Below are 72,089 nucleotides of genomic sequence, written 5' to 3'. Positions count from 1 at the left end.
TTCTTCTTTTATTTTTGTAGAATGCCCAATTTGTATAGGTACTTTCATATTTGTTGCCATTATGTAGAAGGACACACTTTAAACTTCGTTTGGAACTGTCGATAAAAAGACGCCAGTGATCTGGTGTATACTCCGATACACCCATTTTTTCTAAGAGTCCTTTAATATTGTTACAAAAACCATATCATCTTCATGAAAAAAAAGCCAAAAAATCTCTTTCTCTATTACTTCTTCTTCTTCTTTAAGTTCCATCTTCTATCGAAGGTTGGAAATCATCATGGCTATGCGGGCTCTGTTGACTGCCGCTCTAAAACGTTCTACAGTACTGCAATTCTCTATTGCGGTAGTATTTAATTTTGGTGTCTTTGTGAAGAAGATATTTTTCCTTTAGTTTGGAGGCAAACAACTCGGAAGAATCCTTTAGAAGGTTCAAATCTCTAATAAGATCAGTTAGCTTTTCCTGAGTAAAGCGCTCCGGACGTGTTGAATCCCCTTTAAAATCACTGTTGTCTTCCTCAAATCTATTAGTCTATAGTTCGTCAGATAACGTTTCGACATTGTCCTCTGGTAACGTAGGGAGACTGCTAAATATTGAAATGAGTATCTGTTCAAGCTGGTGTAAAATTGGTCTTATTGCTGAATCCAGGATAGGATATGTCCACGTATGTCGATTGTTACGATTAATGCCTATTATATTTACAAGACAGAAATAGCAATCATCAAAATAATTTTTTGGTTCCCTCCATACCAATGGAACAACTAAGTTCCTGTAGCTGGCTGTATACTATGTATCACAAAAGATTTATTTAAAAATCCTTTATAAAAGGTATATAATTAAAACAACAAATCTGGCTATATCACAAAACGTTTTCGGAATCCATATTCCATCATCAGTGTGTCTAGGTGTACATGATTTGAGCCACTAAATATTTGGGTAAAAACCCGTTAAGTGTTATTAATTTTGTGAAAACGTTTTGTGATATAGCCAGATTGGGTGTTTAAATTATATCCCTTTTATAAAGGATTTTTAAATAAATTTTTTAAATTTTGTAAAGTTTAATGGAAATGTAAAGTTTTAAAAGTGACACACTGTATTTAATTAACAATTAAATTAAAAATCCGAAAATTAATAAAAACGTAGGGTAAATAATTACATCAAATTTTCCAATTTCAATAATGCACCCAATAAGGTTATTTTTATTCTTTGTCATTATCCAAACCAGACGTTAGAAAACACTGATCTATTACTATGACTTCATTAGTTCCTGACAATAATAAAAAGTGGCGCAACCAGCAATAAAATAGTATCGTCTTAAATATGTACAAATAAATAATATTTTGATTTATTTAAAAATAATAAATACGAAAAAAAAATGCTAAAAACCAGACTTCGTATGATGGATCTCCAGCGTAGGTAGAAGGCCATGGACAAGAAGAAGTGGCTATAAAAGTACTGAACATCTATGGAGTTAGTATCAGTTCATATTTAACTAATTACAGTGATTCTATAAAAATGTTCAAGGTAAGCGATTTTTCCGAATTAAAGACGTTATGTAAAAATAATTGATTGTTTTGGGTTCTCAATTTTATTTTTTAATGAGTAAATATGGTAATGGGTAATTTTTGGCAAATAACCTAGTATTTTATTAATTTGACAATAATAAAAGCAAAAAAAAATAATAGTTTGCGTACACAAATTGTTTTTTTTTGCGTAGATTTTGATTTTTATAGTATTTGTTTTAGATTCTTCTTTAATTTTTTGTTTATCTTACTTATATTCTCTTTATTTATTTTTATTATCTCTTGACTTACATGTTTATTTCCCTATATTTAGTTTTTCCATGCGTTTATTTATGGGAGCATCGTAAAGACAATCTAATATTTTTCTGAATATATGCATATGCCCACAGTACGGTAAACATATCCCAGCCAGCTTGCTCTTCACTCCAGTAATTTCTGGACTTCTTAACTTGGTTGGTTATACACTTCGATATCTTCTTTTTCTTCTTTTATGTAGACATGTGTGTCTATTTTTCAATGTGCCTCCAGTAAGTTGTCATTCCATCGTTTTTGTGGTCTTCCTGCTGATCGTCTTCCTATTGGGGAACTGTCTCTTGCTGTCTTTACTACTCTATTTTAAGTCGGCTTATATGATCATTCTTCTACTGTCTATCATTCCATTCTATTCTTCTATTTCTTACCCAGATCTTGATGTTTTCTGCCTTGCATCTACGTCGTATATCTGTACTTCTAGCTCTGTCCCGTAGTGTCTTGCCATCAATCTTTCAGGGTTTTCATCTCTGCTGTTTCTAACATTCTTTTTGTACTCTCTGTGTCAAGTCGTGTTTCTGCCGCGTCTGTCATTATTGGTTTGATTACTGTTTTGTAAATTCTGCCTTTCATTTCTTTTCCGATATTTTTATTTCTCCATATTCTTTCATTCAGGCAGCATGAGCCTCTATTTGCTCTATTCACTTGATCTTCCACTTTAGTCTCTTTTTTCTCTCTAAACCATGGTATTTTCGTTTTTGATATGTTAGTATTCGCTACTTTCCTATCTCCAAGTGATGCTGTTGCTGCGGTAATTATGTTATTTTTAAGTTTTTCCCAGCTTTCCTCGATGTTATCGTTTTCTAACATTTCATTCCCAGTGATCTTTTCCGATTTTCTTATCCTGTATAAGTATTCCGTGGATTCCGTATTTAGTCCTTCGGGTTTGATTTTTGTTTGTGTTGGTGCCGCTCTCTTGAGTGTGAAGTATTTCCGGATGATTCTTATTTTACATAATACTAGTTGAGACATCCTACGTCGATTATTTTGGATGGATGTATATCTCTGTGTACTCTCAGAGTAAATACAACTGGCAACCAATTTGGCCTGAAGATCAATAGAAAGAAAACTAAATTTATGGTGATCAGTAAAAAGAACATTCAACATATCGACCTGAATATTGAAGCCGAATGTATTGAAAGAGTACACCGATTTAAATATCTGGTATATACACTAAATGATAAGTGGGATCCAAATGTAGAGATTAAGATCCTAATTGAAATAGCAAGATCCAAATTCATCAAAATGAGAAAGCTCTTAAGCAACCGCCACCTAAGCGTTAACCTCCGATGGCGCGCCACGAAATGCTACGTACTCTCTATCCTATTTTACGGAGTTAAAGGGTGGACGTTAACAGCAGCAACTATAAAGAAGTTAGCGGCTCTAGAAATGTGGCTGTATCGACGCATACTGAGAATACCTTGGACAGACAGAATGACCAACACAGAGGTATTAAGACGAATGGGTAAAATACCTGGGCCATGTGTTCCGTAATGATAAGTACAGTCTGCTACAGCTTATCGTGGAAGGCAAGATTGAAGGTAGAAGAGGTTTGGGCAAAAAGAAGAAATCCTGGCTGAGAAATTTGAGAGACTGGTTTCAAATACCAGAAGCTGCGAACATAATACATGCGACACAAAACAGAGAAACCTATCGTTTGATGGTCGCCAACCTTCGGTAGAAAACGGCACATAAAGAAGTATATCTCTGTTATATAACATAATCTATTATAGATCTTTGTCCACTGGTGTTATTGAATGTATATTTGTATTGGTCTTTGTGATCAAAAAATGTGTTGTTTATTCTAAGTTCGTTATTCGTGCAGAAGTTTCGTTATTACAGCAAACTGCATGTATCATCATAATCAATGGTTCGACAAACCTTTTTGAGTTTTGACCTGTTCCAGAATTCTTCTCCATTCATATCTATTTCGTGCTTTTTTTCTACCATTTTTTATTTTTATGATTCTTATATCATTTCTATTTGTTTAGTGTATCTAAGCTTCGGTCTTCTTCTGGTTTTTTGTTCCTATTGACATTTGTTTGCTTATTTTGTTTCGTATTTGCCTTCTTTAATTCTTCCATATGTCCCATCTCACGCAGCCGTCCTATTTGAATGAATGTTACGATATCCGGATCCTGGTATATTTTGTATAGGTCAAAGTTGTATCTTCTTCGCCAATATATATATATATATATATATATATATATATATATATATATATATATATATATATATATATAAATATAAATATATATATATATATATATATATATATATATATATATGTATATATATATACATACTATACCATATATACATAGATAGATACCATGTATGTACTAACTGTAAAGGTGTCTATATTGAGCAAACCAGTAGATTGTTTCAATCCAGAATTCGTTTTCGCTCATTTGCGCTTCCAAAACATGAGAATGAGAAAAAGCATAAATTTGATTTCAGACACTAACGCAATCAATGACAAAAAAAATACAAAGAATCTAAATAAAATATATTTAAATCTGATTTAAATAATAATAAATATAACACCATAAAAAAACTCCTAAAGTTGTAATATATCTTCACTTTACCTTTTTCGAAAACACCAACGATCAATTTTTACTCTCTGCCCATTCATTAATGTTTCGTTTTACGTTTTGGTAAGTTTTTATATATTTTAGAATAACTTTTTGTTCTCAATCTTGTACATTTTAGAATCTTGACAAAGACAAGGGTTACCTGTCGAAACGTTATTTTCAATGGCACAATAAAATCTAGTTCTAAATTTATTATTACTTATTAGATCAGTTTGGACATGAGGATCTATTTTAAGGCTTTAATAGCTCTTTTTTATATATCTCTGCACCTTTCTCTCCCTTGTTTATAACGGTCACCAATAGGTACTCACAATTACTTTCTCAAATTTATATCTTAACCGTCTATATTCCTTTATATTGTGGTTATTTCTCCTGTCTTCTATAAAATAAAGAGTCCAAATTTTTTTGCTGCCTCTTCTAGGTCCTTAAACATATTTTCTAGTTTTTTTGATCTTGTGGTAAACGTTATGTCGTCTATAAAGCCTGTAAGTATCTTAATCAATAATTTCAAACTGGTGTCAAACAACGTAACAGTTCGATAGTTAGATGGGTCATTTTTGGCCCTTTTTTGTATATAGGTATCGTTATACTTCATTTCCATTCCTTTGGTATGCATTTTATTTCAAGGATCTTTTCGAATTGATTTGTAATCGTATCCGAAACCCTTTATACTTTTTTAAAATTTCACACGGATGAGTTTTCCAACTCCTGAGCTTGCATATTCTCCTCTTTCTTTCCCGCTGTATACCAATATGTAATTTGGATATTTTACAGTTCCCTTATCTTTTTTTCTTTTCCCTGAAATTTCTCATATATCGATTTTGTAGGTGTTCATTGCGTATGTATCTATGATTTGATATTATAAGATGCTATCCTTAATATATATCCTATCTCGCGCCGTTTTCGTTGTCAGTTGGTTCTGTCTTGTTTCCTAAGCTTGCTGGCCGGTTCTTTGAGCACTTATTATTTTTTAAGATAGCTAGGTTACTGTTTCCTTTTGTATATTACCCCTTTCGTCATATACTTATTCGAAGTGTTTTCAGGGCTGTATACAAGTTTTCCATATATATGGGCAAACATTACGGTAAATTCCCCAAAACAAAAATTTAAATAAATAAAATGGATTTAGGAACTGATTTAACACTATACTGTTTAATTAAAAGGTCTTACCAAATACGCAGAATATAGTAGATTGCAGCCTTTTGTTTAAAACAATAAATTTATAACTGTGAAATATAAATCACTAAACACTTATTTTGTAAATGTTATACATAGATTATTAAAATTTTAGCGTTTTTCATTTGTTTTAGAATCTTTTCTTTTTGTGTATTATCCTGGCTATCGCCAGCGCAGCTCCAGCTGAACAGGCAGATCATGCGGCTGATTTAGAACCAGCTGCATCTGCGCATTATGGTTATGGAGGATATGGTGGAGGATATGGTGATTTCGGAGGATACGGTGGTTATGGAGGATATGGCGGTTACGGCGGATATGGAGGTTATGGCGGATACGGAGGTTACGGAGGATACGGTGGATGGGGACACCACCACCACTACCACCATGGATAAATAAAGACAATAAGATCTTCTTAATCATTGTGATGTTCTTTACCTGTAAATAATAGAATAAATTTAACAAATAAAACATAAAACATTTATTCTAGAGTATTTATTAACTTCACAAGGGTAAATGATTTCATCGTTACTAGAAATTTAATTTTTGAAGATGTATTGTAAATCTAATACAAATTTTTTTAAGACTCGATTTGGAGACTTTACATGTTTGAATCTCTTCAAGCTTTAAATTTACACTAAACCGATTCACCGATTTACTTGAAATTTGGTGAGCTGATGGAAAAGTGCTCAAGTAACAAAAGTTATTTAACGCCGATTACTGCTTACCCCCAGTGGTGGTTTGCTTAAAATAATTACGGGAACTGATAAAGGATTAAATTCTTAGCCACTTTTGTTTTATACAGTTTTTTTTTAGAAAGTCAATATTATTTGAGCTATTTACCATTGAAAACAGCAAATTTTCATTAAATAAGTCACGATTTTTAACGGTTTTTAATGAATAACTAAAAAAGTATGCCTTTGATTGAAAAAGTATGAAAAACAAAGATGCAGCATATAAATAATTAATGAGTTCATTTCTTACAAGATCCACTAGATACAATACAAAGTGAGATATTGTCGATGAAAGGAGACATTTTTTTTGTAAAAATAAAACAATGAAAACTGTTTTCAACACTTCCACAAAAAAGTTATTTTAAATTATTATTAATACAGCTGCTGCTGTTTAGACAGAGTGCCTCTCTCAAGTGATCTATTTTTGGTATGTGTTTACACTTTATATTTTTTAACTAAATAGGTTGAGGAGAGGAGAACTGTTTGTCTCAAGTTGGTCATTCAGAATTATGTCTGCATTTTGTAACTTGGTAATTTCCTAATCTTGGATGTGAAGAATTTGAAATTCGTCATTAAAAGAATGATTATGGTCTAGAATGTGAAGTGCTTATGTAGAATCTGTGTTTTATTATTATTGAAAGCCCTTTTATGTCCTGCCATATGTTTGTTAAAAGTTCTACCAGTTAGACCGATGTAAGTTTTTGGATAGTCGCCACAATTAAGCTTGTATACACCACTGTGTAAGTGCTTTTCTTTTGGCTTTTGTTGTTTTAAATATATATGCTTAAGTTGTTGTTTGTTCTAAAATGCGGTGTTATTCCTTTCTTTTTTATGTGTTTGGCTATTGTTGCTGCTATCTTGCCTGCTCTTAAAAAACACAAATGATGTATCCTCCATATGTTACGGACTTACTAATACTGGTATTTTCCTTTTAACAACTTCCTCTTTTAATATGGGTAACCAGATCCTACTACATTCTGCCAAGGAATTGGCAATACAATTGGTCTCATTTAGCATAATTAGAGCCGCTTCTTTGATTTTTCTCTTTTTACCATCCGTTTCTTTTAGGACTATATTTGAATCATTCCATTGAACCCTATGTTCATTATCCCATGCGTGTTTCCATATTTGCGATCTATCAAATTCTCTATTTTTAATATAAGATTGATGTTCACCTATTCTAACATTTAATGGCCTTGATGTTTCACCTAGGGTAAGTCCGGGAGAGATGGCTCACATTTTTTTGACTGTCTGTATCTTAGCACAAAAAACTCTACGCTCTAAAATATTTATATATTTATATTAAAATACCATTAGAAGAAAGTGTACAGAGTTGGTTAAGCCAATAACTTACATACAAAAACAGTAAACATCAAAATACAAAAAATTGTAATAGGCCAACTCACCCGATGTGTCAGGGTGAAATGACTAGGACACTAAAGGTGGTATGGGTCGATCATAAACTTTATTTGGCACGTTTTTTTGCCAATACTTTTCCACATATATCACATAAATTAACATATTTTGAGCAATTTTCATGAAACCAAAAATTGCAATGCACGCATTGTACCCAGTCTTCTTGTTTCGATGTGGTTGTCAGTCACAATTTGTTTCATCTTGTAGATCATCATTAGAGTCTTTAGTCATTTCCATATGATCGTCAGAGTCTTCGGAAGAAGATGACTCACAAAACATCTTCTTTTGGTTCTTGAGTTTCTTGACTTTTTTTTTCCAGAGGCCCTTTATTCTTTTTAGCATCCTTTTCTTTCTTTTTAACATCTAAATCTTTGCGTATCGCCAAATTCACTGGGCTAGTAAGTACTGCAGCCAGTTGTCTACCGCGTTTCCTTACTTGTGAAATACCTGATGTAGAAGGTACTGGAAAGATATTATTTAAAATTTTACCGGGAGTGATTTTTCTTTACAGGTCGGCTTATTACCAGGTATAGATGGTAGTTCCAATGGTGAAATGTAAGATGGTGACGTGTGAGACGGCGTCGAACTGCTTGTAGATGGTAGGTTTAGACTTTAGAGATCATCTATTTCAGTAATTTGTGTTGTTGAACTCTCAAGAAAGGCGTACTCTGGAATTGCATTCCGGTCGACTGGATATGGCATTTTGTGCTGAGGCAGCTTTTGTCCAAGCCTCATTTAATAATTTACCGAACTGCAAGCGATTAATTTTCTTTGTAGGATTCATTTTAACAAATGAATTGCAAGCATTCTAATAATGTGACTTCAACTACTTAAAAAATGAACGATCTAATGGTTGAAAAAACTGTGTAGTGTGGCTCGGTAAACACAGTAGAATGATCTCATTTTCGTCTGCATACTTCAACATTTGGACCGAGTTGCAATGACATGCATGACCATCCAAAACCAGTAGGACTTTTCCTGGGGGCTTTCTAGGAATAAAGTGATGTGTAAACCAATCAATAAATATATATGTGTTTATATAAGCGGACTTTTCATTTATGTAAACCTTTGATCCTGGGGGCATGCCATCTTCGAATTCTTGCTTTATATTTTTGCGTTTGAATATGCAGGTCGGGGGAAGGAAGTTACCCTCAGCATTACAACAGGTGATATATGTAATTGTTTCCCTCTTCTCCGAAGAAGTTACTGATGCTACATTTTTAGATCCCTTTTGGGCTACAACAAATGCAGGTTTATTATTCAGTTGGAGTCCTGTTTCGTCCATGTTAAATAAACTCCCGGGCTTCTCCATCAACTCATTTTCTAGAATAACTTGCTCTAACAGATCAAAGTAATCGCTTACATCTATTTTGTTCATGCCTAGACTTCTTGCTAAGGATACGCCTTCCGATTTTCTTATACTCAAGTCAGGGTTTCTTCTTAAGAATGATTGTAATCAGTCAAAACCTACAAGTTTTTTTTCCTTGTTGAAAGTAGTTTTAATATGTAATTCTTCAGCTAATCTGCATGCCTTTTTTCTAACTCCAGCTCTTGTAGGTGCAAAACCAGCTTTCTGCAACTTTAGGATATGTTTCTTTATTTTATTTTCATTTTCTTCGCCGAGAACACTACTTGTTCCTAATGCATTTTTTTTAAATTGTTACTTTTCATTCTTCTTCTTAATGTAGGTGCTGGCACTTCAAAATTCCTGGCGGTAGCACTAACCCCCATTTGTCCACTTATTACGGCATGTATGGCTCATTCGGGTTGATTTTCAGTCCATAAACCAAGTTGGCAATTTCCTTTTCTTATACTTCGTTGGCATGGCTGAAAATAAATTTATCTATTAAAAATATTCTTATATAAGTAACTAAAGAGCTAGGCCATATCTCCCTAATATTTGAGAGCCAACTAACCCGAATTGTCAGGGTGAGATGGCCTACTTAATTTCCGTGTGTTGGTAACGTTTGAAAGGACTGGCAACTATGCTTACATAACCTCAACGATACAAAGAACATGCCATCAAAACGTGACTTCGATAAAATACAGACAAAAATAAGTGCACAATAGTTTTGACGATTACCGAAAAAAGGGTTAAGAAGATGTAAATAAGAATTTCTAAATATCTTACCTTTCAACCTTGGGAAAAACACGGAAACGACATTGCAAACAGCTTGATAAATTACTTGGCAAGGGAATCTAAAATTGCATTCCACATGTCGTTCATCATGGTCAAAATTAGTATAAGCGGCTGTCGCTGCCCAGTATAAAAACAAAAATCTAATACCGTCATTATGTTTTATTACAGAAACTGAATTCACTACGAATTTTGATCATGATGAACGGCATGTGGAATGCAATTTTAGATTCCCTTGCCGAGTAATTTATCAAGTTGTTTGCTTTGCAAGTTTTAGAAAGCACAGTGGTAAAAATTTAAATTCAGTTTCGCCAGGTAGAAATCGTTTGATTTCTCTTTTGAAATGTGTTTAATTTATTATTGTTTGTATTTTGAGAACGATTTACGAAGTGGAAAATGAAACGTCAATAAACTTACTTTAACCTTTAATTTTGGCTCATTCCCATTAAAATAGTAATTACTGTAAAATGCCACAATAAAATAGCTTCAGAATAATGTTAATATTATTTTTTTACGATATTTGATAAATGATGAATACTGATGACTAGACTTCGGCAAATATGCAAATAAAAATGTAGAAAATATGCGCATAAATATGCACGTGTTTACCCGAAAATATGCAAATATTTTACAAAATATGCATACAAATATATAAAAAAATCGTAAAATAGTAACAATTTTATTAAAAAAAAAAGTGTACATAACTAAATATTTCCTACTATTCATTAAGATTTACATTTATTTTAAGTAACTACATCATTTTTAAGTATGAATAAACTTATTTAGAATTATGGTAACAATAAATGACCAAGTGGTGTTCAAAAATTTCTAACAAAAACTTGTGGCTTCTGTCTGAGTACATATATTTATATATGGAAAAACTTCGTTCAACATCAACTGATGTAACGGGAGCATTTTTCAAACTAACCAAAACATTTGGTTCTAAATTAATTGTTTCCGAAATATTTCCAGCTAGAACACTGACTACTTCAGAAAGAATATGGTAACCTTTATTTTTTTCCATAGTAGCTTCAAATTTTTTTAAAATATCTTTTCCAATATTACCTCTAACGTTCCGACAACATGACGCAAATTCTTTTATTAATGCTGTACTTTCGAACAATGACAGTTTTGGTGATTCTAACTGAGTAATTGTTTTTTGTACAAAACTAAAATTTGATTTTATAAATGAAAGTTCTTGTTGAAGCAAGTTACTCTGAAAAGTTTGTTTAGAATCCAAAAGAGATTGGGAACTTTCATCTGTTAACGTATCAATTATGTTCTTTACTTTAACAAAATGATCTGCATAAAAATTAGCTGCTTCTAACCATGTTCCCCATCGCGTTAAAATAGGTTGTGGTGGAAGAGGAATGTTAGGTAGCATTTCTTTATAAAGTTGAATTCTTATAGGAGATTTAAGAAATACTTTTTTGACACTGGATATCATGGTATTTACAAGAGGAAACTTTTTTCGTATTTCCTCTGCAACTCTGTTTAATCCATGCGCTACACAAGTAACATGTATTAAATCTGGGAAAAATATTTTTAAATTTTGTCCTGCTTTCACCATATAAGGAGCAGCATCCGATAAAATAAGCAGGAATTTATTAGAAGGAATAGTTGTCGGAAGAAAAAAAGTTTCTAATGTTTCTTGTATAAAACGCAAAATTGTTAAAGCATTTGTTTTTTCAAGTTGCTGGCATGAAATAAGATGAGATTTTGGTAAGGTATCTTCTTTAAGAACACCAATCAATAAATGAGCAATATACTTTCCTGAGGAATCAGTGGTTTCGTCTACAGATATGTAAAAATAATTATCTGCAATTTCTTCCTTAATAATAATTAACACCGACGAGTATAGCCCGTTCACATTATTTCTTCTTAGAGACCGATCACTTGGAACATTAAGTTTGCAATATTTTTTTAGAACGAACTAAAATTTACATTTGCTAATTTTGAAAGCGGTATGTTTGCAGACACTAATGCGCGACACAAGTCTTCATTAAAAGTTTCTTGCTCATCTAATTTTTTTGAAGTAGATTGGAAACATTTAGCCATTGAAGTTTGATGTTTTCCTCCTATTTTTCCTTTTTTTTGCAATGTGTGAAGCAGTTCTCACATGTTGGTCTATCTGAAATTTCTTCTCACATGCTATCTATACATAAAAATAAAAACCTTTATTTTAACCCAACCTTTAAAATATAAAAATATACAAGGTGTTTTTGGTTAATCAAATAACTGGTTTGGAAAAAAAACACTCGCTAAGTGTTTTAAATGCAGTATTAATCCACAAATTAGTTTTTGTTACTAACCATTAGTACATCATATAACTTATTTTAAAATTCAACAAAAGTTTTTTTTTTGTAAATTCAATTACAATAAAAATAATTGTGTTTTAGAATAGCTGACTTCATAAAAAAAAGTAAAGGTGAAAAATTTTTCTAAATACACACCATTGTATTGTACCATGGACAATTTTTTCTCACTAAAGGAAGCTATTTTTCATTTAAAAACAACCTACGAGTACTAAATTTCAAGTAAATACGTTTATTGGTTTTAAAGTTATTGTTGTTAATAACTAAAAGAATTAAATTTTTTTTTTAATTTTAACACCCTGTATCTCGAAAAGTAAATAAGTTTGACCCCTCATTAACTATATCGTTTTGTTCAATTTTTCGAGAAGTATCTACAGTCAAACGTTGTAAGTGTCATTTGGAAACACCCTGTATGTATGAAATATTAGATATTTAATAGAAAATATTAGATACTTACAATTTTGCCACAGACTGAACAGTAGATTTTTCGCATATCCATAGACAGCTCTTTATAAGGTTTAATCCAAGTTGAAGCACTGGTTGTTTTAGGCATTATAAAATCACAATCTTCCTTTTTGTTACGCACAACGAGTGTTTACGCTTTGAATATCAAAACAAAAATGATTTACAAATCTGAGCATCAAATTAGAAATGTTTAGGTACCTAATTCAATAAACTGGGAGATTTTGGAAAATCCCTAAATTAGGAACAAAACTATTAGCCGTTTACCTGCTGTTAAGATACAATAAATTGTAGATCGATTTGGGGATTAGATCATAAAATGCAAATGAGCGAACCCTTAGCGATTATCCAATATCTGAATGCCTCAGTGACCGAGACTTTCTAAGAATGTTGAGGGCTACTTAAATTGATCTTCTTTGAAATTGTAAATGTTTTGTACCTGTAGAGATTACGTACTTAGATCATTTCTTGATTAAAATGACTACAAAATTTTATACAAGAATTGAAATAAATTGATATGTTTAAAAATTTTCAAATACAGTATAAAAATCTGAACTTTTATGCACTTTATGCAAACTTTTATACAAATATGCCAAAATATGAAATATTTGCATAAAATATGCACAATATGCAAAATATGCAATATGCATATTTGCCGAAGTCTACTGATGACATTTTAGATAACTACTTAGTGATCAATAACAATATTACAAAAAAAATGTCGAGAAATATATTTTCTAATCTAATAAAGCACCCAAACATCGAAACATCCATCCAAAAAACTTCTTTTTATTTCCTTCCTCATTATACAAACCAGACGCTACAAAAAACTGATCTATTACTATGACCTCATTAGTTCCTAACAATAAGCGGCGCAATCGGCAATAAAAAACGATATCATCTCGACTTGTTTACAAATAAATATTCATATTATTATGAATTTTAAAATGATCAATACGCAAAAAATACTAAAAACCACATTTCGTGCGTCGGATCCCCATCGTAGAAGGCCATGTACAAGAAGTGGCTATAAAAGTACTGAACCTCCAGGGAACCAGTATCAGTTCAAATTCAAGAAATTAAAGTGATTTTATAACAATGTTCACGGTAAGAGATTTTTCCGAATTTAAGATATTTTTTAAAAATAATTGGTTGTTTTGGATTCTCTATATCATTTAATTTTTACTTTTAATGACCAAATAAAAACTGTTGGCAACTATCGTATTATTTTAATTATTTGACTACAATAAAAGCATGAGCAAATCTAGGATAATTGAACTTTTTTGTGTGGTTTTTATCTTTTTATTTCAATTATAAAGCGTTGAAAAGTAAAAGAAAAAGAGAAGCTTTTTGTTATAATAGTTTTTTCGTTTTATCATTTATTACTTTTATTAATGTCCTCTTCTTTATTAATGCTCCTATTAATGTTACTTATATATAAATTTTAGTTTTTGCTAAACACACAAATTTCAGATATCCTTTTACCGGCCTCAACCATTTTTTTTTTCGTGGGCGTCCTATTTTTCTTTTTGTACCAGACTCAATGTTTATTAATTTTTTGAGAATACTTCCTTCTTCCAATCTAATTATTATTTAAATGGGAATAAGCCACAATTAAAGGTTAAAATACGTTTATTGACGTTTCAATTTCCACTTCGGAAATCGTTCTCAAAATACAAACATTAGTAAATTAAACAAATTTTGTTTTTTGTTACTTAGTGAAAAATTCTTCTAATAATTTAATTTTATCTGACTCATCTATATTGACAATTCAGACATACCTTATACATTTTAAAGTAGACGACTTTAAAATGATATTGCCAATATTGTTGAGTTGCGTTCCTGGGACGACTTTACTTATAAGATAGTTCATTCGATTACATGAAATCAACTTTAACTTAAGAATATCCGTCAGAAAAGATCATAACATGTAATTCGTCTTTAAAAAGACAAATACATGCCATGATGACAGTAAAATTCTTCTGTTAAAATAAATTAAATTATTAGAAGAATTTTTCACTAAGTAACAAAAAACAAAATTTGTTTAATTTACTAATGTTTGTATTTTGAGAACGATTTCCGAAGTGGAAATTGAAACGTCAATAAACGTATTTTAACCTTTAATTGTGGCTTATTCCCATTTAAATAATAATTAATTTAAAATGCCACAAGAAAATAGCTTCAGAACAATATTCTTCCAATCTAGCTTTGAGACCGAGTTATTATCTTCTTTTAAGTGTCTTTCAGTTGAATATCTTTATTCAGGTTTCGCTTGTGTATATATATTGGTATTTTTGTAGTGGTAAAAATCTTATAAAGGTTTTAATAGGTATATGAGGAATAGGTAATGACAAATCCTTGAAAATGTTCAGCTGATTTTGCTTTCTTTTTTTAAATAATCATAAAAAGTGAAAAAAATCATTTTTGGACTATAAAACGTTTTTTGTAAATATTAAAGAAAAATAGTTCAAATAAAAGTTGTAGATCTTAAAAAGTTCTTTAAATTGCGAATTTCTAAATTAAAATACATAAACAATTGGCCGAGATAATTGAAAAAGCCCTTATTTTTTCAGTAATTTATAAATGTTAATAACTTTGTTAATGAGATATTGAAGAGTGCTAAATCGCAACTAGATGGACTAAATACTTTGTTACTCAATTTGTTTATCCCGGAAAACAGTTATTTAAACAACTGTACTTGCTCAAACAGTGACTCTATAGGTATTTAGCAGATCGCAATCGATTCTTTGAGGCTTCAAGTTCAGGATACATTGAAAAATTAACATTTTATGAAAATTGTTATTAAAAAAAATGTTTAAAAACATAAGTTATTACATAAATTTTAAATATATAAACATTTTTATTTTTTGTATCACGCGCTTGTATGTAGACTCATTGAAAATATGGTGAAAAAACACAATCTTAAAAAAAGAAACTTCTATGGCTAACTTGAATCAAGATAGCATTTTTTTATTAAAATTATATTTCCATTGTTTAATAACATTAAGAGCTGAAATTTAAACAGATTATAAGTGAAGATTTAGATTTTATGATCCAAATTATAGAAGGAGTAAAAACTTATAATCCGTTTTAGAATGCAGCTTGAAGCGCGCTGGAAATTTTGCACTTTTTAGAAATTTTTGAAACTTCTATGGCACGCAGAACATTCATTTTTGTACAACTGGGGTAGCTCGGGAAAATAATAGGAACAGGTCTACTTTCACCATCCGGAAAAATAAATGAATAAATTTTTCCCATAAAAATGTTACTAAATTTTACTATTGTTTCATTGAAATATTTATATTTTAATAATTAATGAATGTTATTTATATTAATATATAATATTAATTATAAACTAATACTCCAAATGTGTAACGACTATTTTTTAAAAAGTTTTTATACTCTCTAAATAATTGGTTGTAAAATAAATTTTTAAACGTATTTTTTTGTATTTTAGAAGAAAAATTAATAATTATTATTATATGTTTGTATAAATAATACACATTAATCAATAAAATTTCACTATTTCTTACGAAATAATAGTAAAATTAACTTTTTTTAGAAAAATTTAGCTAATTAATTTTACCAGGATTTTCCTATTGTTCTGGGAGGTCAAAATTTTACGAGCTACCGTAATTAAAAAAAAATCAAGCATCTGCGAGCGCTTGACATAAAAAATATCAAAGTTATTATAAATGTTTATAAGCTAAAACGCCAGGTCTTTTTTCAAACGGTTTGTTTAATAACAATTTTGATAAAATGTTGAAATTTTTTTAATATATTTTAAAATTGAAGCCTCAACGAATCGATTACGATCTAGAATGTATGCTAGCATCGTTCATGGATTGTATGAAGACCCACATTTCAACAGTATGAAACACTTTGTGAAAATCAATGAAAACCAAGTGGTGGGGAACATTGTATTCGGTGGTTTTGTTTAATAATCCTTTTATAGTTTGTAGTTGTAGTTTTATAGTATATGCGTTGAATTTATTAGTTAATCTACCTATTCATTAATATATTATTTGTACTCCATGTACTTTTAAGAATATTTTTGTCTAAAGAACGTGATCGTGAATTTAAAATTTTCTCTTTAGAACACGTTCTTTAGACAAAGACGTTATAATGTAAAAACTTTATCGATAGCGTATCTATTGATAAACTCAAATTGATGGAACGTCGACTTCGACAACAACGAAAAACTAAAAGAGAGATAGAATTAGCCAAAAAAAAAATGGATGAGAGAAAGATTCGAGGACATTGAGGATGTAATATCTAGGCACGACTTTTTTAATGTGCACAAAAAAGTAAAAGAAATACGAAATATATTTAAAAAATGAATTCCCTCTGTATTAGTTGACAATAACAACAAAATTATTGTAAATGGGAACGAAATAAGAAGAGAATGTCAACTGTATATATTAAAGTTGTTTGAAGATGACACAAATAATTTTACCGAAATAGCTGAAGATAATAGATGAAGATAACATAAAAATACTGGTAAAACTTTTTAATGCAATATATAATACTAGATTGATTCCCACAGACTGGCTCAAGTCCATCTTTGTTACAATACCCAAAAAACACAATTCTAGAAAATGCTCAGAATGTCGATTAATTAGCCTAATGAGCCACACTCATAAGATTTTCCTTAGAATACTCCACAACAGAATTAGACTTAAATGCGAAGAAGATCTCGAAGATACCCAATTTGGTTTTATAAATGCTGTGGGAACTAGGGAGGCACTTTTTGCATTAAATATCCTATTACAAAAATGTCGTGATCAAAGACTTCGAAAAGACATTCGATAAAGTACAGTGTGTAAAATTAATGCAGATGCTAAAAAATATAGGAATAGATGACAAAGATATTCTTGTCATTAAGAATATGTACTGAAATCAAACTGCTATCGTAAAAATTAGAGACAATTACACCGACGAAATCTTCAAACAACGAGGAGTCAGACAAGGTTTTATTTTGTCCGTAACATTGTTCAATGTTTACTCGGACCAGCTAGTGGCGAAGAAGAGTAAGGAATAGCGACTCCTGAAACGGGAAAAGCTGAGGAATGAGAACAAGAAAAATTACTAAATATTGTCCACTAGAGTGTTCAACATGTTTTTTATTTGATTAGAAAAACAAAAGATTTTTTGAATATTACTCTTTTAAGTGAATAAATAATAATAATGAAATGGAATACGAATAACTTAAACATGCGTTGACCAATACAATAGTGAATCATTTTTACATGACAGTGTCCAAATGAAATTGAGGTTTTCAAAATTATATATTTTCTGCTTTTTTCTCGAGTGTTGAGTTTCAGTTTACAAAATGTCTTATTTAAATATCATCAGTGTTGTTAAAATTGTTTGTTTAGCCAATGAAAGGTATATACAAAAATATTCATATCTCACCTATTTAAAAATATTCATCTTTACTCAATTTTACAAACATGTACAAATTGTATAAATATCTTGGATCGGTTCTTTAGTCTGTCTATATATTTTCTTCTGCTTTAGGTATCGTTTCCGTACTCAGACGTTGGCCATCATCATGTTTACAATTTTCTGAAATCGTTTTCGATCGACTGCTGCGCGAAATAAATCTTCTACTGTGGTACCACACCAATGTCTAATATTACCAAGCCATGAAAGTTTCTCTTGACCAATACATCTCCTTCCCTCCACCTTTCCTTGTGTTATATGGCGAAGTAGATGGTATTTGGGTCCTCTAATTATATGGCCGAATTTATATTTTTTCTTAGGATTAAGTGGTATTTTGCTGGATTAGTAAACTTCGTTTTATCACTAATTCTCACTTAATTTGAACTATTTTGTAGAGCCGTAATGAACACCCCTTTCCAATATACTATCATTACCGTACTTTCTTTGTATGATTGATTGATATTAAAATCATTTTTATGAAATACAAATTTTTAAATTTTCCTTTTTACTTGTTGTCCATGAGTATTTTTAATCATAAGGTACTTTTTCTATTTTAGAAACTGTTATTTTTGTGTATCATCTTGGCTGTCGCCATGGCAGCCCCAGCTGAAGAAGCCGATCACGCTGCCGACTTGGAACCAGTGGCGGCTGACTTACAACCGGCGGCAGCTGATTTAGAAACAGCGGCATCTGCGCATCGTGGATATGGAGGTTATGGAGGATATGGAGGTTATGGAGGATATAGAGGTTATGGAGGATATGGTGGTTATGGAGGATATGGTGGTTATGGAGGATATGGTGGATATGGTGGATACGGTGGATATGGAGGTTATGGAGGATACGGACACCACCATCACCATCACCATGGATAAACAATAAAAACAAATAGGCTTAATTAATTTAATGTACTTTAGGTGTAAATAATAAAGAATTTAAGAAATTAAATATTGGACAAGTTTATTCTATAATATTTATTTAATTACTTCTTTATCAACTGTAATTCTTCTGTATCTTGCACTGATCGTAAAAAAATGTTTTTCTCCTACTTCCATTTACTAGTAAATAAAAAGTTAAACGTACTAAAAATTGTAAAGCAAGCGGATCTGATGACATTCCAATTGAGTTAGTGGATCTAGTAGACGACGAACCGATTGCAATACTGTTAGACTTTAGTATATATAGCGGGAATATTACCATGCGATTAGCTTGGGTCAACATTTATAGCAATCGAAAAAAAAGATAATAGATAAAGAAAAGAAATATTGAAACAGTCTATCTTCTTATCTTATCTCTTCTCCTCTTATGTAATCTAGTTAGGGGTGAGTTGGTAGCTAACTAATTAACGATATACATGGTGTTCTCTTGAATGCGTCTAACCAGGTCATCTTATCTCATGGAAATCTTGATAGCACAGTCAGAATTGGAATGTAACAATTATATAATGAACTTCAAACTTAAAGCTTAAGATAAGCTAGCAGAAATCCATATTCATCAAATTTACCAGGAGGAGGAATTTAGAAGAATTTGGTCCTTAAACCTGAATGCTACAAATACAAATCTGGTAAGTGTAACCTAGAATCAACATATATAATGAATAAACAAGAGATCGGTGACTTCTTTATATTGAAATATTAATATCAACTAAACAAAATTTAAATATTAGGGCTATATGTCATTTACAGTAAGTTAAGGTTCTTCTTCTTCTGGTTCCTATCCGTTTCGGATGTTGGAAATCATATTGGCAATCATGACCTTGCTCGCTGCGGCTCGAAACAGCTCCGTTGAGGTTTTCTTAAACCATGTTCTTAAATTCCGCAGCCATGATATTCTCCTTCTACCGGGTCCCCGCTTACCTTTGACTTTACCTTGCAATATAGACTGCAGCAGGGAGTAACGGTGCTGATTTCTCATAACGTGTCCCAGATATTGCAATTTTATGCGTTTGATCGTAAACACAATCTCTGGTTCCTTCTTCATTTTTTCTAGAACTTCCTTGTTCGTGATCCTTGCTGTCCATGATATTCTCAGCATTCTTCTATAAAGCCACATCTCAAATGCTTCAAGTTTTTTAATAGTGGTGTCTGTAAGCGTCCATGCCTCCGCCCCGTACAACAACACAGAGAAAACATAGCATCTCAAATGTCTCATTTTTGTATCTAGGGATATGTTGTGACTTTTGAAGATGGCGCTCATTTTGTTAAAGACCGTTCTTGCCTTTCCTATGCGGCACTTTATTTCCTGTACATTGCTCCACTGTTCGTTTATAATAGTTCCCAGGTAGCAATACTGTTTTACTCGCTCTATCTGCGTCCCATTAATGTATAGATGAGCCCCATTTATATTCTCCTTGCTGACAATCATTTGTTTGGTTTTGTGGGTATTAATGTTTAGTCCGTACTGTTGACTGTACTGACATGGTGTCGTCGGCATATCTAACATTGTTTACTCTTTCACCATTTAGAAGGATGCCTTCGTCTATTCCGTAAAGAGCCTCATTAAAAATTTTTTCTGAGTACATATTAAATATCAACGGCGATAGAATACATCCCTGTCTAACTCCGCGTAGTATTTTTATGTGATCTGTTTCTTCTCCGTTAATTTTCATGTATGCGGTCTGATTCCAGTATAGTTCTGAAATTATTCTGAGGTCTTTGTCATCCAGGTCTGCTTCTTTTAAAATGTTTATCATCTTTTGATGTTGAACTCTGTCAAATGCCTTTTCATAGTCGATCAAGCACGCGTATACGTCGCAGTTAACGTCCCTGCATCTTTGAATCAGTACCTGTACTCCGAAAAGTGCCTCTCTGGTACCCACTGCGTTAATGAAGCCGAACTGTCTGTCTGATATTTGTTCCTCGCACTTCTTATAAATTCTTCCATGGATGACTCTAAGAAACATGTGGCTCATTAGGCTGATTGTTCGATATTCTTCGCACTTTTTAGCCCCCTGTTTTTTAGGTATCGCTATGAATTCTGATTCTAGCCATTTATCAGGGATGATTCCTGTATTGTATATTTTATTGAAGACAGCCGTGATCCAATTTAAACCTTCATCCTCCAAGAGTTTTAAAAATTCAGCTTCGATATTATCAGGCCCTACAGCTTTTCTGCTTTTCATCCGTTTTACTGCTTCTTCTACCTCGGATTTAAGTATGTCCGGGCCCGTCATCCTCTCTGAAAATGGATACCTATAATCCGTTCTTTGATCTTGAAAAAGTGTCTCCAAATATATTCTCCATTTGTCCTTCATCTCTTGGGTGTCAATGATTAATTTTCCATTGGTGTCTATGAGTTTCATTTGTGTTCTCTTTTTAAAAGTACCCGTTATTTCTTTTACCTTTTTGTGTACATTAAAATTGTCATGCTTGGCTTATAGTCTTTCTATTTCTTTACATTTCTCTACAGCTTCTTTTTCTTTAGCTTCTCTTATTTTTCTTCTGATGTAAGCCTGCATTTTTTTGTATTCATCTTTATTTCCTTTAATTAACCTTCTGCGTTCCATTAAGTGAAGGATTTCTGGAGTCATCCAAGATTTCTTCTTTGTTTCTTTGTTTGGTTTTAGCAGATCTTGTTTAGTTTTCTTAATTATTTCTTCGAATCGATTGATTTCTCGTTGGATGTTATTTTCTTCTTTTAGTTGCTTAACTTGATTGTTAATATATTTCCCCACTTGCTTTTTAACTTCCGGATGTTGCAGGGCTGTCATGTCGTAGTTAGGTCTAGACTTTTTCTTTATTGTCTTCAGTCTCACATCCATGACTCCCACTAAAGGTATGTGGTCAGATTCAATGTCCGCTCCTGGATATGTTTTGACAGATTTGAAACTGTTTCTGAATCTTCTATTTACCAATATATAATCTATCTGGTTTCTAATTACGTTATGGGGTTTATCTGCTGGTGCCTTCCATGTATACAATCTCCTCGGTGGTAGTTTATAAAATGTGTTTAGAACCACTAGCTTGTTATCTTCTGCGAATATTTCTAGTCTGTCACCTCTTTCGTTTCTTTGTCCTAACCCAAAAGGTCCGATTAGAGACGTTTTCCGTTCGGCCCCAAGTTTTGCATTGAAATCCCCCATTATGATGCTGACTTCGTGTTTAGGTATTCGTTCTAATATATCCTCTATGCTTTGGTAGAGAGTCTCTACTTCCTCGTCGTCTTTATCTGTAGTGGGAGCGTATATTTGTATTATGTTTACATTCACTGGATTGGCTCTTATTTGCAGTAGTATTACTCTGTTGGACACTGGGACAAAATTTAAAATACATCTACTAATTTTTCTCGTTATTATCACACCAACTCCATGCTCTAGTTTTCCATCTAGTGACCCTGAGTAGAATATTCTGTGATCTTTTTTGTCAATGCTTCCTGTTCCGGGCCATCTCATCTCGCTTATTCCCATTATGTCAATGGTCATTCTTTCCATTTCCTGAATGGCATTGTCTATTTTTCCACTCCTTGCCATAGTTTTCACATTCCATGTGCAAATTTTTAAATATTGTGGTTTTGCTGCTTTTTCTTTTTCATAGGTACTCATAACTGTCCCCCCCCGGAGATCCGATTGGGGAACTTACTCCGGAATCGTATTTGGTTGTGAGCATTACCATATATGATTTTATACTAGGACTATTCAATGGAATCTTTAATGTAGTGGTTGTCCTCGGCCTTCTACATCCTTATGCCGTTGACCTCTACTGAGGTTCCTTCGCCTTTAGGGCCAGTTTCCCAACCTTCGGACAAAAGAGTGCCCTGTCACTTACCAGCTCATCCGCCCGAAGCCGTTGGCCAGTAAGTGGGGGATTGCTTATACCGGCAATCGCTCGGTGGAATTTTCGCCATATCTGGTACCAACCCAAGTTAAGGTTGGTACAATGTAAACTGTCAATTGTATTTACTTTTGGAACAAAATAAAGTCAGTCTTAACTGTATACTCTACTGGTTCGTTTCATTTAAAATTTTTAACACTTTAATAATAGTCAGACGCACTTATAGACAATTGTGGCGTTTAAAACCGGATATGTTATATTGAATTTATAACATGGTAGTAAAACAAACAACAACATATGCAAAAGTATTACTGTGGTACCAACTATATAAAAGAGCTCTTCCTGGATACGAGGCAACCACTTAACACCAAAAAGTATACGAATACTGGTCCTAGTATTTTAAAAGCAGAAGTAGAGAAAGCCCTCAAACAAAGCAAAAATGGGCAATCTCCAGGCCCTGACCAAATACCATCAGACTGGCTTAAACTTCTAGACGACAAAGATGTCTCAGAACTAACAAACATTTATTACCACATATACGAAACTAAAACACTGCCACGAATATGGTTGGAGGCTACATTTATCCCACTTCCAAAAAGACCTAACACATCATCATGTAAAGACTTGAGACTAATTAGTCTCATGAATCACTCTCTCAAGCTATTTCTTAGGATAATTCTTAATAGAATCAAGCAGCAATGTGAAGACACAATGGGAAATAAACAATTCAGTTTCAGAGAAGGATTGGGAACAAGGGAAGCTTTGTTCTCAATGCTAACACTAGTTCAACGATCATGGGAAGTACAGAAACCAATTTACATCTGTTTTATAGTTTTTGAGCAGGCATTTGATAGGGTTCAACATGGTAGGCTGTTCGAATATCAAGAATTGTTGGAATAGATGATAAAGATCTGAGACTTTTACAACATCTATATTGGAATCAAGAAGCTTCTATTCTGGTAGACGGGAAAGAAACAGACAAATTTGTATTCAAAGAGGTGTTAGACAGGGTTGTGTGTTGTCTCTAACTTTGTTTAACGTTTACTAAGAAATAATTTTTAACGAAGCCTTGGAAGGGCAACGTGGAGCTCGAATCAGGGGAGAAACTATTAACACCATCAGATATGCAGATGACACCGCGATTGTGGCTGAAAGTATCGAAGATCTTTAATTCCTTATAGATCGAGTCACTAGAGAATGCTATAATAACGGACTAAGCATAAATACAACAAAGACAAAGTTACTTGTGGTTAGTAAACAATACCTCGACGCAATACAACTAATTGTCAATAATGAACCGATAACAAAAGTTAACCATTTTAAATACCTAGGATGTTGGATAAACAAGACACTAAATCCAGATGAAGAAATTAAAACTCGTATAGAAATTGGAAGAGGAGCATTTATGAAACTTAGATCTATTCTGAACTTAGAACTTACAGCTGAGAATTAAGTTCCTAAAATGTTATGCGTATCCTGTATTACCTACTGTATGGATGTGAAACCTGGATTATGAAGGTTAACATGATGAACAATTGAGAAGATGTGATTATATCATAGAATGCTCAGAATATCATGGGTTCAACACATTTCAAACAGAGAAGTCTTGAACAGAGTAGTTTAAGGTGAAGGCGACTTAATAAAGATGATAAAAAAGAGAAAACTCGAATATCTGGGGCATATAATGAGAAGAACAGATACCTACAGGATAATGCAGTTGATACTCAACGCAAAGATCAACGGAAAAAGAGGAATTGGTAGGAAGAAATACTCGTGGCTATGGACTGGAGCAGATAAATTATTACATGCCGCCCAAGATCGAGAACGATATCGACAAATCGTCATGGAAGCTACTCACACTTAAAACTCCAGCACGGTACTCAAAGAAGAAGAAGATTACTACGGTCAAAGCTGCAGCAAAAAAGGAACATATATTAAACTTATACAGAAGTAAAACACTTCACATTTGTATTTAGGTATAAAACATATAATTAAAATTTTTAAAAAGTGTCGTGAAAATTTATACAGTAGCATAACGTGACGTTTTCGATGTAGATCAGATCACCTTCAGTGCCTTCTTTTGTAATTGAAGCTAACACTAAAATTGTAGCTGTGACATCAATATATGGTTTTACATTGTTCCAAATTTAAATTCTAATGTGACTCTAGGTCGATCACATTGGATAAAAATTTAATACTTAAAGAGCAACTTGTTTCTTTGCTCGACTTGAACACGTGGTTCTTGTCAGTTAAAACGACACAGACCAACTCTTGTTGGTAATATAATAAAAATTGTAGTTGGTAAAATAATAGTAAAAAAGAAGAATATCACTATAAGAAAAAGTTTATTTTAAAGCTAAAATAATAAAACTTTTTATACAAAAAGAATCAACAATTATATGAAATCAGATTTCATAACAACATACAACAATAAACAAAATTTGTCTATCTTTCCAACAGCAAGGTCTAAATAAAAATCTCAAAAGGTCCAGATCTACCTTGTCCTCCTTTCTTCCATGCCACTGCGCTACCATCATGTTCGTAATTGGATTCCACTGGTTCGAACTGGACGACAGCAGCCATTGCGACGGCGAATACCAATGCGAAAAGGAAAAGTACCTAAAAAATCATGTCTGTAACACCGGTCGGCAATCTGTTAGCAAGTAATACTGTATTACCAAATACCATACCATACTACATACCATACCATGATACCATAAGGTTTTTCGGTCAAAAATAAATCGACTCTATATCGTCAAACTCGATTTCGCCAATTTTTATTAGCTTCATCAGAAGTGCAAGAGTTGAATCGTTAAAATACAAACCAGCACATCACAGGTTTTAGTCATAGATTTGTCAAATACATTTACTTTTTTTACTTAGATATTAAAGCTTAAATAAAATTATACAAAGAGGTAACCTTATGTTATTTTTGACGTTACTATAAAGTGTTTAAAATATTGAGGGGTATAGAAGCAAATCCAGCAATCTCCATATTTTCCCCCAATTAAGTTATTGCTGCCATCTATATCTTTGTGTTCATCTCTACAACTTCACAAAATATTGTGTAGTAAAACCCTCAATATCTTGTGCATATTTAACGTGAAAAATAAGGACCCTTAAGCTAGCGAGGACAAATGAGCGGAATCCAATTTAACCTACGTAATATTTTTTCATCCATTTTTCACTAATTTGTTACTACCCAAATAATTTTTCAACACCAAACCACCCTTAATGGGAGCAATTCTGCTGGCTTAAGGTACTAATTAGCAGAATTCAGAAAAAAAACTTTTTGCCGATAAAAATGAAGACAAAACACAGATTTATAAAACATTAGTGCGCAGTATTATGACATATGGGGCTGAAAATTGGATTAAAAACAAGAAAATTCGCGGTAAGATAGTAGCATCAGATGGAATGCCTGCAAAGATGCTGCAGAGTAACAAGAATGGATAGGAGAAGTAATGACGAAATAAAGCAAAGAACATCAATAGAAACAGACATACTAACATTCTTCTTAGAGTGCCGTCTCCCCACGGACGTTGGCAATCATAATGGCTATTTTTATTTTTGAACTTGCTGCTCTAAACAAATCAATCGATCTGCACTGATACCAATCACGTAGATTCTTCAACCATAAGTTCTACTATTAGACTAACATATATAGAACAAAAAAGACTAAAGTGGTATGGACATGTAAGAAGAACTAGCGACAGCAGATGAATAAAGAGAATAACCGAATGGAGCCCCATAGGAAGAGGAAAAGAGGACGACCCCGAAGATCCTGGAGGAACGAAGTTGACGACGCCATAAGTAAGAGAGAATACTGTAGAATCCCTGAATATATATAATTATATATCGTCTGAGAATAGGCTCACCATCACCCATAAACATCTGCTGGAGAGTGAATTAAAACCACAATGCTATGTATATGATCTTATACTCAGTGTTCGCCATGTTTTACTGGAGTGTCCTTTATATTGCATGGAGATTCAATATAAATTACAAGATACCTTCCAAGTAAATGACTTATACTCCATAAATGTACTAAATAAATAATTGTAAAACTTTAGATTGTACTACGCCAATGACCTTTTGAGGTTGAGGCATAAATAAATGAAAAAATGCTAATTTTTATAATACTGTATTATTTAAATATATTTACCTTAAACATTATTGCAAATGTTTATAACTTGACTATATAGAACAAACTGATGCATTTAGTGCTTCGAAGGTTGAATTTTATACCAGAATTTTGAATTAATTTTTAAAAAATTAATATTTAAAATTAAAAAAAATATCATTATATCCGCAAAGTCCTATAAATGGAAATATTAATGGCCATGACCTATAACTCGTTGGCTACCGAGCAAATTTGGTAACAAAATGTTTGTAATAAAAATTTGCACAATTTTTCTTTTTAAAATTCTTTATTTGCGTGTGGGAATATGTAAATAAACAAAAAAAGCAAAAATTTTGATAATGTAATTTTAATAAAATGTTTTATTTAACACGTAGTATCTCGGCTTAGCTTAAATATTTCGATATCTTATTAAGATACAATATTTTTTGCGATATTAAGACCCAAAAACTAAAAGTAGACTGAATCAGGAGGCAAACCACATGGGAACTCGATTTACGCTAAAAGAATTCCGCGATGGTAAAAGCGGGCTAAAAAACAGGAAAGCTGCAGATGGAGTATGCAGTGAACAAATAAAGCACCTAGGCCAACGAGCAAAAAAAATGGATCTTCTTCATCTTCTTCATTTTATGTAGACACGACTCTGTCTGTTTTTCAATGTGCATCTAGTAAGTTGTCGTTCCATCGTTTTCGTGGTCTTCCTACTGATCCTCTTCCTATTGGGAAACCGTCTTTTGCCGTCTTTGCTACTCTATTTGTTGTCATTCGGCTTATATGATCGTGCCATTCTACTCTTCTATTTCTTACCCAGTTCTTGATGTTCTCCACCTTGCATCTACGTCGTATATCTGTACTTCTAGCTCTGTCATATAGTGTCTTGTTGCCATCAGTTTTTATAAGTTTTTTCATCTCTGCTATTTCTAACATTCTTTTTGTCGTTTTTGTGTCAGGTCGTGTTTCTGCCGCGTATTTCATTATTGGTCTGATGACTGTTTTGTAAATTCTGCCTTTTATTTCTTTCCCCATATTCTTCTTTCTCCATATTGTTTCATTAAGGCAGCCTGCGGCTCTGTTTGCTCTATTCACTTGATCTTCCACTTCAGTTTCGCACTTTCAGTAGCTATACAATATGCTGCCTGGATATTGAAACTCCATCACTTCTTCTAATATCTGACCTTCCAGCTCCAATTTACATCTTAGTAAATTTGTTGTTGTAACCATGAATTTTGTCTTTTTTGGGGAAATTAACATGTCCACAGCTCTCCGGAGGATATAACATCGAATTAGGAGGACATACAAGCAGCTCATCGATACCTTAAGTATCATCCTCACTAATTATTGTTAAGCTTTGGCAGGGTTGATTATTATTTTTTTTATTAATTTATTAATTTTATTAATATGTTTGGTTAAAATTTGTTTTATTTGCTATCAGCTAAGAGCTCAGGTTCAATCCCTAGTTTAAGACAAGACGAATTCACACTTGAGATACTGAGGTAGGCAAGCCATACACGATAAGCTCCCACGGTTGATTGAGGTATTATTTTTATAATAGTATTTCAATTCTCTTTGGTAGTCTTATCGTTACACTCTTTCTTCAATGGCTCTACAGCCCAAATCGAGACTTGTACGCCTCCAACCTTGCCGGTCGCACGCCGATCTTCTTCAGGTTCTCACGTCTAGCAAATTTTGCGTGGCCTTCCTTTTTGTCTTGCGCCCTGTATTTATGTATCTAGGCCTCTTTTTGGCAATCTTTCGGTCTTCATTCTTACTGCATGACGAGCCCATCGAAGTCTCTGGTGATGCAGATGATCATGTGGAAAATACATTATTTCACACATGATTCTTACTGTAGATTTTAAGTTTAATTTAATACATATTTTCCATTAATACATTTGATAATAATAAATATTAAAAGACGACATTGTCCTGAAAAAGTTTATTTCGATATCAGGCTAAATAAAACTTTTTACATATAAAAAAAAACAAAATCTGTCATATCTAGTAAGACTTTATGTATCATAATAAAGTTGTTATCCAAATAAACCTCCTATACTTTGTCCCAGTGGTCCAAATGAACCTAAAAGCCCCTGAACTCCACCAAAAAGTGGTGATGTGTAAGGTCCAGTTGCAGGTGCAGGTGCAGGTGCAGCTACAGGTCCAGCTGCAGGTGCAGGAGCATATGGCGCTCCCCCCCATCCACCATAAATTTGGAATGGATAAGCAGCAACGGCGGAAAATATTACCACAAAAACAAAAAGTACCTAAAAAAATAATAAATAGGAGCTTTTAAAAGTTTTCATCAGTAAATCTTGAACAATTGTACAAATAATAAAGCACATATTTTGATCAGAATGCGTCAAAATTTACTTATTTGTAGTAAATAACTACATAAATAATAAACATATTAAAAAGATAATGCTTCAGAGTTTGTACTTAAACCTCACGGATTTTGCGATAGAAATGAAAGGGATCAAACTTTGGAAAAATATTTGGGAGTTTCTGAACAACTTGAGCTTTGCAGATGACGTAGTGCTAGCTGGATTCTGGCGAATGGGCAAGTGGAAGGGTACTCTTTTGTCCTGAGATTGACAAAGCGATCTCAAAGGTGGATGAACCATGAATGGTCAATAGCACTAGGATGCAGAAGGCAAGGAAAAACCTCTACATTAAAGATCCTTAAGGATATATTAAGAAAAATCGCTAATTAAGAGTCTAAACAAAACAGCGTCGAGTGCCTGGCGTTTCTTAAATGGGACAGGGGCGCAAAGAATCTCCGGGTGAAAAAACAAATCATATTGCAAAATGGAATGTACGAACATTATAATAAAACTGAAACAGTCGCAACAGTATCACTAGAAATGAGCAGACTTAAAATAGTCATACTTGGTCTCAGCGAAGTAAGATGGTCCAGTGCTGTACAATGTTATTATAACAACATTGTTCTTTATCACTCCGATAGCAGTACTGATGGTCACAAATATGGTGTAGGAATCATGATTAAAAAACACTACAAATCTCATTAACTTTATTCCCTATAATGAAGGAATAATAATATTTCAGTTAAAAATTCTATAAATTAATTCTATTTAGATTTACATCTAACGAAAGATATAAGAAACATGAAGTCAATATAATAATGGGCGCGTAAAGTCGGTAAAGGAAAAGAAAAAGATATAGTAGGGAATTATGGATATTTCAGAAAGCCATAAATGGAGAACAGCTTCCAAAGGAATGGACGGAGGCATACATGACATCTATATTTAAAAAAGGAGATAGAAAACCACGCGAAATCTACAGTGGAATAAGCGTAATATCATCAATAGGAAGATTATATGAAAAGATATTGCGAGAAAAGATAGAGCAAGCGATAAAAGGCAAAATCGGGGAGGATCAGGCAGGCTTCACGGCAGGAAGATCATGCATAGACCACATACACACACTGGAACAACGGTTGGAAAAGAAAAAAGCAAAAAGTGGAGATATACATTTGGCATTTGGGGACCTGAGAAAAGCGTATGACTCTGTACCAAGGTCACAACTATGGGAGGCAATGTACAAATTAGAAATAGAGATGGAACTCATAGAAGCTACAAAAGCTCTGTATGAAGAAAATAACGTATCCATTTAAATGGGAACAAGAATCATAGGAGTCTTCACCACAACAAAAGGGATCCTGCTTCACTCAGAGAAAGCCTTGACTACATGGAAAAGAAAATGCGAAGGCATGGGAGTACCGGTACGAAACGAATACCTATATACGTTAAGCTTTGCAGACGATCAAGTAGTGATTGCACATGACCAAGAAGAAAAGTTGTGCTCAGTTACATAATGAAAAAACTACAAGAAGAATATACCAAGGCTGGCCTAGATATTAACCTCCCGAAAACAGAGTACCTATCTACAAGTGAAGAAGACATAGAAGATCAGTAGATTGACGACAACGTAACAATCAAAGAAAAGGATAAATTCTAATACTTGGGGTTTATAATTACGAAAAAGGCAACATCAGAGGAAAAAATTAAGCAAAGATTAGGACAAACAAGAACAGCAATCAGTCAACTTAACTCAATATGGTGGGATAGACACCTAAAAATGAAGAAACAAACACAGATTTATAAAACATTAGTGCGAAGTATTATGACATATGGGGCTGAAAAATTGGATTATAAACAAGAAAAACAGCAGTAAGATAGAAGCAACAGAGATGGAATGCCTGCTAAGATGCTAACAGATATTTCACGTTACAAAAGATAGGGAAGCGTTTAAAAACCTTCGTTAGAAGACGGCACAATAGAAAGAAGAATTTAGAATTTAAAATGAGCATGGTTTTGTTCCCTTCACTTAGCCTCTTCTCCAGGAAAAATCAATAAGTCACTTAAAAACTAGAGGTAGGAAGTACTAAGTTTCGGCTCCTGGGTAACTAGAACAATATTTAAAAATTGACCGCCAACAACAATTTCCTGAGACAGGAACTATCAAAGTGGAAATCGAAACGTGAAATAAATTTTGACGTTTTTTTTTAAAGTAAAATTGTGGCTTATTCCCAACAAAAATAGTAAATTGCGGAACTTTAAGTTTTAAATACCTTATACTTAAGAGAATAAGTAAATATTACTGGGATACTTAAATTAACTGGAAGAAATATTCATACCTTAAATGCTACACATTAAAAAGAAATGATATAATTCCATTCAACTGTTTTTATACCAACTAAAGTTCAATAAAGTAAGTTCAAATTCAAAAATGTGTATGTACAAATTATATATTTGTTAAATATATTACCTTAATCATGATTGAAATTCTTTGTAAGCTGATCTTCTAAACCAAACTGATGCATTTGTAGCTTCGAATTTTGAGTTTTATACCAAAATTTTTAATTAAAAAATCCACAACAATGTATTTTCGTTATGAGATGCAGACTATTTTTACGACTATCCAAATTACAGTTTTACATCTAAAAACTATCATTATATCTATTATTTCTTATTTATACAAATTCTATATGGATTTGCAACTTTTTTGTGGTAAATTATCGCCTATTTATTTAAATTAAAATAAAAGAACAATAACAATTTCGAAATATAGACTTTAGGAAAATTTTGCGATGCATTTGATACTTACGTATTAGGGCAGAAAATGAAAAGAAATATTTATCGTTGAACACGTTTTTCTTACCATTTTTTATGTTGATCAAAAGTAATTATATTATAATAATATTGCTTACTTACTTCCTTACTTACTTACTAGACATAAATCTAGACACAATGAGACGACTTAACGCCTTTGAAATGTGGACCTATAGAAGAATTATGAGGGTTTCCTGGATAGATAGAGTTACGAACAATGAAGTACTGAGAAGAATCGGTAAAGAGAAGGAAGTTGAACACACAATTAAAGAAAGAAAGCTACAGTATCTCGGACATGTGATGCGGGGCGAGAAGTATGACATCCTGCGACTCATAATGCAAGGAAAGATAGATGGCAGAAGAAGCATCGGAAGAAGACGAATTTCATGGCTTAAGAACCTGAGAGAATGGTTTGGATGCAGATCAAAACAACTATTTAAAGCTACTGCCTCAAAAATTAAAATAGCTATGATGATGGCACCTGAATAATAAGAAGACTTACTTTCCAATATACAGTATAACATACTGTTAACCTTTCAGTAGACGCAGTTTAATTTTGTTTATCAGTAGTCGCACACGGTCTTCTACACCGGTTATAGAAATAGTCCTCTAGATGCATTTTGTTTAAATTTCAATAAAATAATTTATTGCTTGTAGTTTTTTTAGCATCATTTATTATTATTGACATATTTTGTAATAGTTTGATTTATTCTCTTTTTTAATAAACAAAATACAATTAATTTAAAAGTAGAACATAACATATCAGTCTTAAATCACTATCTTAAACAAAAATAAAACATTATTTTACTAAGACTTATCATAAAAATATATAAGAGATGGCCAAAAACATAATAAAACTAAGCAGGAACATTGTTACAGTTATTGCAAATTGAATTTACATGTTCCAAAGAAAAATACTATTTGTAATTATTTTTTTAATTTTTTTTTGTAATTTTTTTTAAAAAATACATCCCTCCTACATCACCTGAGGAGTTAAACGAGCTAATTAAAAATAGCTCGCCGAAAAAACCACCTGGTCCCGATCAAATAACGAACAGGGCTCTAAAATACTTACCAGCTAGAGCCATAGCTAACAAATATAATCAACGCGATGCTAAGATTCAAGAAATTCCCAAACAGACGGAAAGAGGCCCATGTCATAATGTTACCAAAGCCCGGAAAAGACAGCACATTCCCGCAAAACTACAGGCCAATAAGCTTACTATCTGCAATCAGCAAGATTATAGATGGAATAATACTCAGCAGACTCCAAGCTGAAACAGACAGATTAGATATAATACCCGAAGCCCAATTCGGTTTTAGATCAGAACACTACAGTCAGCTTCTTCTTCTTCTTAGTCGTTAACCTGATGCAGGTATCGTGATATCATGAAGCTATTAGCTAAATTTCCCAATGTTCCTCCACGTTTTTCTATCTTCTGCCATTCTAGCACATTCTGACAATGGAGCGCCAATGGTAGCAACAATATGGTCCATGTATCGTGTGGGAGATCTACCTCTATTTCTTTTGCCTTCTACTTTTCCCTGGATGGTAAGTTTTTTAAGACCATTTCTTCGAAGCACATGTCCAAAATAGCTTATTATTTGTTCTGATATTTGTGTTCTTAGTCTTTTCTTTATGTTTAGCTGGTCCAGTATGGATTCGTTTGTTCTTCGGGCCACCCATGGTATTCTCAGCATTCGTCTCCAGCAGTACATCTCAAATACATCTATGTTCTTTTTGTCTTTCTCAGTAAGGGTCCAGCATTCCGATGTATAAGTAAAAACTGGAAAAACTAGACTTCTTACTAGTCTCATTTTTGTATCGGTAGTCATTTCATGGCTTTTCCAAATTTTTGTTAATTTTGCCATAGCGCTTTTTGCGATTGCTGACCGCCGCTTTATTTCTTCAGTACAGCCTCCTTTGTTGGTTATTAATGAGCCCAGATACACAAATTTATCTACAACAGCGATATTGTTTATCATGACCAGATAATTTTGATTGTTGTTAGCTCTGTCAATTATCATGATTCTCGTTTTATCTCTGTTTATTTTAAGGCCCATCGTTAAGCTTACGTCTTCTATCCGTTGTAGCAGGTGAATCAATTCAGCTTCAGAACTAGCGAGGATAGTAGTATCATCTGCATATCTCAAGTTGCAAATGTTCTTCCCGCCAATGGTGATGCCACCGTTCCAGTCCTCAGTAGCTTTCCGCATTATCCATTCACCATAGATGTTAAATAGAATTGGGCTTAGTATGCAGCCTTGTCTTACGCCCTTTGTGACCCTGAAACTATCGGTTAGTTCCCCATTTATTCTAATTCTGGCATAATTGTTATTGTACAGGCTTTTAATTAGCAGTATCAGATGATTGGGGACTCCCATTTCAGACAAAACCTGCCACATTTTACTCCAGTTGACCAAATCGAAAGCTTTACTATAATCTATGAAGCACAAATATGTTGTGATGTTGAATTCTCTGGATTTTTCTACAATCTGCCGTACGTTTAAAATTTGTTCTCTAGTACCACGTCCGGGGACGAAACCTGCTTGTTTCTCCGCAATGTTAGCTAGTAAAAAGGGCTTTATCCTCTCGAGAATTATGTGTAAGAGTATCTTACTGCAATGCGCAATTAGAGCAATTGTGCGATAGTTGCTACATAAATCTTTCGCTCCCTTTTTATGTATGGGAATATATAGTGATTGTGTCCAGTCCTCAGGCCATTTACCTGTCTCCCACACTCTTTGACAAATTTGATGTATTATATCCACTCCAACGTCATCTAGGGCCCAGCTACAACTACTCAGATTAACAGAGTACATAGCGGCTGGATTGAATGACAAAACATTCACAGGAGCTGCCTTCCTTGATGTAAGCAAAGCTTTCCACAGAGTCTGGTATAGAGGACTGATCTAGAAAATTAAAAGATAGGTTAAAGCGGAGCAATGACAAGACTAATCTCTTTGTACTTGAGCAATCGAACTGAAAAAAATCTTTTTAAAATACAATGTAGACTGTCACTGTAAACTGTCATTTAGGTATTTATTCTATTTATTTGTCTTGTGTAAATTGTAGGTATGTAATTATTATTGAGTTCTGTGTGTGTGTGTGTGTGTGTGTGTGTGTGTGTGTGTGTGTGTGTGTGTGTGTGTGTGTGTGTGTGTGTGTGTGTGTGTGTTTTATTGGCACTGGTTTTGACAACCAACTGGCCAGTCAATTTGTTTTGAGTTCTCTCTTTACACAAGATATTGTTAGTATTTAAATTTAAAATTATTGTATTGACAGTTAAGACATGGAATGTTAGAAACTTACTTACTAGTTTACTCTGATGTTGCTGTTTTATTTTATGTATTTTTTGTATCTTTTTTTTATTTTTTTTTACTTTTTTTTTATTTTGTTTTATTTTTTTTTTTTATTACTACGCTAAGACATAAACCCGATTCGACACCTCGGAGGTTTAGATCTTCTTAGTAACTTTTTTTATTTTGTTCTCCATTTTTTTTATTCTTTATTATTTTTTTATTGTCAGAGCTTTAATTTTAAGCAATTAATATGACCATATAAAATTTTATATACATCTAGATTCTTTGACTCTAAAAGATGTGTTAGATTAGAAGGTAATTGAACATTAACTTGAACTAGCTTGGTAAAAAAATTTGATATTTCAATAAAATGTAAAGGACATTCTAACAGCATATGTTGTAGATCAGCTAGCTCCCCACATATACATTCATTATTATTTGCCAGTCCTATTTTTCTTTTGTATACTGGAGTCATACAATGATTGCTTTTTATTCTACAAATAGTTTTGATGAAGCCTCTGTTGGAAAATTGTTTAAACCATGTCTTGACGGAAATTGTGGGTTGGATTCTTTTATAAAATTTGCCTTTGTCTAAATTGTTGTAGTGTCCCTGCCATTTTGTGCGTTTAAGAGATCTGATTACAGATATTAAATCACCCATAGGAAGTTGATAGGTTTGCAGAGTGGATTCTTTCATTGTTGTTTTTTAGCCAGATCATCTACTATTTCGTTGTTTTTTATACCAATATGTGCTTTTATCTAGCACAATATGATATTTTTGCCCGATTTCAAAGCTTCACTATTCAGTGCTAGGATGTCACTGATGATATAATTTTCTTCAAAATTATGTAAATTATATTTCAGTTTATGTACAATGCTTTGGCAGTCTGTAAATATAACATAGTTTAGTTCTTTTTGATTCATACATATTTTGTAGGCTTCTTTGACTGCTACGAGTTCAGCTGTGAAAGTTGTCATTTTATCGGGTAATCTGTTGTTTATCTTTATACTTTTTTGGGGGTAGAATATTTATTGAGTTCTAAAACTGTTAATATGATATGAATTATTTAATTATTGTAATTATTGTAATTGGTATAACCGTAAATAAACTGTATATATATTATTTATTTATTTATTTACATAACGTAGAAATTATCCTACTTCATAATACAGGCGATGCTACCGACCTCAGACACTATAGGCCTATAAATTTACTTTCCTATATTTATAAATTATTTACAAAAATAATTATAAAACGATTAGAAAATAAATTGGATTTATTACACCATAGAATTGGCGGGTTTTAGAAAAGGCTACGAAACAAAAGATTTTGTTCTTCTTCGAGTTCCGCTCCTATCGGATATTGGCAGTTATAATGTTGTTGGTTACGCGCCTGTATAGTTCAATTGAACTGCATCCAAACCATTCACGAAGATGGTGTAGCCACGAGATTTTACGTCTTCCTACGCTTCTTCTGCCTTTGATTTTGCCCTGCATTATATTCCTTAGTAGTTCGTATTTTTCACCTCTCATGATGTCTTCTATCCATGATCTTTTCAAAATATGTCGGTAACAAACGATCACCTACTGGTAATAGAAAATCTTATAGAAAAATGTATTGATTATAATAAACCACTGGCTTTAATATCTGTGGATTATGAAATTTTTATCAATTAATAAATAAATTATATGGTGTAGGGGTGTGTTATAGAGGTAGTACCTTTTATTGGAACGACCATATCGAGCGTCATAGACGGGAGATGGTTCTTAATAACTGGTCCTCATAAGACACCTAACTCTCACTTATGGCTCCACGTGCCACACCCCGGGCAACTGCATTGGTCTGCAGGCTAAACTAAGTGACGCTAGCCAGATATGGCGAAAATTTCACCGAGTGATTGCCGACCCTGATAAGCAGTCCCCCACTTACTGACCAACGGCTTCGGGCGGATGAGTTAGTAAGTGTTCAGGGCACTCTTTTGCCCTAGAGTTAAGAAATCGGCTCCGAAAGCGGATGAACCAACAATGTGTCAACGGTATAAGGATCAAGCAGGCAAACGGAAAACCACTTGATTACATATTCCAAAGCACGTTATAAAATGACAAACGAAAGTAACAGAGTGCTATGCGATCCGGCAAGCAACCGGCGCCACGTCGAGTCTGGGTCAACGGATGTGAAATGGACGACCGGGCAGATGGATGTGGGCAACCAGGCTACATCTGCGAAATTGGTGACTGGAAACCCAAAAATAAAACTACGTACAAAACACCGTATAGCCACATAAAACGTTAGAGGTTTGTTAGAACCAGGAAAACTACATATCTTAAAACGAGAGCTTATAAGAGAAAAAGTAGATATATGTGGAGTTTCAGAAACCCATTGGGAAGGTCAGGATCACTGGGAATCCATCTACTATAAAATATTCATGTCGGGAGCCAATAAAACCGGTCAAAAAGGCGTAGCAATACTGGTACTAAAGAACCTGGCAAGATGTGTATATGAATACCTTCCAATAAATGGCCGCCTAATTAAAATTACTCTCGATGGACAGCCAACAAAGATCGATATACTACAAGTGTATATGCCAACATGTGATGGAAAAGATGAAGAAGTGGAAGAGATGTACCAATTATTAAACAGTAACATCACTAATATACCCAAAAAAGAACCAGTCATAATATTGGGTGACTGTAACGCAAAAATAGGCAAACCAACAACAGAAGATCTGCTGAAAGGAACAGTTGGTGGGTTTGGAATAGGTCAACGAAATGAGAGAGGAGAAAGGCTATTACAATTTTTCATCGACACTGAACTTAGTATCATGAAGTCATGAACACCATGTTTAAGCATCATCCGCGAAGACTATCAACTTGGACTTCACCAGGGAGAAGATATAAAAATCAAATAGATTATATTCTTGTCAGCAAACGATGGAAAAGTTCAGTACTTAACGTAAAGACAAAACCAACGGCTGATTGCGGAACAGTCCCAATCAAACATGGGAACATACAAAGACGTGGATTATAGACGCGATAAATATTACAAACCCCAAAGAAACCCCAAGGAAAGAAAAACACTGGATGACTGATGAGACACTGAACCTAGTAGAAGAACGAAGAAAAATTAGAAACAATGCTTCAAATTCAACAGAAACTGAAAATAAGATAGCAAATGTAAATAGACGCATAAAATCATTAAGTAGAAGAAACAAAAATAATCATATTTAAGAAATATGCAAACAACTACAAGAACACGCCGACCATCAAGAATCTAGAGAACTGTTTGCCAAAGTAAAATACTTAACTAAAGAGTTCAAACCACAAACGCAGATAATTAAAGATAACTTGAAAACGATCATCACCAATCCAGAGGGCATAGCAGCGACATGGAAACAATATTGTGAAATGTTGTTTCATAGTGACCATGAAGACGTGAATCCAGAAGAAATAAATGATGAAAAGGAACCACATATTTTAAAATCGGAAATAGAAACCGCAATAAAAAAATTAAAAAGCGGAAAATCTCAAGGAGAAGACGAAATCACGGCGGAAGCACTTAAAGAAATGGAAGATATAGGAATTGAAGTAATGTTCAAACTGTGTAATGAAATCTGGAACACAGGACAATGGCCAGATGATTGGTGTAAGCTTACTTTCATACCCATTTATAAGAAAGGCTCACCAACTGACTATAATAACTACCGCACTATAGCCCTGATCTCCCACGCAAGTAAAGTTCTGCTAACTATAATTAACGAGAGATTAAAATCAATATTTCTACCACAGATCCCACAAGAATAATGTAGATTTGTCCCTGGAAGAGGCACACGACAACAAATTCTCAATCTCAGACAAATTATAGAAAAATCTAGAGAATTTAATCTAGAAACATATTTGTGCTTCGTCGACTACTCGAAAGCGTTCGATAATGTAAAGTGGCATAAAATGTGGGGAATACTGAGAGAAACGGGTACCCCCGAATATCTAATATACCTACTGAAACAACTGTATATCAACAACACAGCAAACGTAAGAGTCAACAACATGTACTCCGATAATTTTAACTTAAAACCTGGTGTTCGTCAAGGATGTATTATCTCTCCCATGTTATCCAATATATACAGCGAACACATCATGCGCATTGTATTCGACGGATGGCAAGGAGAAATATCAATCGGAGGTCGAAAAATCAGCAATCTCCGCTATACTGACGACACTTTAGTAGTAGCACCATCAACAAATGACATTGAATACATCATGAACAGAGTAGACACTATTAGTCGTGAATATGGACTTAAAATTAATGTACAGAAGACCAAGGTAATGATAATCGATCGAATTAGAAATAACCAGCCGGAAATACGAAACGTAGCGGGGTTTAAGTGGTAAGCCGTTTCAATTACTTAGGTTCTGTTAGCACAAACAACGGTGGATGCGAAGAAGAGATGCGTCTACGCCTTACAATGGCCAGATCAGCAACGGTCAAACTTACTAAAATCTGGAAAGATACGGACATAACCAGGAACACGAAACTGCGCCTAGTACGGATGCTTGAGGTTGGTGGTTGAAGGCAAGGTAGATGGGAAAAGAACTCGAGGAAGATCGCCACTCCGATGGTCAGATCAAATAAAGTGCGCTACCGGTTACTCTCTGTCTGAGGCAGCACACCCCGCCCAGGAGAGAGAAGAATGGATAGCAACCATTAGTCAAATACCATAACGTCACCACATCCTAGCGAAGGATAAAGGATAGAGGAGGAGGAGGAAAATAAATTATTCCATTGGACACCTTAAAGAATATTTGCTTGCCAAATATATCGAAAATATACAGTATGGTTAAAAAGTTATGAACCAAATAAGAAGTTACCAAAATAGATAAAACACCCAGTATCTTTGATATTGATACCGTAAGACCCATTAAGTATGGGGTTTTTGAGATCGTCTTAGTGTCCCCTTTTTACAGTTAGCGTAGTTACTTTCCTTACGAATCACCCTGTATAAGTTTTTCCTTGAAGATTATGGGAAACTCCATATAAGCATTTACTAATGTAGATTTTGTCTAAGCGCTGATAAGATTAATGATAAAATATTTTGACATTGAAATAAAAGACAACCAAAAATGTTTTTTTTTTTGTTTTAAAATTTATGATAATTATATTATCCATAACAGGTACTTGCAGAACACTAGTTTATACATCTGTATAAACCGGCACAATTCTATACTTCGGTCGCATAAAATTATTTCATCACGGTCATAAAAAAATTTGCTCGCACGCATAGTAATCATATCATCTGTCTTGTATAAATATTAAAGTTCATTGCCAAAATTATTTCTTTTAGACCCAAAGTCAAGGTTTAAAAATTAAAATCATCTTCGATTAATTATTATTAGCATAGCAATACCATAAAAAATGGAATTTGCATATCTTTGGTCGTGCAGAATACAAAATAAATGTTATATAACCGTTTTGTTTTATTAGTTTAATTGTTGGATTTAATATAAATCAGATATTTAAATCCGAATATTTGGTTTATGAACTCTTGTGGCCTCGGAACTTAGTATTAAGTTATTTTACTAAAAAAAAAATAAAAAAAAGAGATTTTTAAAATATTTCTTTGTCTTTTTTCGTATTTTTACAGACATTCTCTTTCTCCTTCTAACATTTCCAGTGTTTTGTTTATATAGAGCCATAAAAAGTGGTAATTAGAGCAAGCCTTCATTTTTTAGGAGTTTCTATTCCTTCTTCTGTTGGCATAATAATAACCCTGGATGATTCTCTGCCCATCTGGTTATGTCGTTCAATTCCGACCTCACTTTTGCCCTTCTTCTCCACTGTGTTACGTTCATATTTTTCAGGTTGATTTTTTGTGCTGTCTTTTTCTTGCACCGGACCATAATATACTCTTTATCTTTTTCTAGAATGTCTAGACTTGCTGTTCATCTTCTTTTGACATTACCCAGGTTTCACATTCAAAGATTACTACGGGTCATTTTGCTGCTTTTCTACACAAATTATACTTAACACATTTGTAATATAATTATTATACTTAATTAGAAAAGAAATAAGTTTTATTATTTAACAGGTGAGCAGAGACCGGTGACAAGTGACAAGTGAGACATCAACTAAAAAAAAAACGTATTGCCAACGTACACAAAATATTTATAGTACCTAATAAATTGTACAACAACAACCCCTCTCAATTCTACAAAAGTAGAAATTAATTAAGTATAAATTGTAAACGACATTACAATAAACTAATAAACTGTAAAATTAAACATTACAATTAAACAGTTCTTAACTTCAATTTAGTGCAATTTACGTATCTTTTATAGACTTATGTTTTACATCAATTTGTTTTGAGCGTTTGGTCTCATAAGTTTGAGCCATTTTTATACAACTTTGACTATCCACAAAAATTTCTTTTAAAAGTTCACCTAAAAACAAACACTCAATCATACACACACACGGAGCTAAATATTCGGCTTCACTGCTACTAAGAGCAACTACCGATTGCTTTTTAGAACACCAATTTACAACTTTATTATTAAAAAGAATAACTTATCCAGAAACACTCTTTCTATCATTAGTATCGCTCGCAAAATCTGAGTCAGCATATGCATGAACAGAAACTTGATCATTTTTAAAAATATATTATAATTAAGCCAACTCGTTAGTAAAGCTCAAATAACGAATTACATTTTTAAGATGCTTCCAATGATTACTTACTATTAAAATTATATTGAAATTTTTCAAAAAATAACGCTGTAAAACACAAATCTGGCCTGCTGCCAAGCATCAGATATATCAAGCTACCAAGTACCTCCTTATAAGGGACGTTAAAATCAGTTTGAGCTTCTTTTTTCTAAATTCAATTTAGGTTCCGTTGGAATTTTACTAATCTTGCAATGTACCATGTTAGAACGATTGACAATTTTTGTGGCTAACTAAATTGTTCTGGCTCAATTTCTAATTCTAAAAAAACCATTTTTGTTTCATTTGATAAATCACTTAATTCTAAAATTTTCTTTAAATTTGATTTTAAAAATTTGATATCATCTTCAGAAATTGGAATAATAAAAATATTAAAACATAGGTTTTTCTATTGAAATACAAGCAGTAACCAACATTGAATCTTTTAAATACTAAATTACATAAATGCTTATTAATAGTTGTATTCCAACATTAAGGGATTTGTCGTAAACCGTATAAAGCTTTCACCAACTTACATACTAAACCAGGTTTAATATTTATGCCATCCGATGGCTTTAAAAACACGTTACTAGATACTGGACTTTTTAAAAGAGCACTTTTCACATCAAGTTGATGAATATCCATATCATGATCTATGGCAATGTCTAACAGTACCTTCAGTTGTACGTCTTCGTTGTCTAATGCTGGCTGCTGATACTCTGCCCATTAATCGAGCTCTTTTCAGTACCTGACTATCAACATTTTTCTCAACAAAAAACATCGTAAATCAATGATTACGTCATCAGCCTTAGATTCTACCAAAGTCTTGGTACCGTTGTGTTCTAACGCCACAAGTTCCTTATCTTGGACTTTTTCCATCCATTCCTCATAGAAACAGCTTCAGTGTAGTTTTTAGATAATTCAGAAGGTAGACAGCTAGCAGATAAAGCCATCATCATACCCACTTCATAGTCATTCAGATAAGAAGATATAGGTCTATCTCTTGAACTTCTAGATATTTCATTTTCTTTATTATTATCAGATTGTATTACTTCAGGTTCAATTTTAACAGGTTCAGTAACTGTTTGCTCATTCACACATCTACATATGTCTCATCACATGAACTGGAGATTTACTTTTACAAAAAAATTTCAAATTTTTAGTAAAAGGTATAAATAAAATACCCAAACGGGCACCTATTTACTAAAAATTTGAAATAAAATTTTTTTGTGATACATGGTATACAGCCAGCTACAGGAACTTATTTTCCTAGTGGATTTTACTTTTACAAGTTTCATCAAATCTAAGTGAACGAGACGTAAATACTGTTAGTTTTAGAAAGTCCGAGAGGCGGTATCCAATGTCACAATAGAAAATAAAAATAGATTTTCTTGATCTCTTAGCAAGTTTTCCAGTTTTCGGTTTTCTTCAGAAATATATGCATAAGCATAACATCCTAATAATTTAATTTTGATTATATCCTATTTGTAACCATACCAAACGTCAGCTGGTGTACAGTCATTAGGCAATGTACTTGTAGGAGTTCAGTATATTTAGTACACAGCAGCCAATACAGCTCCTCCCCAAAAAGACTGCTGTTCAAAACTAAACATCTAGATTTATCTAAAATAGTGCTCTAAAATCGTTCTGCTCTGAATTACTGGGTACAGAATATTGTATAGTTATTCCTTTACTAGTAATAAAATCTTTAAAGCTTTTAGAACTATTCTCCCCAGCATTATCATATCTCAAATACTACATTTTCTTATTGAATTTTGCTTTAGTTAAGGCTACAAAATTCCTAAAGCATGTTTCCACTACATTATTTTCTTTAATAAGCTATATAACACTCAAAAATGACTGTAATGATCAATGAATGAAACATAATAATTTTTACCATCATGAGTAGTAGGGCTAATTTTCCCACACACATCTGTGGACACATATTGAAGTAAGCGTCGAGGTTTTCTATCACTTATGATACTCTTTAAAAGTGAAGAACATGTCTGATTATCTTTCAAGCATCAGGTAATCAGAACTCACAGGTAATCTACAAAAGTGTGAAGCATGTTCAATCATCCCGCAAATTCTTCTATATTTTTGCCTTCAGAAATTTCTATTAGCTATGCCCATGGCTAACAAATCCTTAGAAGAGTTATACTATGCTTTTTAATTGGCATATCGAGGGCAAGTCATGGTTCTCCTACGATCCTTTCCCTTCTCAGAAACAAGTCAATAGCTTGTGTGTTTTGTCTATTCACTAACCTTTCACTTTTAAAACAGACCTTCTCCGAAAATCAAGTTAAACAAAAAACAAAGAGGAAGTCTCTTTCAACCTAATGTAATGTATCAGCCACATATCCAAGGGAAAGAACCCCACCCCCAAATGCAATCATTAATCAGTTAGCCCGGTATGTAACAAGTCAACATAGCAAGAAAATAAAAGAAACAAAATAAGGGGTAGTTAGCCTAGAAAAGAATAATTAGAATTAGTTTAAAAAAAATCATGATATGCTCCAAATTAAATAAAGAATAAATTCGACACAGTTTAACGTATACATTTCAAATTAAACAAAGAATAACAATTTGACCTGGTTTTGACACAAGCTCCGAATGTTTAAAAATTACGACACTTTAGACCTTCGTTGGAAAATAATACAAAATACGATTTGTTAAACAGCGATAAGAATTGAGCTGAGTTAGGAAGTTTCACATGGCATGATCCATTTTAACACATAGAGCAGACGGCGCAATCAGCAGAAATTCTAGGGGAAAACGGTAAGAAGCAAAGCTCCACTTCGGACTGTGACGAAGTAATTTAGGGTACGCGTTGGCAGTACATAAAAATAGAAGAAGTTGGTCAACGAGGCAGTAGAGCGCTGGCGACCGGGCCAGGTAGTAGAGCTCTGGCGACCGAGCCAGGCAGTGGAGTTCTGGCAACCGAGCCAGAGAGTACTGTTCGGGCGACCGGCGCCTGGCAGTCAGTCAGCGCGGGGGCGACCTACGGTGTGTTAATCAGTCAGCCGTCCCGGTGTGTTCAGCTCAATTAGCGCGATATCGTGTCCGACGGAAGGTAGAAAGACAGCAGCGAATTTTCGTCTCTCTTAGTACCGCCGTAACGTACAGTGCTTCCAGACTGTTCCTGAGTTCCAGTTGAAAGTAGCTTGTTTTTTTGACCGTTGGGTAGAGACTAAAAGAGAACACATTTTTGCTTTGTACATCTTCCCGGCTTCTAACGCAAGCCAAATAACCTCTAACCTTTTACAGGGCCTACATTTTAGTGTTCTTCAGCCCCTATCCTATTTTTCCTACCCTCTTGTAAATCCGCGAGGGCGAAATCACGACCAATTCGAACTAGTGGACCAGTACGCCTCAAATCCACTCGCAGAATAGGACTAGGATATTACAGGGGTCTTCCAGGCCATAGTTCAGTCCTTTAAACACAGGGGATATTACAGTGGTGACAGTGCTAAGCACCCCTTAGCTCATCCTCCTTTATTACACTAATCAGTCCTCACTCCTAAAGTATAATTAGGGCTAATCTCGCATGTGCCAAAAAAATCCCCCCTTTAGAGAAAAACTCTCATACGAATATCCCAAAGTATTATTTTAGTTGTGAATCAGCCTTCGAGTTAAGCAGGTCAACTTGGTGGTAAGCCGTTTATTCAGATCATGGATCTTAAATATCGTATTTTCAAGTATCGTATCGTCAAAATAAATAAATTATTCTATGAAGTAACTTCGCTGAACAATTTTGTCACTCTCTATTGATTTCGATACCATCAAATGGAATACTAAATCTCACGAACCAACCCATAGTTTTTCTATGACCAATCCAGAACCTTTGTTTGTTTATTAGAGACCCTTAGTTCGACTTAACGTACCTTAGCGGGCAAAATTATCGTTAATTTTAACAAAGTTAGTTGAGGTGACGGTATAGGCCGTACAAACAAAATACAAATGGCGATATATACTGGTGTCTCAAAAGCATTCAAGCGACGTCCTTTTCCCATGTCTCTCTATATGTCCGATATTTTAAATAAAGAACTAGATTCAATGCTCCAGTTAGATGTAATAGAACCGAGTTTTAGTTCTTGGTGTTCACTATACACGATACCTATCCACTTCCAAATATCGATAAAACACTTTCCCTTTTACGAGGTGCAAAATTTTTCTCTGCCCTTTTCTCTCCCATAAACGATCTCTTAAGGGGCAAAGGAAAAGCAAAGAAACAAGCCATTACATGGAATCCTGAAGCTGAAAAGTCCTTTATCTTAATTAAACAAGCCTTAGTATCGTCAGTGCCGATTTATTTAACAATACCTTACATTATTAATTCTAAATGGATACAATTTTGTTTATAGAAATAAAATTTTATTTGGACGGAATCGTTAAATAATAAAACAAACTTTACTTATTTGCTTCGTATAAATAAATTCCTATTAGTATCTTTCCGGATCTAATAAAAATAACGTTAGCTTTGTCGTTATCGTTTTGTTATTTTTGTTTTAGTTTTATAGTGAAAAATTGTAATAATTTGTCTCTTCCACAAAATGAGATGTCTATACCTGGTAAGTTTAAAAAAATGTATCAAATATTCGATGATATTTTCTTGTAGCATCTTAACCTCCTGAGACCCAGAGTATTTTTTTAAACATTTTTAAACTATTTTGGGTTTTTACCCTTTTATTTGATTGCTACTACTGAGCAAAAAATGACAAATATCCAATGGAAAATCTGGCTTTTCTCAATAGACCCACTATCATATATCTATGAGAGTGGGTATATCTGTTAGCAAAATAAACTTAAACATGAGAAAAAATTTTTGTTAAAATCCATCATCAGTGTCTAGGTGTACATGTTTTGAGCCACTAAATATCTGGGTAAAAACCCGTTAAAAGTTATATGTTACATGAAGTTGTTGGTCCTGAGACGAAGTGTCTACGAGGACTTGATGATAGCAACTGAAAGAAATGTTTATAAATTGACATAAATAATAATATAATATTGAAATGATAGAAATAGTCATGTGGCTACCAGAAAAATAATATAAAGAAAATAATTTGTGATGTTATGTGATAAATAATATGAATGATAAATAAAAACAAAAATATCTAATGGTAACAATAACGACAACAATATACTATATAATAATAATAACGTTACTGCGATTGTAGTAAAAATTTCTTATAATGCCGCTTCATGAAATCAAGAGATTTACCTCTTAAATTTATTGTTAAACTATTAAACACTAAAACAGCATTGTAAGTAAACGATCGCTGGAAAATAGCTAGTCTATATCTTGGCAGCATAAGACTATGAGGATATCTCAGATCCAGATTATGAGCGTCTCCACGAAATACTAATTTGTTCCTTAAATAAATAGGATTTGACGACGAAATAATTCGATATATCAATGAGGCGAGGTGATATTTGTATAAATTATCTCTTAATAAGGTTAAGTTTCCTATTATGGATTAAGTCTACGTTTGCTATTTGATGGATTGCTGACATATAGTCATGGATTTTACCCATGATTCTCCTCAGGATATTTCTTTCGGTAACTATGACTTGATTGAGTTATCTTTTATTTAGTATAGTGTCCTATAGTTTCCCTACCATCTGTTCCAACATACTTTGAAAATAAATAAGGACTAAGAACCGAGCCCTGCTGCAACCGTACTTTTATACGAAAATTTGTCACCCGCACACCTATCCTAACAGGCCTTCTTTAATTTCTTGTATATCGTGTAAATTTTTGATCATTTAGTTTTAAGTACAACTAATTTTGAAACATAAGCTTTTATATAATTTTTTATTTAAATCAAACATTTATGAATATCAAAATATAACTAGGGATGTCTGATTTTCAAATTATATTGCTAGTTTGGTACATTTTTCAATAAATTTTTGTGTTTTTCTTTTTTTTTAATTCTTATATTTCTTTGTAGTATTATTTTTTATTAAATGCACAATAATAAATTTTATTTTCCAGGTTTTGATCTTCTTCGGGATCGTATATATTGCAAGCTGTATACCCTTTAACGACATCTTAAAATCTTCTCCAAACTTGGCCGGAAGAAAATCTTGTTATCCTAAGTGCAAAAGACGTTATGGTGCTTTTTCAAATGGAGATTTTGGATCGAACTATAGAAATTATTATCAAAAGATGCCTAAAATATTTTAATACGATATTTTAATACATTTTGATAAATAGCATATTATGTATATATGTATAATTTTAACCGTAGAATATTTATTATTTGTTTCCTTTTAAATTTATACAATAGCAAATTATGTAATAAACATTTTCTACAATTATCAAGCGAACCTGTTGTCCCTGCGAACAGGGTGTCCAGAAACTCACCCGACAAACGAAGACTGGAGATTCCTCAAATAATTTTAAGACAATTTATTCCAATTCACCTAGTCTGAAAATGCTTGCTAGAGCTCTTTGAAGATGGCTGTTTGCAATTAGTTTTTTTTTAAATACCTCTAGAACGCTTGTATTTAGAAAAACGAAAACTGGTACGATTATTTATCCACCAGAGTTGAATCGATTCCGTTAGTTGTTAATTTCTAGTACTGGTCATAGGCGTCCGTTTTGGGTAGGTCAATGGTTATTTTAATGCACAACTTTTTTGTTTTTAACTTTTAAGCATTTGTCATACTATATTATTAGATTTGCAGGTATTCTAGTACTAAAAGTTACTCCTATTTTAAGTCGGTAAAAGGTAGAATACACCGTTTTCAAGAAAAATCGATTTGAAAATTTTTCGTTTTTTATCATGAAAGTTAAATTAATATTTTTTGCATTAGTTGGCTTTGAAATGTCAACAGAAGTATAGCCAACGTTTTTTATTGTGAAATTGTTGTCAGTTCGTGAAGTTTCTCTTTTAGTTTTTTTACTTTGTGGCATTCAAACACAACAATTTAATTTCAATTCAACAAAAATGGTTTTTACTAATGAGGAATACGCTGATGTGCATTTAGTTTATTGCAAAATGAGGTGTAACGCTCGAGCAGTAACGTATAGATACGCTGAAAAGTTCCCGATTAAGAGAAACAAGTTCAGTGTTCCCAAAAAATTATGAAACAGGGCGACATAATGATGTAACAGCAGCACATGAAAATGTTACTTTAATGAAAATTGAGGAAAATTTAGAAATTAGCGTTCGAAGACTATCTGCCATGTATCTCACAATTTGCCCGCTCGTTTAAATGAAGCTGATTATTTACATTACCCACAAAATATTTTACCTGATCTGTTAAATGATGTGCCTTCAATTCGGTAAAACTTATGTTTCTACATAACGGCTGTCCGGCCAACTTTAGCATGAATGTAGGAGAATTTCTTGATAATAGCTGCGAAAGCCACTGGATTGGAAGGGGCGGTCCAGTTGCTTGGCCAGCAAGGTCGCCGGATTTGAATCCTTGCGATTATTATATTTGAGAATATATAAAAGAGACTAACGGCCATCACATTGAACATCTATTGTTACTATCTACCTTTGATACTTGTTCTTTTGTGTTACTCGTAGTTTCGTTCCATCGTAATAAATACTTAGTTTTTAAAAACCTTTAAATAAAATTTTGTTTTAAATTGATTTTTTTCTTCTTTTCCCAAACTTTTTTTACGAATTGTGTGCAGTATTTATTGAAACAAAAGATAATTGATAAATTTAATGAAGGTGCCTATTAATTTAACTTTTATGATGAAAAAACGAAATATTTTAAAAACAATTTTTCTAGAAAACGGTGTATCCATTAGACTTAAAGTAAGAGTATATTTTAGTATTAGAATCTCTAAAAAATTTAATAATCTAGTATCACAAATGCTAAAAAGTTACAGACAAAAAAGTTATGCGTTAAAATAACCGTTGACCAACCCAAAAAGGACGTATATGAACGGTACTAAAAATTCACAATTAATGAAATCGATTCAACTCTGAAGAATAAATAATCCTACCAGTTTTCGTTTTTCTAAATAGAAGGGTTCTGGAGGTATTCGAAAAAAACTACTGACGAGGCACCATCTTCAAAGAGCTCTAGCTGACTAGGTGAATTGGATTAAATCGTCTTAAAATTATCTGAGGAATCTCCGGTTTTGTTTGTCAGGAGAGTTTGTGGACACTCTGTGTATATATATATATAATATATATGTATATGTATATATATATATATATATATATATATATATATATATATATATATATATCAAAATATATGCTCAAAATCTTCATGATTGTTGTTTAAAAATATTTAAATACAAGATTTTTACCGAAATATTCCTAAAAACCATTTTTATTAACATTTTTTTGTGTATCCCCTTTTAAATCTCAACTGGCAAGAATAAAACGAGTTTGTTGATGTCTATCGCTCACATAAACCGTCAAGGTGATTATTTTTTAGTATAAATTATTATATTTAGCGTATTTTCATTAGAAATAACACTGTTTAGTAGTAATCAATTTGAAGATTATCTGAAAACAGCTGTTAATAACCCTCTAGGTATTTCTATAATTATATTATGGTCGTTCCATACAATGGTGTGATTCATTGCGGCTAGACGATAATTTAACAAAAAAAACCTTTTTCTGTATCTTAGAAAATATACGTAGGTATCTAAGAAATAATAAAGAAAATTTATTGATCGTAAAAAATTTATTGATAGTATGTTATTATCTCAGAATTGATTTATTAAAATAATAACTTCTTGTTTATGATATGAATCTATCGATTCTTGATTTTGGCGATTATATTATAAACGGAGTAATACCAAGATCATGGATGAAGTTTATTGCTCTACCAAAGAAAACAAAATCCGTATCCTGCAATGATTTCTGGACCATTAGCTTAATGAGCCACATTTTAAAGTTATTTCTAAAAATCATACATCAAAGGATATATAGACTATGCGAAAAAAAATCAGACGTACACAGTTTGGTTTTCGGAACGCAGTGGGTACGAGAGAGGCTCTCTTTAGCATACAAGTGCTATTTCAACGATGTAGAGATGTGAATTGCGATATTAATGCATGCTTCATTGATTACCATAAAGCGTTCGATAGGTACAGTAAAACACGACTAGCTGATAATGAGATATTAACAAATAATGGAATAAATACCTTTGATCTAAGAATTATTTCAAGTTATACTGGAAGGAAAAGTACAGGTCAAAAGATCAGTAGGAAGACGCCAGAACTCGTGGCTGAAAGACATGAGGAGATGGTTCGACCGCTCATCCGCAGAAATCTTTCGCGCAGCAGTTTCCAAAACTACAATTGCCATTTGGATCACCAACCTTCGAATGGAGTCGGCGCCATGAGAAGAAGAAGAATTGTTAGCAATCTTTGCTGGAATCAAATATCGTCTATCCGTACAGAGGCAGGAGAATCCGATGATATCAAAATCAAATGTGGGGTCCGACAGGGATGTATACTATCACCATTGCTGTTTAACATATACTCTGAGGAAATCTTTCAAGAAGCAGTAGAGGATGTTGAAGTCGGAATTCGAATTACCGGAAAATGTATCAATAACATCACATACGCGGATGACACGGTGGTATTCGCTGACAGCTGTGAAATCCTCCAGGAGTTAATGAATAAAATCACAGAAGTGGACTCTCACTGAACATTAACAAAACAAAATGTATGATGATCTCTAAGAAGGAACAGCAAATTAAAAGAATCAGTGTGAATGGTCAACCAATAGATTGGTACCTACCTTGGTACGAACCTCAATGAAAATTGGGACCATTCCCTAGAAATAAAATGTAAGACAGCGAAGTTGTGAGTCAAACAAAACAAAATATAAAGCAATGGAGAAGAATTTTTTTTATTAACGTCCAAAATTTTTAACAATCTGTTTCACAATAAAAACAAAGTAAAATTGTTTGTCTTTACAATATCAGAGAGATGTAAGGTCCAGTTACCAAAGCATCATAACACAAATATTAGCTTGTTTACTGGTGGAATGCGTACATACACAGATACGCGAACACGCAGGGCCGCCGCTACCATGTGTGCCAAGTGTGCATCGCACACGGGCGGCCAACAATAGGGGCGGCCAAAAGAAGTCCACTGATGATAATACTTTTTTAAAACAAAAATAAATTCAAATAATTAAATAGTGATGATTAAGATAATTTTGTGAACTCTAATATTCCAAACAATAATAATTATTCAGTACGTGATAATACTCAAATGCATTTCATTTATCATGTATTCTTCTTTTTGTCATCCTAATCTAAAAAAAATGTCAGAAAATATTATGTATTGTATGAACTGTCGCCCTTTTGCAGGTACAGTTATAAAGCAGTTTCGGGAATATTTTTTAATTCAAAGCGGCTGGCGGCTTTCGGACTTCAGTTATTTGAGATTTCACACGTAGATACTTTACAAGAATTTAGGCAAGTGGTTGTAAAGTTTCTGTTTTAATATTGTTCCTATGGTTATGTTTATAGACGGGTTATTATGTCTTATGTTCAGTCTTAGTTGAGAATTCGATAAATTTAGACACGTTTTTGATAAACGATTTTGTTTGTAAAATAAAGTAGTGGACCCATTTCTTTGGCACAGTAGGTACTGTATTTCGAAGTAACGTCCCCTAATATAGGTAATCCCTTAGTATAGGTATATAATATAAGTAAATCCCTTAAAAATAAAATTTGGAAATTCAAATTCATGTGTTCTCTTGTAGTGTGGCAAGATATTTTAAGTAAAATAAACGTGGTTAGCAAAATCCTTCAAATTCCAAAATTTGACATAAAATCTTCACTTGATGCACTTGATAATTTAAAAAAATATTTCATAACCAAACGTTCTGATGAACATTTTCAAAATTTTGTAACCGAATCCAGAGAGATATCTACAAAAGCTAACATAGAAGAAGATTTCCCTAGCTCCTCTACCGAACGAATTAGAAGAAGAAAAGTGCATTTTGAGTATGAAGAAGCTGATGAACCTATATTATCTCCGGAATTGTCATTTAAAATAAATTTTTATTTTAAGATTTTGGATGCTGCCATAACAGCAATTGAAGAACGGTTCCAATTACTTCAACAGCACACAGACATTTTTAGTGTAATATATGGCATAACCAAAGTTAAAAACGATGATGAACTTAAAACCAATTGTGAGAAAGTGAATCAAGCTCTTACAGACATAAACAGCTCAGAGACTGACAGATTTATATGAAGAAATTAAAGCTATTCAACCACTTTTTTCCGCAGAAAAAAGTCCTAGTGATATTCTTGAATATATTTACGAAAATAATCTTGTATCAACATTTCCCAGCTTAACTATAATAGCAGGCATTTGTTGCAACTGAATATAAGGAACGGCATGACTCAGTAGGGAAGATTCTCCATCAAGAGATAGCTTTTAAACTGGGACTGTTACAAACAAACCATCTCCCATATTATCAATACGTTCCTGAGAGTATGCTTGAGAATGACAACTACAAGCTATACTGGGATCGCACTGTGCTCACAGACCAAACTGTAGCACATAATAGACCAGATCTCGTGCTAGTTAATAAACTAACAAGACAAACAATGCTAATCGATGTGGCAATACCTAACAACAATAACCTACGTGTTAAGTACAACGAAAAGATCGCCAAGTACAGAGATCTGGAAATACAAATAAGGAGACAATAGAGAATGGAAAGTACCCAGACGATACCTATTATTCTTTCTACCACTGGAGTCATTCCGAAGAACCTCCTAGAAAACATAAAAAAGCTGGGTCTAAATGAACATCTATATAAGATTATGCAGAAAGCTGTGCTACTTTCGACGACCAGATGCGTGCGAAAATTTTTGGGAGATACACCGACGTACCAAGTCACCTAGGACTCGATAACATGGAAAGAGTCCCACCAGAGCCCAATCCTTTTGTTACCGTAGGTATCTGGGATGAGTGAATTTTCCCGTTAGAGGGAGTGTGAGCCGTATGGCTAAATCTGGATAATAGTAGGTATATTCCTAACTCAACCTGTTACTTTAGCTACGGGTGAGCGGTCGTTTTCAAAACTTAAGATTATTAAAAACTATTTGCGATCCTCACTGAAGCAAAATAGACTTTCTGCTTTAGCAATGTTATCTATAGAACATGAAGTGTTTGCGACATTGGACATTAAAGCTATTGTCAAAAAGTTTTCCCAGACGAAAGCTCGAAAAGTGCGTTTTTAGTTTTTTTATGTGTTTATGTTTCTATTCACGGTTTATTTTAATTAAAAGGACGTTTAAATTAGGATATTAGGATATACATATTCTGGACGTTGGATCATGGTTATTAAATTAGGATAAAGGACGTTTAAATTAGGATATTAGGATGGGATATTAGGATATTAGGATATACATTAGGATATACATTAGGATAATATATGGACGTTGGATCATGGAGATTTGTCTAAATGTTCAAGTAAGTATTTATCTATTTACAAATTATTATTGTTATATTATGCATCTTCTGCACATTTTTTTAAGTAATAGTATGTATGTCTAAAGTGTTGGAAGGGGGGCGACAAATATTAAGTTGCACACGGGCGGCCAATACCTTAGCGGTGGCCCTGCGAACACGAATACTAAAAACGGCACAAATCACAATGGCTGGGCGCTGTTGAAGGTGTAGCTTCCACTATTGTAGGCATTGTCAGGAACGGTTTGGTAGGTCTAAGGGACCATACCGCTTTAATCTCTTCGCTTGTTGGTTGTAGAGAAGATTGTATGCCAGAGTGTTAGGATGCACGCGCAATCTGTTTTGATATTGTTCAGAAATTCTTTTGCACTCTTCAGAGACTATTAGTACCTGGAGATCTCTCATGTAAGGCATCATTCTGGATATACCAAGGGGCATTAGCGATTGTTCTTAGAGTTTTAGATTGAAATCTTTGTATTTTCATAACATTAGATTTGCTAGCTAATCCCCAGAGCTGCGAACCATATGACCAAACGTGTTTTAATATAACTTTATATATCAGCAGCTTGTTGTCGATCGATAGGTGTGAGTTTTTTCCCAGCATTCAATAAAGTTTTCTGTATAAAATTCCTAGTTGTAGTTTTTTCGTCCATATTCGTCTATTTTTACCAACACAACAAAAAGAAAATCTTATGGAAGTACAGTCTTAACTAGCACGCCATACAAAACTGTTCTTGAAGAGGACATCGACAAGAAAGAAGCAAAAGGAAAGGCAATTAAAAGAAGAAATAGAAATAATAAGAAGATACTCAAACAAAAGAAACCAAAACAACAAAAGAATACAAAGGAAAGTCTATCTGACTCTTCGGATTCAGAAGACCACGAGAGACTTGCCACTTGTCCTTACTGCTCCGAGGAATATTTTACTTTAATTCACGGATGGAGTCAACGTTAAAAGTGTTTGGAATGGGCTCACGAATTGTGTACGGCAGAAAGAAGACGAAGATGAATGCCTTTGTGAACATTGTTGCGATGTCCCCTTTGCTTTAGCCAGAGTTCAGAGAAAGATTGGGTTTTAAAGACATTTTTTTCTTGATATTATATCTAATGTTTGTAGAAGGGATCATTTTACCCCCAATATGCCGGAAAATGATCCCGTTGCTATGTTTTCTATTTTGTAAATTTTTAAAAAGTGATTACAAATTGTTTTCCAAAAAATTCGTGTTCTGTTAAGGTAAATTACTCTTTTAGGGATTTACCCTATTAAAAAGAAATTTTAAAAATATTTTGCCATTTTTTATTAGGGTGACCCCCTCATTTGCCCGCTTAATTTGCCCGTTACACAAAAAGGGAAACCAACTGGAATGCAATAATTACCGCGGAATAACTCTCCTAAATACAGCATACAAGATATTGTCAAATATTTTGCACGAGAGATTAAAGCCTTATACTGAAATGTTTCTAGGAGAATATCAGGCGGGATTCAGGCGTGGACGTTCAACCATTAACCAGATCTTTACACTACGACAGATCCTCGAAAAAGCGCAAGAGTTTAACATAGATATGTATCATATTTTTGTCGATTTTATAGCGGCATATGACAGTGTCTTAAGACCAAGTCTTTACAACGCTATGAATGAGTTAGGAATTCCAAAAAAAATGTTTGATAAAAGTGACAATGGCGAAGATGCTATCAGCAGTAAAAATTCAAAACGACTCGTCAACCCCATTTCAAATACATAGGGGGTTAAGACAGGGAGATGCGCTGGCGTGTCAGCTTTTTAATGTCGCCTAAGAAAAAGTTGTACGAGACGCTAATTTAGATAGCAGGGGAACAATATTTAATAGATCAGTCCAAATTCTAGCATATGCAGACGACGTGGACATTATAACAAGAACTAGGGCGAGAACTGCGGAAATCCTAACCGAGCTAGTAGCAGCAGCAGAACGAATGGGGTTACAGATAAATCAAAATAAAACCAAATTCATGGCGACTAACACAAACACAAGAGCTGGAAATGTTGACACAAATTTAAACATCAATGACCAAAACTTCGAAGCAGTCAAAGAGTTCATATATCTAGGGACATCGGTTAACCCCAATAATAACACATCTGAGGAAATAAAAAGGCGAATAATAATTGCAAACAGGTGTTATCATGGTCTATCAAAGTACTTAGCTAACAAACGTCTGTAACAAAAAACTCGTATAATGCTGTATAGAACACTGATAGTCCCCGTTCTCACATATGGATCAGAGGCATGGACGCTAACGAAAACAGATGAATCCGCTCTATCCATTTTTGAAAGAAAGGTGCTACGCAAGATATTCGGAGCGGTCTGTGAGAACGGAATATGGAGGCGTAGATATAACTTTGAACTGCAGAATATCTACAAGCATACGTTTGGTGGTAAAGATATTACCACTATAATTAAGCGAAACCGCCTGCAGTGGGCAGGACATGTAGCCCGGGCCCCTGAGTCAAACATGATAAAAAAGATTCTAACAACGCAACCCGTGGGAATGAGAAGACGGGGTAGACCAAAGCTGAGGTGGATGGACGGGGTAACACAAGATGCCGAGAAGATCGGAGTCGGCAACTGGAAAATGCAATCGAGGGACAGAATAGAATGGCGTAGAAAGCTTGAGAAGGTCGAGGCCCTCTAAGGGCTGTAGCACCAAGATGATGATGACCCCCTCATTTTACCCCCCCCCCCTTTCCCAACTAACGTTATTTTTTTTATTCTTATGCAACCAATCTTACTTTTTGGTACAATTTAATTTGTTTTTTATGCAAATGTAGCTTTTACAAAACAATATTAAATGTTGCTTCCTTTTTATACTAAATTTATTTGTTCAACAAGCTATATAGACTATAGACAAGGACGCACTACTGAACACGAATTTTGATGTTTTTTTTACTTTATAATTAATTGAGTTGAACGTATCTCGAAGTAATGAGTATCTACCTATTAAAAATGCAGCCACCAAATCTGCGTCAGTATATAGTTTTTTAGATGGAATTATACAAATTAGAATAGAAATAAACTAGTAATAACAGTATATATATATAGTAATAACAGTATAAAAAATAACAGTATTTAATGGAAGATTACTTTGGACACAGTGGACTAGTCAAATTGTGTACAGGGGAAGTTCTGAATCTTTTTGAGATTTTTAGCATGTGATACTATAAACGACGCAGAGGAATAACAAACAACGCTAGAAACCGAAACACCTGAAGTTACCACAAATGAAGAATTTAATATAAATGTACAGGAAGTTCGTAAAATATTTGAAAACCTAAAGAACAGAAAAGCAACAGGTGAAGACGGAATACCAAACGAATTGCTGCAATATTGTGGAGCAGTAATGAGAGAACAATTAACAACATTAATCAATAAAATTATAGAACACAATAAAATACCGGAAGATTGGAGAACGAGCGAACTAATTCTACTATACAAGAATTAATGAGATTTCGATTCGCTTCAACTGAAATACAAAGAAGGATAGGTCTCACATGGGCTGCCTTTGGTAGATTGAATAACATTTTCAAGTCTGTTATCCCAGTTTGTTTAAAAAGAAAGGTTTTTAACCAGTGCGTTTTACCGGTTCTTACATATGGTGCAGAAACACTGACTCTGACAAAAAGAACAATAGATAAAATAAGAGTTACACAACGCGCTATGGAAAGATCAATATTACGTATTACCATCAGAGATAAAGTACCAAACCTAAAAATAAGAAGAAGAACAGGAGTCACAGATGTAGTTGAAAAAATAGCCATGGCTAAATGGGCTTGGGCCGGACATGTTGCTAGATTAACGGATGATAGATGGACCAGAAAGATTCTGGAATGGTGACCAAGGCAAGAGGCATATCGAAGCAGAGGACGACCACCGACTAGATGGACGGATATCAATCGCATCACCACAAACTGGATGCAAGAAGCACAAGATAGAAATAGGTGGAAAATTTTACGGGAGCCTACGTTCAGCAGTGGACAAATATAGGCTAATTAATGAATTAATGAGAGGATAAGTTTAACAGATGAACAACAGGGTTTTCGTAGTGGAAGATCGTGTACAGATGCAATATTCGATATAAAGCAAATTACTGAGAAATCACTAGAGTATAATAGACCTGCATTTCTGTGTACCATTGACTTATAAGATAATAAGAAAGTATTTGACAGAGCCTCAAAGAGACAGAGACTCAAAGACGACCGAGCAAAAAATGGAGTGACAACTGTCCACAGAGGTATTAATCTGCCATAGAACACTTCTTCTTATTCTTCCTCTTAACGTAACATTATTTATACCCTTTAAGGACGTAAGTAATCATCACTGCATTTTTATTTTTTAGACTGCAATATGAGTATAGCTCTACCTTGTCCAATTTATCATTCTTATTCTTTCTATATATTCGTTACTGTCATTAATAATTTTACTAAGGTATTCGTAGTTTTAAACTTTCTCTACTGGCATCTCTCTTATATTTAGATTTTATATTTTCTTGTTGTCTTTTTTGTAAATGTCATAAATTTGTCTTGTTAAAGTGTTAGTCCCCTTTTCTGGCTAAAAGAATCGAACGATTTCATGATCCAGGAGCACCTGCACGTCTTGTATAGTATTTGCAATTAGTACATTTTTATCAGTATTTCTTATTTTATTGGTAGGTCTACGTTGACTTTTATTCCAATCATGATTTTTTATTTAACCTTTTAGTAAACGCAGCCTCGCAGCTTGTCTAGGAGACTGGTGGAAGTCAATGACGGTCAATTCTAAAGCCAATCAGAAACTTTCGAGTTTTTTCAGCTCTGTAAATTCTTTTGATAGGTAAATTTATCGACTGTGTAGTATCATTGCAGTGTTGATGCTCGAACTGTAAGTTTGTAATTAGTAAAACCGGTGCAGTGGATCGTGTGCGTCTAGAGAAGTCATAGAATTTTGTGACTTGTAAGTAATTGTTTTATAATTAAACCTTATTTTTCAGAGATTATGGATTATGAAAAAGAGCAAAAAAGATTCTTAGCACTTTTTGAAGAAGTTTTGACCGGTGATGAGTATGATGATGAAAACGAATCGGGAGAAGAAGATCATGTAGAAGAAAACTTGGAAGGAAGCGATACGGAATAGGAAAATGAGGAATTGGATGATGAGACAGATTTTGCCATTGGTCCATATTTTTTGGGCAAAAATAATAAAACAAAATGGGCATAGCATATCGCCCCTAAGAACGTCAGAACTCGAAGTGAAAATACTGTTCTGCAGCTTCCGGGTTCAAAACAATGTATCAGACAGAAAATCGATATTTTAGATATCTGCAACAATCGGATCGAGATACATACATAAAAAACATTGATGAAATTCGTGCCCTTTTAGGTCTCTTATATCTTGCAGGTGTAAGAAAGGCAAGTCACCTTAATACAACAGACTTCTGGAAAACGGACGGCACTGATATAGAGGTTTCTGACGGATACTGAACATCACGAGATTCAAAAATTTACTAAGGTACATGCGAACTGATGATATCAATACCAGTACCATACCAGTACCATATTCCGCCAGTACATACCAATAGATACGGTATAAAAATATTTGCACTGACTGATGAAAGGTTATTTTATAGCAGTAGCATGAAAGTATACTTTGGAAAAAACCAAGTAGGTGGTCCATAGTATCTAGACACTAGTACCAAGGCAGTGGCGGAACGGACCTGTCAACAGCTCTACGGATCTAAGAGAAATGTTACCACCGACAATTGGTACACCAGCGTTGATCTTGGTATAAGCTTAGAGGAAAATGGTTTTACTCTCTTGGGAACAATAAAAGTAGATAGAAGAGAAATTCTTGTATATTTCTCTAACAATCAAGGACGACCTATTGGCTCTAGTACATTTGGGTTTGGTTCAAGAGGAACACTAGTGTCATAAAAACAAAAACGTTCTGATATATTCCACTATGCACCATAGAGACGACGTCGATCCTGTAACTGGAAAACCGGAAATTATATTAGCATATAACAGTACAAAAAGCGGTGTTGATACCGTAGATAAATTATGCGCACAATATGATGTGGCAAGTTGTAGTGAGTTGTAGTTGTAGCTGTGGATGGAAAAAGAATCTAAAAACGATGTTTTCTGTCATCTCTTATATTTTTTTATGATAAGTCTTACTGAAATAATGTTTTATTTTTGTATAAGCTAGTTCTTGAAGACTCATATGTTCTAATTTTAAATTAATTGTAATTTGTTTAGTAAAAAAGAGAATAAATCAAGTCGGACAATTTGTGTACAACCATGTAAAATGTCAGCAGTAAATTCTTACCGGGGTCATTTTTATTGTGTATCCTTCGCCAATGTAAATATGTAAAAAAGTAAGATAGTCTCATAAAAATTTGCCCCCTTAACAATATAAATTGGTGCGATTCACAAGTGTATAGTGAGACAAGTTCATTGAATAGTTTGAAACATCGGTAAAGTTAGCAATATTTTGCTGGTCTATATATATTTACGTTCTTAGAAAGAATGGGAATGAGAGAAATATGATATTTTAGTTTATTCGTTCCACATTTTATATGTGCATAGGCGTAGTGTGCTCTATTTCTGGGGAAATTCTTATTAAATAGACTTTATTATTAACTTTAAAATAGTTTTGAGGTAAGTAAAGTAAATTTGAGGCAAGTTTATTCTTTATATAGTATTAACCCATTAACGGCCGCTCAATATACAAAGAGAAATTTGACAATTAATTTATTAGATTGGAATAAAACCGACTACACCCCGAAACATTCGGGGTGTAGTTGCATTCTACACCTTTTACATAAATAAATAGTATTACTTTTGCATATCCTACATTCTTGCACTATCGTCTCTTTTTGTAACGTGGCCAATATTGTCGAATCTGGTTTTATCTGGTAAAGCAAATTTAGATTGACGTCCATGTACTAAGTTTGACACTGATGTAGCGGTTTCTTCACTATTATAAATTATAAATATAAATCTATGTCGGCTCATGCTTTCTTTTATAATGTGCACTTCTTTATCCTCATCCTTTGACCAATGCCTATCTGACAAGCAGAGTGTGAACGAGATAATATACATATATGCTAATATTTTTTTTTTAATTTATTTTATTCATTTCAAAATTGTGACGGTTATTCTGCGATGTATAAATATTTGTAAAATATAGAATGCTCTCAATTGCTTTTTTATCAAAAAATAGTGAAAAATCTTCAATATAAACTGGCCTCCATGGTTGGCTTTTATATTGTCTAAATATCAATCAGACTGATGTTGAATTACTACTGCAACAGTTGTTACAACTTGAGACAAATTTGGATTTACTATTTTTGCCTGGTTTTTTCTTTGCACGTTTTATCTGTGGTTCAAAAGAATATCATAATCAGAATCGTCAGAATTCCCAATCACTTGTATTTCATATGTACCTGCAATATCTGATTTTAGTGATTCTTCACAAATAATATTATCATCAATGTCTTTTACATCAGAAACTTTCTAATCTAATCTCGGAGGCAAATAAACCACATTAAGTGAGTCAGCATTTTCACAATCTGAGTCTTCTTCTAACAAAGCTATTAACTCTATATTAGTTAGTGCCATCTTCATTTCATATTTCGAGAATTTACTGAAATAAACAAATGCACTACTATATACACGTATTCACATAATAATAGTTTAGCTTACTTCATTTTAATTCATATGAACTTTATACCATATTTTTATATTTATATAAACAAATAAACACAAGGAAACTTTAAATTAAGAAAAACAAATACAACGTTTACAGCACACAGCAATTCTATAAATAGAGAATGATGTGTAATGATGAGATCGTATGTTAAAATTTCAGATTGTTTAGTCTAATGAAAAAAATAAGTATTTTCCAAAGTTTTCTGTTTTTTGAAGTTTTGTATTTTGTACTCTCTAATAAGAATAAAATTTTACTTTAATTTGTTAGACAACTATAAGATACCTGTCAAAAGACACATGATAATTTAATAATTATATTGGTCTTAGATTTAATTTTTACGTAATTACTTATGTGTTTAAATAAATAATTAAATCAGTTTAAATCAAGTTAAAACGAAACAAATATAACGTTTATAGCAGACAACAATTCTATAAATAGAGAATGAAGAGCAACGACGAGATCGTATGTTAAAATTTCAAATTGTTTCGTCTAATGAAAAAATAAGTATTTTGCATAGATTTTTGTTTTTTGAAGTATTGTATTAGGTACTCTATAATAACAATAAAATTTTACTTTATTTTGTTAGACAACTATAAGATACCTCTTAAAAGACACATGATAATTTAATAATTATATCAGTCTTATATTTAATTTTTACGTAATTACTTATGTGTTTAAATAAATAATTAAAAATTTTTTTGGTACGCCTCTGCAAAATTGATAAGTGGAATATGATTTCGTTGAAAAGTTATCGTTAAGGGCTTCGTTAAGTGCGATGTTGCCAAGTAATCACCTTCAATTAAAAATTGTTTTAGTATATTATAAAAATTGTGAACTATTTTTTGTGCTACGTAAATAAACATTTTAAATAAACAAAATATGTCAATAATAAAAAAACTGCAAACAATAGAATATTTTATTGAAATTTAAACAAAATGCATCCAGGGGACTATTTTTATGACCGATGTAGTAGACCGTGTGCGACTACTGATACACCAAATTAAACTACGTCTAATGAAAGGTTTTAAATGATTTTAGAAATATAACTTTTATTCTGCATCGCCATAACATATATAGAATTTATAAATGATTTTATAAATTCTGCAATAATGAAGAAGTAGGCATTGCTTCACTCTGTTTTACCTTTGTCTCAAGAAGGATGATATTGGCAGTTTGATCAAAACTAAAGTTCTAAATTACAAATCGAAAAAAAGACTTATTTTAGTTTTCTAACAAAAAATTGCCTATTTATGCACATTACTTATCGAGAATAAGTAACAAATCATAAAAGGGTCCCAAACCAAAATATATTTTAAAAATAAACCTTTCTAATTCCCAAAACAACATCACACAAAAACAAAACAATTATTATAAAATAATTTTCATCAGTTTTATTGAAATAATGTTTTTGTTTATTTGCGGTAAAAATTTGTTTCATTAACAAAAAATGCTACTACGTCCGTCGACTGAGTCACGTAAACGAGCCTGCTAAGTTGTTATTGTCACCTTGACCACTACATGCTTTTACGTTTTTCGCCTCGGTGTATATACGATAATCAAGAGAAAATTCCAATGAACTTAGGAATCCCCTACAGAACCGAATTTTTGCAGAATACATATTAAAATATTTATGGTTTTTGGGCAGTTAATGTAATATTCATAATATATTTAGCATAATAAAACTATCAGAGCAACTACTGTTAGAATACTGTGAAAAGGAACAAAGAGTTCAAAGACCGAGTACTAGACGAAGTTGGTAAACGGAGGAAAATTAAAGTAATTTCTGCTCACGTACTGCAATTCCACATTGACGTATACAATCAAATAGAATTCAAGTTTCTGAACAACAGACGATCTTGGTCTTGAGATTGAAACACAATGGCGGATAGCTCGTTTTCAATCTAAATAAATTGAATAACACTATTGATTGTTTAAATGTTAACTATGAAAATATTAACATATTATTATATAACGTATTAATTATGAAAATATACTAGATAATATAAAAATGAACTGCTAATTTTGTAATTAATCTTAAAGAATTAACCTTCCATCGGTCGCAACTTACTCTTGTATTGACGTTTCATTTTCCACTTCGGAAATCGTTCGTTAAAATTACAGTAACAGCAATAGTTTTTGGATCAAGCGTAGTTGTAGATTACATCCAATATGTCATTATGTTCCTCCTGTTTTATTTTGTGTAAATACATTGTGATAAAAAAAACTATTTGTTTATGTATATCCGCAGACGTAACTTACAGGTAAAAAGCTATTGACAGCAACGGTCGCAATGTATCTGGTTGATACGTGATTATAAAATTTACTAACAGGCACTCAGATATAATATATAAACCCTTCCTAAACGACCTAAGCGATCAGAGAAGTTCGAACGCTTAAAATTGTATAAGGAACCATGCCCCATTGAAAAAAGTAAGTACGAACACCTGCAACAGTTACTACCATTGATCCCAAGTGACTATAGAGACTTTTATACTAAACTTCCATTTAAATAATAACAGTTGGTTTTTTATTTATTTTTTTAATAATTCTTAATATATTCTTATTAAGTCGTTTTGTCTAAAAATACTCTTGTTTAGTTTTTTATTTTTTTATTTCTTATATGCCTACTATTAAAATTTTTTGTGCATTAGTTTAGTTTTTTATGTGCTTTTAATACGGTTTTAATGCAAAACCAGTAGTTGACAAATTATAACAAATTTCAATTATTAATTTGTTTTATTTGCAGACCAAATTTTTTTGTGTTTTTAATTTATGGTAACTTGAAAATTAGAAACTTTTCATCTTTACCCTGGTACCTACAACAGGAGTGAGCCCAGGTGCATACTGCATCAATCATAATTAATCTCAGTATCTTACGGATACACTAGTGATATGTGCCAAATCTCAGCTCAAAAGCTTCTAATTTACTTAAATGATATGGTCGATTTCAAAGTTAATTCATCAATGCAATTTGTCGTATGTCTAAACATTTTGCCAAAATAGGATAACAAAAGGTCGTATATCAACTTTTATGGTAAAATTATGCAAATTAGCTTAAAATTATAATAGCATACGTATTTAAAAGCAAATGTAATTACCATGGTAAATTACCAAACGAATTTGAACAAATTAGCACAAGAGAGCACAAGATTTTTCATATATGACCTGTTGCTTTTACCACGACGATATGTTGTGTTTTGGTTGTGTTTTTTATTATTTTTATAATTTATTCCTTTAGTAGAATTTAAAACATTTAAAAATTATTAAAAAACGGTAACTTAGATAGAAATATAACCTAAGTACTCGTATAAAATGATTTGTTTTCTTCATTGCAGTGGCGATCTGCCACTGATGTGTCACTTGAGTGTTCTTGTTCTTGTAACCTTGAGTGACATGATATGCATACTAGGGTTATATTGTATGCTCGCCTCAAATATATCGTTTAATTCTTGTAAATGGTTTTGGTCAACCTGGTCCTTCGTGATGTGTAATATAAAGCACAGCGACGACTCTTTGTTTGAGCTACATCTTCTGTAGTAGTTCAGCTTCTTCATCGGGCTCGAATAGGCAATCAAGTAATACCCGGAATTAAGCAAAAACATAACGAGGATGTCAAAAACGAAAATGGAGAACTGATGATAAACTTCTGCACGAATAACGAACTTAGAATAAACAACACATTTTTTAACTACAAATATACATTTAATAACTCGTGAACAAAGATCTATAATAGATTATGTTGTAACCAACACAGACATCCATCGAAAATAATCGACGTAAAATGCCTTAACTCAGCAGATGCAGCACTAGCAACTATAGCCTAGTATTATGTAAAATAAGAATCATCCTGAAATACTTCACACCCAAGAGAGCGGCGCAAACACAAACAAAAATCAAAGTCGAAGGACTAAATACGGAATCCACGAAATACTTACACAGAACAAGAATATCAGAGAAGATCGCTGGGAATGAAATATTAGAAAACGATAACATCGAGGAAAGCTGGGAAAAACTTAAAAGTAACATAATTAACGCAACAACAGAATCACTTAGAGAGAGGAAAGTAACGAACACAAAATATCAAAAAAGAAAACACCATGGTCTAGAGATGAAGTGAAGACAAAATGTGAAGAAAAGAACCTTTTTACAATACAGAACACAACAAACACAACAGGCATATAACCATTATAAACGAATAAGAAATGAAACGAATACTTTAGTTAGACATATAAAAAGGGAACTGTAATATTTTTATTAATCTAATTTATTGTCTTTATTCCTTATCAAAGGTTCTACACTTATAACACTTACAAGTTTATTTAAAGTCTTTATTTGTACAATATAACTAATTTATTTCACACTCATAATTATATAATTTAGTTACATTTATTACAATACGCGCGTTACATTTTAAAAATTCGATGCGATGTTATTTTCAGACTAAATGTCCTCAACAAAATTACCTCTTTAAATATAAAATGCCGTTAATCGAGACTTCCGGCGATACCCTTCGAATAGACGAGAAGGTCACTCGGACTGGTCTTTCAGCTGACCGGCGAACTTACTAGAATTAGGTCGGCGACCCTTGCTGAATAATCTTGAACGCCATGGAACTGGTTTTAGCGTAGGGGTCTCTTGGATATTGCCTACTAGAAAAATACTTATTAGAAAAACATGTTTACAGTTTTGAGTCATATTGTGCGTCAATATTTATCGTAACAGAACACTGGCACAGCTTCTCAAAACAGATGGAATACGTCTTCTACGGAACACAAAATGAAATATGGAGAATGATCAGAGGACAAAGAAAAGGGATGAACGAACTAATAAAAACGAAACATATTCGGGTAGGCTACTTTCGATCCCTATTTGCTAAAGGTGACGGTAATGAACCACCAACACCAGAGGTGAGGATAAACAAAAAAATAAATATTGGGAAGGAAGAGGTAAAGGAAGCATTAAGGAAATTAAAAAATAAAAAATCACCAGGAGAAGGCAGAATACCGAACAAACTCCTAAAGTACGAAATACCAAATCTGATCAAACAACTATTAAAACTAATCCAAAAAATAATAGAACAAAACAGAATTCCCCAAGAATGGAGATCAAGCTTCCTAATACCTATCTTCAAAAAGGGAGACAAATCAGACCCGGAAAATTACAGAGGAATTAATTTATTAAACACAACACTAAAATTAACAACCAAAGTGATAACAAATAAACTGAATAAAATTATAACACTATCAGAAGAACAACAAGGTTTTAGGTCGGGAAGATATTGCACCGACACTATATTTATAATGAGGCAAGTGCAACAGAAATCATTAGAATACAACAAACCGGTATATCTATGTTTCGTGGACCTTAAGAAGGCAAAGGACGTTATCCACTTACTGTACGTAAGATAGATACCTCAAGGGATAATCAACACGATCGAAAATATCTACCAAAACAACACAATAAAAAAAAAGTAGAAGAAGAACTAACCGACCCTATTGAGGCTGGCAATAAGATAAGACAGGAAGATTCCCTGAGTCCTCTACTTTTCAACCTGATTCTGGATGAAATAATTAAAAAAGGATACCAAATGGGGGAAAAGAACTTAAAATATTCTGCTATGCAGACGACGCAATACTACTTTCTCAAAGTGAATACGATTTACAATGTAAACTGCGCCAATTGAATATTACTGCCAGAAAATTTTTCCAAAATTTCCCTAAAAAAGACAAAATGCATGGTTACAACAGCAAATTTACTAAGATGTAAATTGGAGCTGGAAGGTCAGATAATAGAACAAGTGATGGAGTTTAAATATCTAGACATCACATTATCTAGCTACGGAAAGCTCGAAACTGAAGTGGAAGATCAAGTGAATACAGCAAACAGAGCCGCAGGCTGCCTGAATTAAACAATATGGAGAAATAAAAATATCGGGAAAGAAATGAAAGGCAGAATTTACAAAACAGTCATCAGACCAATAATGACATACGCGACAGAAACACGACCTGACACAGAGAGGACAAAAAGGATGTTAGAAACAGCAGAGATGAAAGTATGTACTTGGAAAAATTGACGATAAGACACTATGGGACAGAGCTAGAAGTACAGATATACGACGTAGATGCAAAGTGGAGAACATCAAGAACTGGGTAAGAAATATAAGAGTAGAATGAAACGATCATATAAGCCGAATGACAACAAATAGAGTAGTAAAAACGGCAAAAGACGGTTCCCCAATAGGAAGACTATCGGTAGGAAGAAAAACGATGGAACGACAACTTACTGGAGGCACATTGAAAGACAAGACAGAGTAATGTCTACATAAAAAGAAGAAGAAGAATAAGTGGGCAAGGAGATAGTCTTGTATCATCAGAGTCATGTCTTTATGTAGACATGACTCTGATGTTTAATTGCTAAATAATTTTAATTGTTTTTTGGTTACGTTTAGTTCCTTTAATAGTTTAAAATATTGGTAAGATAAAATCAGTCCTCATATTATCAGATAAAATAAAAATTACTTTCAATAATGTCATTTCACACAAATTTGTTGTTAAAAATTGTTTTAAGAACTTAAATCCTGTACTGTATTAATATTCTAAAATAAAACTACAGAAAGAAGATTGAAAAGTCCGTTTCTGCAGTTACATGCAACGAAGATGTAATCTTTTCCCCCGAGCAGTTCAATAATGTAGTTGGCCTCCAAGTGGTAATTTTTAAATCTAAATCAAGCAACACAATGTAAAAAGACTAAAAATTGTGGTTCATTCGTCCCCTTTGTATTATCACTAACCGAGAATGACTGGCTGTCGGGTATGATGTGGACAGGGGGACAAAACAATGGGCAATTTAGGTATAAATAAAAATAATGTATATTCAAGGCATTTCAAATCATAAAAGTAATAAAAACTACAAGAAGTTTAAATAAAGATTAAAATAAGAACATTAGTAATCTCTCAATCAATGACGTATAATAAAATTAAAGCTTAAATAATACGAATAAGAGTCAAAAACAAAAGAAAAGAGATATGTATATATATATATATATATATATATATATATATATATACATATTATTATATTATATTATTAGGTCTAGTGCCCATTTGGAAAATTTTCTCCTTTTATAAATGTCTAAGACTTTATTTTTTCTGTATCTGGGGTTCGTATCCGTAGTTTTGGGGTTCAAAGAAGTACTGAGGCGCAATGTTACTTCCAGATAACACCTCTAGCCTCTCCTACTCAATTTTTATCCTCACCTCCAAGAAGTGTGATCTTGATCACACGGGTGAACCCCGGTAAACCTGAGCAAGCCTATTGGAGATTGGGTAACCAACCCCAATGGAAGGTAGGGTCAGGCCGGACGAGGAAGGTAGAAAGCTACGAATGCTACGAACAATAAACTAACCGGACTGACCAACGGACAACGACCAAAGCTACGGAATAAGGACTTAATGATGGATTTGCAACTGCTAACCTGGAATGTCCAAACCATGCTGCAGGCAGGCAAAATGCAAAGTATTGCACAGGAACTATTGAAGTACGAAGTAGACATAGCAGCCCTCCAAGAAATCAGATTTAAAGGGCATGGTTGCATAAATAAAAAAAAATACAATATGTACTACTGTGGAGCAGAAAGACGAGGAGACTTTTTGGAGTCGGTTTTATGGTAAACCATAAATGATGCAGGTTGGTATTGGGTTTCACTCCAGTTAATGAAAATATATGCAAAATTACTTCTAAGGGGAAAATTTCATAATATTACAATTATTAATATCCATGCCCCAACAGAAGCAGCAGATGAACTAGTAACCGATCAATTCTATGACCAACTACAAGTAGAATCTGAAAACGCACAGAAGAGAGATGCAGTTATAGTCCTGTATCCCTTAGAACTAACTGTATAGAGGCGCAAATTCCGATTCGGACCATTTCTTGGTTATATCGAAGATAAAACAAAGAATATCAATGGTAAGAAAAGAGAAAGGCGCCAAACAAAGAAAATAGAACACGTATATTTTTAAAAATCCTAAAAAGCAGAACGAGTACCAGCAAAAAATAAAAGTAATATTAAAAGAAAAAGGAGAACAAAACAACATTGAAGAAGAATGGAATGTCATCCAAACGACAATTACAAATATGGCAAAGGAAACATTAGGTAAAACCTCAAGCAAAAGAAACGAGGAATGGTTTGACCAAGATTGCCAACAAGTAATAAATAGCAAAAATATAGCTACACAGAAATGTCTACAAAGGAATTCCCGATTGAATAGAAGTGAATATGAAGAGCTCAGAAAAGATGCAAAGAAAATATGTAGAAGGAAAAAGAGAGAAATGTTGAATAGAAAATTACAACAAATTACAGATTATAGTAACAGAAGAGAGACTAGAAAATTTTACAAGGAAACCAAGCAATATACCCAAGGATACATGACAAGATCAACAGTTTGAAAAGACAAAAATTGGGCAATTATCAGCAAGAAAGAGGAAATAATGAAAAGGTGGAAGGAGCATTTTCAAGAGCTGTTAAACCCAGAAAAAGAACAAAACGAAGATAAAGAAGTAATTCACCACACAGCAGAACAACTAGTTGAGCAACCAACATTGGAAGAAACGATAACCGTCATAAAACATCTCAAAAATAACAAAGCACCTGGCACAGATGGAATAACTGCAGAACTGATAAAGAATGGTGGACATGCGCTATGGAGGCGTATCCATAAACTAATCGACCGCATATGGACACTAGAAGTCATCCCAGAAGATTGGAAAGTAGGAATCATACTTCATATGTACAAAGGGGAAGACAAACGACTCTGCAAAAATGAACAGTTTTAAATGTCGTCTACAAGATATTATCAGGAATTATACAGAGCCGCCTGGAATCGTTTTTGGAGGAGATGATTGGTGAATACCAGTGTGGCTTCAGACCAAAGAGGCAACTATAGACCAAATACATGTGTTAAGAGGTATACATGAAAAATGTGTTGAATATAACATACCTATTTACAACTTGTATATCGATTTCAAACAGGCGTTTGACGGAGTAGATCGACAAAAGATGTTAAAGCAACTATCTATGTTAGGGATACCCAATAAGTTGGTTAAACTTATACGAATGACTCTGCAGGGTTCCAAAGCTATGGTAAAAATAGATAGAGCTATGACGCAGGCCTTTGATATTGAAAATGGAGTTAGACAAGGTGATGCCTTATCAACAACACTTTTTAATCTAACTTTAGAAGCTGTTGTTAGAAAACTGGATATAAACGGCTGTATTAATACAAGATCGATGCAAATATGCGCATATGCGGATGATGTTGCCATAATAAGCCGCAAGAAAAGGGTATTAAGCGAAAAAGTTATAGAACTCAAACGAGAAGCTGCTACGTTTGGTCTATATATAGATGAAAGCAAAACAAAATATATGGAGTGCACAAAATCGAATCAACATAAGAATCTGAAGGTAGACAACCATACCTACAAATATGCCTCCACTTTTCCCTACCTAGGCTCAATAATAAATAACAACAATAACATCAGCCAAGAGATACAAGCACGGATTCTTAGCGGTAAGTGCTTTTATGCATACAAAGACTTAATGAAAAGTAAGTTACTGAATCGTAAGTCCAAGCTTAGAATCTACGAAACAGCAATTAGACCAGTGGTCACATATGGATGTGAAACGTGGACCCTCTCAACCACCGATGAAAATCAACTGAGAATATTTGAGCGCAAAATACTAAGGAAGATATTTGGACCAACCCAATGTAGCGATGGTTCGTGGAGAATTAAAATGAACCACGAGCTAGA

At 33.2% G+C, this 72,089-nt stretch overlaps 2 protein-coding genes and 3 long non-coding RNA genes across 5 annotated transcripts; 3 read left to right on the top strand and 2 right to left on the bottom strand.

The window, feature by feature from the left end:
• The first annotated feature begins 13,635 nt into the window (after positions 1-13,635).
• Positions 13,636-19,051, top strand: LOC140441079 (uncharacterized). Its single transcript, XM_072531510.1, has 2 exons — positions 13,636-13,768; positions 18,664-19,051. The coding sequence occupies exons 1-2, from the start codon at positions 13,760-13,762 to the stop codon at positions 18,976-18,978; spliced, it is 324 nt and encodes a 107-aa protein (XP_072387611.1). The 5' UTR covers positions 13,636-13,759; the 3' UTR covers positions 18,979-19,051.
• Positions 19,052-25,198: 6,147 nt separating this feature from the next.
• LOC140440520 (uncharacterized) lies at positions 25,199-27,118 on the bottom strand. Its single transcript, XR_011950860.1, has 2 exons — positions 27,038-27,118; positions 25,199-25,491 (listed from the first exon to the last, which is right to left on the bottom strand). It is a non-coding gene; the product is annotated as an uncharacterized lncRNA (long non-coding RNA).
• A 1,816-nt stretch (positions 27,119-28,934) lies between these two features.
• On the bottom strand, positions 28,935-31,959 carry LOC140440519 (uncharacterized). The gene is made up of 2 exons (XR_011950859.1): positions 31,796-31,959; positions 28,935-29,274 (listed from the first exon to the last, which is right to left on the bottom strand). It is a non-coding gene; the product is annotated as an uncharacterized lncRNA (long non-coding RNA).
• A 13,982-nt stretch (positions 31,960-45,941) lies between these two features.
• On the top strand, positions 45,942-48,451 carry LOC140440518 (uncharacterized). The gene is made up of 2 exons (XR_011950857.1): positions 45,942-46,704; positions 48,129-48,451. It is a non-coding gene; the product is annotated as an uncharacterized lncRNA (long non-coding RNA).
• Positions 48,452-52,820: 4,369 nt separating this feature from the next.
• Positions 52,821-53,333, top strand: LOC140442090 (uncharacterized). Its single transcript, XM_072533162.1, has one exon. The coding sequence runs from the start codon at positions 52,821-52,823 to the stop codon at positions 53,331-53,333; it is 513 nt and encodes a 170-aa protein (XP_072389263.1).
• Positions 53,334-72,089: the final 18,756 nt, after the last annotated feature.

The sequence above is a fragment of the Diabrotica undecimpunctata genome, chromosome 5 (genome assembly GCF_040954645.1).
Source record: "Diabrotica undecimpunctata isolate CICGRU chromosome 5, icDiaUnde3, whole genome shotgun sequence".
NCBI lineage: Eukaryota > Metazoa > Arthropoda > Insecta > Coleoptera > Chrysomelidae > Diabrotica > Diabrotica undecimpunctata.
The sequence above is the reverse complement of the archived record's forward strand: the minus strand, read 5'-3'. Positions and strand labels throughout refer to the sequence as shown.

Excerpts from the sequence above, each read along its gene's own strand:
- LOC140442090 (XM_072533162.1), top strand. The coding sequence starts at position 52,821 with ATGTGTTCTCTTGTAGTGTGGCAAGATATTTTAAGTAAAATAAACGTG.